The sequence below is a fragment of the Lytechinus variegatus genome, chromosome 4 (genome assembly GCF_018143015.1).
Source record: "Lytechinus variegatus isolate NC3 chromosome 4, Lvar_3.0, whole genome shotgun sequence".
Taxonomy (NCBI): domain Eukaryota; kingdom Metazoa; phylum Echinodermata; class Echinoidea; order Temnopleuroida; family Toxopneustidae; genus Lytechinus; species Lytechinus variegatus.
The window spans coordinates 40,305,144-40,366,091 of record NC_054743.1 but is presented as its reverse complement, the minus strand read 5'-3'; the positions used below and the strand labels follow the sequence as shown (position 1 = coordinate 40,366,091).

At 37.7% G+C, this 60,948-nt stretch overlaps 2 protein-coding genes across 2 annotated transcripts; one reads left to right on the top strand and one right to left on the bottom strand.

Moving 5' to 3' along the window:
* The first annotated feature begins 9,912 nt into the window (after window positions 1-9,912).
* LOC121412692 (subtilisin-like protease 1) lies at window positions 9,913-19,852 on the top strand. The gene is made up of 9 exons (XM_041605469.1): window positions 9,913-10,091; window positions 11,143-11,245; window positions 11,978-12,112; window positions 13,242-13,392; window positions 14,184-14,302; window positions 15,962-16,112; window positions 16,475-16,695; window positions 18,233-18,419; window positions 18,978-19,852. The coding sequence occupies exons 1-9, from the start codon at window positions 10,039-10,041 to the stop codon at window positions 19,136-19,138; spliced, it is 1,281 nt and encodes a 426-aa protein (XP_041461403.1). The 5' UTR covers window positions 9,913-10,038; the 3' UTR covers window positions 19,139-19,852.
* A 24,994-nt stretch (window positions 19,853-44,846) lies between these two features.
* Window positions 44,847-54,142, bottom strand: LOC121412989 (subtilisin-like protease 1). Its single transcript, XM_041605752.1, has 9 exons — window positions 54,000-54,142; window positions 53,109-53,262; window positions 51,507-51,644; window positions 50,515-50,644; window positions 49,792-49,910; window positions 49,283-49,433; window positions 48,252-48,469; window positions 46,476-46,686; window positions 44,847-45,105 (listed from the first exon to the last, which is right to left on the bottom strand). Exons 1-9 carry the CDS (start codon window positions 54,140-54,142, stop codon window positions 44,924-44,926), a joined length of 1,446 nt encoding a protein of 481 aa, XP_041461686.1. The 3' UTR covers window positions 44,847-44,923.
* Between the last annotated feature and the right edge of the window lie 6,806 nt (window positions 54,143-60,948).

Genomic DNA, 60,948 nt, shown 5'->3' with positions numbered 1-60,948 from the left:
ATCAATGTTGGGGTCTTTGGGAAGGGATTAAGATGGAATGTCAAAAAATTGAATGTAATCTCCAATAAAACCACTAAACCATCATGGGGTAAAAAATATAATAATATTTGTGGGGTATTTGCCGTATGGACATACAGTGGCGTAACTAATCGGCTGATTAAAAAAGGGGGAAAAGGGGAAAGGAGATAAGAGGGAGAAAGGAAGAGAAACGTAGTGGGAAAGAAGAAATCATCATTTATCATAATGTTATGTTATATTATAATTTATACATAATGTTATGTTAACATTACGTAAGAAACATTTTATCTTCATTGTTCCTGGTGCTCGCATTGTCTGTTTAACGGGATATATAATCCTGTTGTACTAAAACAATATAAACCACATATATTTCGTAGCACTTGAGTTATCATTGTTTTACGTAATGACATACTCAAAAAGTGATTGCCCCATGTTAAGGTTTTCGTATATAAGAAACATTTCCTGTCCGTGATTACGTTCGCATTACTGTATTGGTGAGATGTCTGCTCTTCATGAATTCCTCTAATCAGTATACGTAAAATGTCCCTTATTTTCATCTGAATATCAAAAATTTTCAGATCGCGCTTCGCGCTCGCATCATTTGGCTAATGAAATACATATGGTCCTAATTATTTCCTACGAAGAAACCTTAGAATGCACCACTTCAGGTCTGAATTATCTAAATTTTCAGCTCGCGTTTCGCGCTCGCAATATTTGATTAGTGAGATGCGTATGATAATCATGATTGCAATGACTACAAAAAGATTTTTTATGTGTTCAGATGTAATTCTTATAAAATCAGCAAGCGCTTGGCACTCGCATTAGATGACTAGGGTGAGATATGCATACTCTTAATGGATTCCTAAAATATATTCCTTATAATCTCGCTGTTTGGGGTCAAAATAAACGAACACTTCAGCTCGCGCTCGCATTGTTTACCGGGACAGGTACCTGTCATTATTACACAAATTCGATTATAATGTCCCTTTTAGGTGTGAATATTTAAAAAAAATCAGCTCGCGCTTCGCCGTTTAATGACATTGTCCTTAAAATGTCTCTATTAGGTCAGAATAACTGGCCGCGCTCACTCAGTGATTCAAAAGATTTGCTGGTGCCCCCCCCCACGGTAAGCCACTATGGACATATCAATGACAATTCCTTGCATATCTAAAACATGATTGCAAAAAAAAATGCCAAAATATTTCAGTCATGCCCCCACCCATCAACACGGATTTACGCCAGTGGTCAATATAAATCTTTTATCGAAAAAGATCTGCTCGCGCTTCGCGCTCGCATAATTATGAATAAAGTTAGAGGGGAGGTTTTTGAGAAGGAGGCCTTAAATGTCTTGCTTTCACAGGTAAGAATATATATCTTACAAAGTTACGCTCGCCCTTCCCGCTCGCATTTATAAATTTTGGTTGAGGGGAGGCTTGCAATGCCTTGCTTTCAGGGCAGATTATACTGAAGAAAAAAAATCTCTCGTTAGCTCGCGCTTTGGGCTCGCATTTAAAAATATATTATTCGAGGGGCTGCTTGAAATGCCTTGGTTCCAGGTTAATATAAATCTCATATCGAAGAAGCTCCGCTCACGCTTTCACACTCGCGAAATTATGAATTAAGTTTGAGGGGAGGATTTTGAGAAGAAGCCCTTACCGTAAATGTCTTGTTTTCAGGTAAAAATATGTATCTTTCAAAGTTACGCTCGCCCTTCGCGTTCGCATTTATAAATTTTGGTTGAGGGAAGGCGTGCAATGCCTTGCTTTCATATAGGCTGATCCAGGGGACCGAGGGGCCCGCCCCCCCCCCCTATTGGCGGAGCAAGAAAAAAGAAAAAAGGGGAAAGAAAGAAAAAATGGAAAAGAGGGAAGAAAAAAGGAAGGGAAACAAAAGAGGAGGAAAAGAGTGAATAAAGTAAGATGAGGGGAAGACTTGGAAAATAATATTCAAAATATTTCATGTCACTAAACAGTATAAATTTTTCGCTCGAGCTCGCAGTGCCTTTTAGGTGATTTGAATATCTTGCTCAATAAGGAGCTTAAATATCAAGTTAATCAAGTCAATATATAAAACATGTTTTAGTTCGGAAATCGAACTTTCATTATTTTATTAGATTTACATTTAATTGATTATTAAAAGTGTTCTGTAAAAATTTCGGCTCACGATTTGCGCTCGCATTGATTGTTGAAAGTATATTAATTCATTCATCTTATTCATAATTACAAAAGTGCTTTAAAGTCCAGTTTTCAAGCCATAATAAATTAACAGATTTCTCGCTCTCATTAGGCTTATTAGATTAATAATGATAATTAATGATATTAATTTAATAATCAAATTTACCCCTTTTCAGAATGGAATATCGACAAGTTTCATCTCCCGCTTCGGAAGAGAAACAAGAAGGTAGTCATCATTTTCATATGGTGACATGATGTTCTTAGAATATCCCTGTCCTCAGTGGCGTAACTACGGGGGGCATGGGGGACACGTGCCCCCCCCCCATCGGCTGACCAAAAAAAAACTGGGAAAAGGAGAAAAAGAGGGAGAAAGGAAGAAGAACGTAGTGGGAAAGAAGAAATTATTATTCATTATAATGGTATATTATATTATAATCATGTTATGTTATATTACACAGGAAACATTTTTATCATAACTTTATGAAACACAATTTGCTCAGGGCCTATGTTGTCATTGTTCCTGGTGCTCGCATTGTCTGTTTAAAGAAATATATAAAAATGTTATTCGAAACTCCCGTTTTAAGTCAATATACACCAAATATATTATTGTTTTATGTAATCACTTTAAGTAGTCATGAAAAAGAAGCGTAGGTCACTAAGTGACCTACGCTTCTTTTTCATGACTACTTAAAGTGATTGCCCCATGTTAAGGTCTTAATAGAAAACATTTCCTGTTCGTGATTACGTTCGCATCAGTTGAATAGTGAGATACGTCTGCTCTCCGTGCATTCCTAAAATCAGTTCTTAAATGTCACTTTTTGTGATCTAAATATCACAAATTTTCAGATCGCGCTTCGCGCTCGCATCATTTGATTAGTAAAATACGTATGGTCTTAGTGAATTCTTCAAACATGCCTTAGAAGCCTCACTTCATGTCTGAATTATCTAAATTTTCAGCTCGCGCTCCGCGCTCGCAATATTTGATTAGTGAGTTACGTATGGTAATAATGATTAAAATGACTACAAAAAGTGCTTCATGTGTTCAGATGTAATTCTAACAAAATCAGCAAGCGCTTGGCACTCGCATTATATGACTATGGTGAGATATATATATAATCTTATTGGATATCTTAAAAAAATCCTGTTTGGGGTCAATATATAATTTCAGTTCGTGCTTCGCGCTCGCATCATTTGGTTAGTAAAATATGTATGGTTTTGTGAATTCCTACAAAAAAAGCCTTAAAATGTTCCTATTCAGATCTGAGTTTCCTAAATTTTCAGCTCGCGCTTCGCGCTCGCAATATTTGATTAGTGAGATGCGTATGTTATTCATGATTACAATGACTACAAATGCTTATATGTAATTCTAACAAAATCAGTGCTTGGCACTGGCATTAGATGACTATGGTGAGATATGTATACTATCAAGTGATTCCTATACATAGTCCTTAAGATCTCACTCTTTGGGTCAATATACATATATATACCAAAATTTTGGCTCGCGCTTCGCGCTCGCACTGATTAGCGAGACAGGTATGTATCATGATTACAAAATCGATTATAATGTCCCTTTTTAAGTATAAATATAAAAAAATTTCAGCTCTCGCTTTGCGCTCGCAGTATTCGATTGCTGAGATGCGTATTTTTATTCATGATTACAATGACTACCAAGTGCTTTCTTAAAATGTCTCTATTAGGTCAGTATACCTGACAACTGAGCGCGATTCGCGCGCTCACCAAGTGAATCAAATTTTTTGCTGGTGCCCCTTCCCAAAGCCGTGACCCTCGGTACGCCACTGCCTGTCCTATGTTAAAACTCAAAGTAATAATGATGAAACATATCAGATCCTTTTTTCAACTGTGATTTATATCCGCCTCACAATTTTCCAACAAAGTGCTTCAAATACAGAGCTTACATTTACCCTTTATTCAGATCGGAATATCAAATATTTTAAGCTCGCACTTCGCGCTCGCTTCATTGATTTTCATGATGAAAAAGGTATTCAGAATGCCCAGATTCTAGGTCAAAATCTAAAACATGCACACGCATGCTTATTCAGATACGCAGCTTCGAATTGTTCTATATTTAAATTATTATGAGCCTATATATCCAGTTTCAGATCAGAATATCAAAAATATTCTGCTCACACTTTGCGCTCGCATTATTAATGTAGGAAGATACCATTTTTTTTTATACCCAATTTTTTTAATGATTTACAAAACTTGAATAGAGTGTCCCATTTTTAGGTTTGAATTTTTTTTTTTGCTCGCACTTCGCGCTCGCATCAATTGTTGCTTTCATGATTACATAAAGTGCATAGAACGTTAATTTTTTAGGCCAGAACGTCAAAAAAAATTCAGCTCGCATTATTTAATCATTGAAATATGCATCGTCTTGGGGGCTAACTACAAAATGTCGTTAACAGGTCCCTTTTCGACAAGGCCAGAACGCATTATAAAAATTTATGCTCGCGCTTCGCGCTCGCAGTAATTATCTAGTTATATACGCATCTTGTTTAGGTTCACAAACATTGCCCAGAATGTTCAATTTTCAGGACAAAATACATGAAATTTCGAAATTGTTTAGCTCGCACTTCGCTCTCACACTATCTAAATAGGGGTTATGAAATTATTACACATTTATGTTGTTGATAATAATAAAGCTCAGAAATTACTCAGAAAATGTTTTGCCCCCCCTCAAAAAAACAAACAGGATCAAAAAAGAAAAAAGAGAAAGGGAAAGGAGTAAGGGTGGAATTAAATATTATTTTCCAAATATTATGTCAAAATCTATTTTTGTGATAAAAGTTTTTAAAAATGGCTCGCTTGCTTGGCTCGATCATAACTTGTTAATAATTTTACGTGATATGCCATATCGAGCCCCCTCAATTTTTTTGGCTCATTACGCCGATGGGACAACCCCTTCAAAGAAACAAACAAAAATCAACTTTGAGCGACCGATCGGGAAAAATATGGGCCAGAAAAAATTTTGGGTCCCCTCTATTGGCAAAGGCTGGATCCGCCCCTGTTTCAGGTCAGATTATATTGAACAAAAAGTCTTCCGCTCGTGCTTCGCGCTTGCATCAATAGATTATGTTTTAAGGGGGGGGGGATCATTATATCAGGTGATTATAAGAAAATTATTTTAAACAAATAAAGGGAATCAAAAACTTTGTTTTCATGTTAGTAAATCGAATATAATTAGGCTCGCGCTTCGCGCTCTCATGTTTAAGTTATGAAGGAAGGAGAAGGGGTTAAACTCATTATTTCGCCGGAGATTATATAAGAATAGAAATATCACAAAAAGGGCTCCGAATGCCTTGGTTTCCGAATCACTATATTATTTTTTTTTATCCTCTCACGCTTCGCGCTCGCATGACCCCCCCCCCCTTCCCCATTTGATCACCGATACCGACCTCAGTCGATGTCGAAGGCATCGTGCTAACAGCTTTGTTGAATCTCCGTTGCAAACGGGCAACCATGCTCAGCAGGTTGCAGCTTCATACGTTCAATTATACAACAAGCTTTCTCATTGGTTGTACGACTGTTGTACTGAATTGTACTGAATTACGTACGCGTGGTCTTGTCATTACGCACGCATGGTTATGGCATAACGTACGTGTGGTTCTGTCATTACATACGCGTTGTTTTGGCATAACGTACGCGTGCTTCTGCCATTACGTACGCGTGGTTTGGTCTATGATTTAATAATTTTTCCGGGAACCACGCGTATGTAATGACATAACCACGCGTATGTAATGACAGAACCACGCGTACGTTATGCCAAAACCATACGTACGTTAAGAATGTCATAGAAGTATAATAGAAAATGTCCATACGTACGTTCTGTCAAGACCATACGTACGTTATGACAGATCCACGCGTACGTTATGAAAGAACCATGCGTACGTTCTGACTTGCACGCGTATGGTTTTGGCATGCGTTTTGTCGGGAACGGCCAACCATACGCGCCAGCTGACGAACACGTGTCGTAGCCTAAAAAATGCTGCCGCTCGACTAACGCGTGTCAACGTGTATCAACGATCGCGTAACTTGCCTACAACTTATGACCAGCGTATGCGGGACGTATGAGCCATACGCTGGCATACGTCGAAAAATTTTGTGCTTGCACAAAACTTTTCGACGACCTCGCCGTATGACGACGCATACCAGCGTGTTTTAGCGTACTCTCAACGTATGCAAAACTTACCCGTAACGTATTCGACGTACGCCAGCGTATTCGCCAAATTCCTCATACGTCGGGCATACGCTGTCTAAAACGCCAAGGTGTGACAGCGCCTTAAATCTAGAATTTTTCCGCTCGCACTTCGCGTTCGCATCAATTGTTTAGTTATACTGTATACATGGTATAGCTATCCTGTTCATGATTACAAAAACTGATTAAAGTTTTCCATTCTTTATGTAGAAATGTCAAAAATTTTCAGCTTGCGCTTCGCGCTCGCATTATTTGATTGTTGAAATATACAACGTCTTCATGGCTAACTGTATGCAGTCTTTAACAGGACTGGTAGGCCTACCTTTCCGATCAGTTCAAAACGTTTATCAAACATTTCTACTCGCGCTTCGTGTTCGCAGTAATTATTGCAGGCACATCTTTTTTCTGAATGTTCAAATTTTAGGAAAAAATACATACAATTTCAAAAAACAAATTGCTCGCGCTTCACGCAGGCATTATAAAATAAGGATTATGATATTACACATATATCTTGATTTACAGAATAAAGCTAAGAAGTGACTCATAGGACTACCCTCTTCAAAGAAACAAACGAAAAAAGACATCTTCGAGCAGCCGATCGGCGAAAATATGGCTGAAAAAAAATTCCGGGCCCCTTTATTGGCGAAGGCTGGATCCGCCCCTGATTCATGTGCCTATGAAATAAGATGATTTAACATGCATTTAAGGCATTTATGATTGCCTGGGGGGAGGGAGGGGCCGCCATTTTTCCGAAAAGTACACAGGGGCTCTAAAATCAGGTCGAATTTGGGCCCCCCCCTCCCTACGAAATCCTGGATCCGCGCCTGTATGTATATCACAACATGCTACCTCTAGGAATGCATTTAGCTTTGTTTGACCCATCACGGAGACCGATCAGACCTACCATTTCGGACATTTTCGGAACATGTTGAATATACTAGAATTTTTCCCCCTTTTTTTCTCTGGAGCTTCTCGCGGAGCACCTGAAAGAGCTTTGCGGCCGCGGCCAGCCGTTTGAGAAGCGCTGGTTTAAAGGACAAATGCTAGGGTATGTAGGGAGAGAGAGAACAATTTGGGGATTGTGCGGGAGCGTTTCATCAACATTTTTGTCCAAGTTGTCAGATCTGACACCTTTCCTTGATCCTGATTGGCTGAGAAGCACTGTTGCTATGGTAACTGTCGGATAAAATGGGCATTTGTCGGATAAAACATCCGACAAGTCCTTTCACGAAACGCTCCCTAGATTTATAAATATTTCTGATCACTTGTAAATATTGTAATTTGCTCTTGATTATATAATAAATATAAAGAAAAAAAAAGAAAGCACGTTTGTTGTAACCAAGCAGTCTTGGGAAGGATAAAAAAGGAAGGATGACTCAAAGAGGTCTTCTTTTCAGATATTTCACTTTGTTAATTTGTCACGTCACACCCCCCCCCCCCCCCCTCTCCTCCATACCTCATGCGATGAAAATTCCACAAGTGCCATCTCAGAATATACCAGGTCAATGTTACAATGTAAAAAAAAAAAGTGAAGACATCGTGCCGGATGAGTGATCTAAATACAGAATACGTCAGCACATTTAAGTGTGTATGAATACTTCAACCTTGGTACCGACTAGAATTTCAATATATATATATATCTTGTTTGTGTTCGACTGTTTAGTAATATAATGTCGTGTCACCGTTGTGTCAATATACTGGAATAGGAAATTCACTCCGATCATATCCTAATCTGTCAACATTGATATTTACAAGTTATTGCAGATCAGTTTATTCTTCGTGTGTCGATTCTCATTAACTTGTAGTACAGAAGGAACTATCAGATAAATTTCATGTAACGGAAGACAACGAGATTGTTAAGATATCGTTTACACGATGAATGCGATTTATTTCGGAATTCTTTTAATACCGAGCTGACAATATTTTTAATGACAATATTTTCCCTCTTTTTTCACAAATGGACACGTTTAGTGATATCACAAGATGAAATGTTTGCTTTGGAATGTATTTTCTTAAATTTTGAAATACAAGTTAGATCGAAGTTTATGTTTTCAACAAGCCGTGTAGGGGGCTATTTCAGGGGGAGCGGAAGACTTTGAAAATGTGTGTGTCTGTGGGGGTGACTGTTCGTAAGATTATAATTTTTGCTTTATTTAAAAAGTGTCGGAGATGTTCAGCTCCCGCTACCCATCGGCCCCTGTGCTTAAGTATGGCATATAAGATTCAATTCCATTTGTTCATTAGTTATGCAGAGAAAATAAAACAGATCAAAATAAACAAACAATCGCGGAAGTCTTTCTTTAAAAGAATGGGCACTATTATGCCAAAAGAGCCTCAAATGCTTTGTTCTCTTTTTTTCTCTCATTATTGACTGTTGTAAGATCTTAAATCGGGATAGCCCCTCGAAGCAGTCATCATTATACCCTTTTCATAAACCTATCCTCCAATTAGCCGCCTAAGAGTAATGCGGATAATTCAATAAAAATTGCGTTCATAAACTCCGAAAATAAGCCGCATTATTTTTACGAGTGCCCGTCCTGAAAAAGGGGATAATCGCCATGACAACTGGACACGCCCCCTCCGATGCGGTTGTGTTGGAAAAGGGTGACCTTGTGACCGCACCATGGCAATTATCCGCATAATTTGGAAATGCGTTCATAAACTCAAAATCTTGTCCCGATGCTGCTATTATGCGGATAATAGCAGCATCAGAGTAATGCGGATAACTCTTGTCCTCCAATTTTACGACCAAATTATGCTGCTATTAGCCGCCTAATTCATTTTAATGGGGTTTATGAAAGGGGTATTACTCTGGCAAGTCATGCTGATGATTAATTAAATTTTTACATCAAAGTGCCTGATTATTATGCATGTAAAACATCACGAAAGACTTACCCTTGTTGCCCCCCCCCCGTACCACCCCTTTGATTGTACAGATCCATAGAGGGAACAAACTTTTAAACATCTTCTGAAAGGATTTAAAAAGCAAAATATTGATTCGATTGGGACATATGGTATATAAAAAAACAATTTTCCTTTCCTTAACTACCGGTCGTTATGACTGACACTAAAACATCATTTTTCAATCAACACATTTTGGATTAATGATATTCAACGCTACTCCTCAAATAAACATTTTACTTTTTCAAATTTGAACATAAACGTATTGGTATCGAAATGTCATAACGTCATAATTTAAACAAAATAACTGCCAAAATCCAAACAAAACAAACAGATGATCTATAATTATCTGTATAGAAACTGTGCGTGACGGTCGTACAAGCTGATGGAGAAACAACGGTGAAAAAATATCGTTAATGACATACAATCTTCAATACGCAATACACGACCTGTTGCCTATTGTCCTTGTCACGTCCTGAAGTTGTCTTTTGAGTAGACGTAAGAACAAAAAAGATAAGAAAACGGGAAAAAAGGTTGTTCTTATCTCAGGAGAAAAGTATAAAAGATGGAGAATGGCCCGTGTCGAGATTATTGGGCATCTTACACCAGGAGTACTCAGAAATACCTAGCTGAAAAGAGAAGATACAGTTCAAGCGCCACAAATTCTGACTTCCAGGACAAACTGTTGAAGATTCTTGCCAGTGTCTTGAGCTACCTGAGCAGATCAAGATGAAGCTTCTGATACCACTACTTGTGTGCATGGCTGTAGCATTTTATGTCAGGTAAAAAAGAGCCATATTGTTATATTTACTTCGATGTAAGCACTGTCAGTTCAAGCTGAAATTGTATGATTTTTTTACTGGTTGATTTTTGTCACCTTGGCTACCGAGAACGGCGCCATGAAATTCTTATTAAAGGTCACATCACTTTTTCTTAGCTTTTTGATTGCACGACCCGGTCCCTCTTTTTCTTTATATTTTCAAGGTTTTTTTTAATAGTTACTGAAAAGGGATGGGGTCGGCCCCTGCATATGAAAATACAATGAGAGGTTTGAAACTGGCATCAGATTCCCAGAAAACGAAAATACGTTCCGCCTATGGGTCCCCATATTTTGTAATAAAAAATGTCAAGAATCATCCGCTGGAACTGCCCCTGAATAGATAATCAAAACAACCATCCAAAATGAATAATTGTATCGAAAGTCTATCGAAGAGTAGAAAATAATCATGACAGAGGAATTTCATAAATTAGTTATCCCCTTATTACCCGTAACACAAGGTTAGCGATTGATCGTACGCTTGATTTTCACGATTGATTGTACAGTGTAGTCAATGGAATCAATCGTAGAAAAGTGCTGTACGATCATTGCTTTTCTGTTACGGGCACCAGGTTGTTGTTTTTTTTAGACATAAGATTGTCCACTGACAAACAAGAGTTCCAAGAGCTCTTGCAAATGTCATCACTATTATCATTACATTTTAATTTGATAAAAATCCATTTTTTGATTGGTCGAAGTAGAAAATCAGAAATATAAATCCTCCGCTGAAATAATATATTTTGCCCAATAGATCGCGGGCCAGCAACAACTAATCAGCACCAGATCGACGATGCTCTAGCTATTTCTTAGATCGTTGAACACCAAACAGGGTAGCAGCAAGGCTCCCATTTGTTAACATCTTTCGGTCTGACGTGGCCGGGGCTTGAACCCTCGACATCCCAGTTGTAAGGCGGACGCTCTAACTGAGCCAACACATCGGTTGAATGTAATATCACAACAATATTCATGTTTTACCCCCCCCCCCCTTCCTCCAATCTCCACTTCCCACCACCCAGTCATGCAGATTCTGGCTCGGGCTCGTGTAGCTGTGAAGATGAAGATAGTATAGGGGAGAATATGGAGGAGGAAGTTACCAGTACCTACATCATCACAGCGGAGGTAATGATATTGGATTTTTAATGGTTGCAATTTAGGAATTCATCTTCTTTTTCTTTCACTGGCCACACTATTTTATTTGTCACCATACTGGTCTTTTCCCCGCATCCGTATGTGATTCTCTCTTACCTCAATTCCTACTGAATTTTTGCTTGCCGAAAAAGATGATGATGATGATGATGATGATGATTATGATGATGATAAAGATGATGATATAGATGATGACATAGATGATGATGATGATCAAGATGATGATGGGGGAGATATCGTATCTATTCATGTTGACATACAACTTTTCATACGTCAACTTGGCGAGACAAAGTTTCTCGTCATGTTGAAACAATGAATTTAATATATAAACTTGGCGAGATAATTTATTATCTAAACATCTCCGCAAGTCAATGGCACTTTAAAGCTTCCATAGAGATTGGCCAAAACTATTACGTTATTAACGTGGAGAAGGTTTACGGTTCACCGTGTGTATTATGAAGAAGGGAAGGAAATACAGGCAAAAAGATTGAAATGGAAAGACAAGTTAGAATGAACAGAGAAATTTAGAATTATTCTTTTCTTGAAAGTGAGGGAAGTCCTGAAAGGGACTGTAAACTAGATGAGGTGAGCTGAATATGGCTTGAGTAGCAATGGTTTGAGGAGTAGCAGGTTACCATCGTATAGCAGGGCGAGCATTAGGCAGACTTTAATGATATTTTCTTTCTTTATCGTTATTTAACGCAGAGTAAGAAGGACCTAAACAAACTTCTGAAGAAACTATCGAAAAAGAAGGACTGCAAAGATGCCATTGTCAAATCAGTCGTAAATGAATTGATGTTTGCCGCCACGGTGAAGATGAGTACAGACTGCGTCGAGGAGGTAAAGATGTTTATATCATTGATGAGCGAGGGTTGTTGTAGGCCTACTTTCTCCATAGGCATATACTATTTATTTTTTAATGATTAAAATATTTTTAATGATAACAATATTTTTTTATAATTTAAAACTAAACAAAATGCAAAACAAAATGAGAGTAGGGCAGTCAGCTATCTTGTTTCCAAGTGTTTTTTTTATGGCTTAATCCCATTATCATAATACAAATCAATATCAAGCATCACAAAATTATTAATTTTTGAATTCAATATTATATTTATAAGAAAAATGACTCACCAGTAAAACAAAATATAGAATGATATAATGTGGCAGAATCATTTGTACAATGATTTTTCCCCTTTATTTCTTGTCAGTCCCATGCGCACGCTAGCTCGAAAAGGTTCTCAACTGTTCCGATCATATACAGACGAGAGATTACCTTCTTTTCATGCTTTAATCGTCAACTATAATTAAATCATACATTTTACATCACTCGTCAATTCACCTATTAAAAAATAACGGGAATTCTAAAGAATCACGTAACACTTTTGGTGACTCTACGGCTTTAATTGACTAACGCCTTGCCACGTTCCTTAAACTTTGACACGGTGAAATAGAGATAGACTTCAGATAATTTTCTATCAAACTCGGAATAATCAAAAGATGAAAGAAAACATAAGCGGGTGACCTTATGACTCATGATTTCACTGATTTACAACACAAACATTGGGAAAACAAAAGAATCATTTTGTCAAAAATAGATTCGCATTCCGAAAAAATTAAAATCTCAAACGAAAGTGTCTTTCCCTAAGATTTGCTAGAGTCTTGATTCATTAGATGAATGAATAGGGGGAGATGGGTTTCCGTGATATGTGTATTAACCATTCCAAACTATCAAGTATGAGTTGACACTCACCACTCATCATGACTACACAAGTATGGAGCTATCTCTCTCAGATTATGCAGATATCATACTCACAGAAAAAACGTCCCAAAGGCGAAAGTCTCAGATTTCTTTACAATTAAATGTGTGGTAGAGAATCGAAAATTATTTCGATATCAAAATGATTTCAAGAAGACACAGTCATATTTGAATAACAATCAACCAGAATCGTAATTTCTGATCGTTTGCCAGGTGCACGATTGGGGCTATGAAATCGAACCTAATGCCCTCCAGTTCACAGACGATATATCGGACCCTTCATCAGTTGACGATATCCAGTCATGGGGTATTGATCGTATCGACCAAAAATTTCTTCCACTGGACAACGAGCCATTTAATATCGGTAAAGTATGGGCCGATCGTATCGGGGATGGGAAGGGAGAAGGGATGTCAAAAATTGTGGGTTTTTTAATGCCCCAAAGGAAAATTAACTCAATATGCATTAAGGTAAATTATAAATTAAACAGTTTCCCAATGAAAAAAAACCAAAACATAATCAGGCACGGCAAATTGATATGGCCTATAATCAAGATAACTAAATACCTTTAAATGACTGATTTGATGAATAAAAATGGTGCCAATTGATAGCTAATACCTATGGGTTTTTTTAAGAGGTAAGGAAAATTTGAAAAATAAAGTTTTTCAACCGCACGTTGCTGCCCAATAATTCAAGAGTTGGTCAAATGATTTGCTTTTTATATATTTGACCTCTTTATTTTCAGGATTGTATGCGGGTATGATGCATGCCCCCACTACCATATAATGTTACCCTATTGCCTTGTCAGTTAATTGGGATTATTTAAATTTTTCAAAAAATATAATGGCTCTTATGATGTGCAGTGTTGAGAAAGGCTATCATTCCAATTAATACTATAATCATCAGTTATTAACTATGTGAATTGTTTATCATTCTGCATTCCAACTCATTCCCTTCTCTCTTATGCACCCCCTCTACCCACCTCCCCTTACCTTATTCTCTCCCTGGCCCCCTTCTTTCCCCCTCTCTCTTCTTCTCTCTCCATCTCTTACTCCCCTTCTATATCCGTCTGTCTGTCTGCACTTTTTTCTCTCTTTTCTGTCTCTCTGTCACTGTATTTTCTTCCTGTCTCTCACCCTATACGTCTCGCGACAAAGATGGCGGAGACGGTGTCGACGTATTTATCCTGGACACAGGAGTCTACACCGACCACTCGGAATTCGGTGAACTTGGACATAAACGGGCTGAGTTTTATGCAGATACCTTCAATATGAATGTAAGTATATAGAATATGCATTTCCGATTTCATCGAAAAACATGTCTTGTTTCTGTATCTAGTTGTACAATCTTACGTCAACGGTGCAGAATTGGTTAAAAAAAACAAGTTGAAAACAACAAGCTCAAGTTAAAGATGATTTTCAGTAAAAAGGAAAAAGCTCAGACCAGGTTAATAATGCCAAGATATTTCATAAAAATCGGATATTAAAAAAAAAGAAAAAAGGTATGTCTGCTAACTTTACAAATTGTTTATGCATAGATAAATGTGGTTGATAACACAGTCGATGGCGTCATGAATTTGACTCGTTTGGTATTGCTCTTGTATTTCATCAAATAAACCCATTAAAAGGTATGTAGATTTCAGAATAGATTTTATATTGCTTCCTCACCAATGGGGATTATATCATTCGAGCGTTATTATCATTCTGAGAAATTTGGAGGGCGCCGTCATGGGCGGAAATCCAAGGGAAACGGGGACGTGTCCCCCTACTCAAAATAGTAGGGGGACACAATATCAAATGTCTCCCCTACTTTTTGTGGTTTTTTTATAATGGTAAAAAATGCATCATTCAAAGTCGATATAAAACGTGTATTTTAGGACAAGATAACTTTACTTTGGGATGAAAACCCCTTTTTGCTTGTCAAATTTATTTTCGTCGAAATGACCTTAAAGTTGGGGTGATAACCTTTTTTATTTTGTCCCCCCCCCCCTTTGGGAGAGATTTCTGACCCTGGGCGCCTTTAACAGTAATATTTTCCGATTTTAACTTATACAACCCATGAGTGGTTTTTAAGATATAGAGAGGCGATTCCTCAAAATCTATTGGCGATACGAATCTCTCAACTTCGTTATTAATAATGACCAATCAAATACAAGCGCCATACAAGACACCAGAGGAGCATTAAAAAGAAGACTTATTACAATAACAGTGCTTCTCAGCCAATCAGAATCGAAGAAACTTGTCACATCTGACAACATGTGGACATAGAATATTGATAATAATAATAATAATAGGCATTTATATAGCACCATCTATCTAGAAATATTCTATTCCGAAATATTCTATTCCGAGGCGCGTTGTCATTATTATTATTACCCCGGCTTTAGCTCGAGCTGCCTCTCAGCGCTCATGCATTCAAGGAATTAATCCTGCCGGGTACCCATTCACCTCACCTGGGTCGAGTGCAGCACAACGTGGATAAATTTCTTGCTGAAGGAAATTACGCCATGGCTGGGATTCGAACCCACGACCCACTGTTTCAAAGTCAGAAGACTTATCCACTGGGCCACAACGCTCCACATGCTGAAATGCTATCCTGAAATAAATTCCGCACCCCCCCCCCCCCTCTGTTCGTATAAAGCCCCCAAAATGACTACTCGTGGATATTAAAAGAAAATGGTAACTTTGACTCTAATCTTTGATCACTTTTGCATGCCTCAAGTTCTGATCAATATCGTGTTGTTTTTTTACATTAGTTGCGCATTGAATTAAAAAAAATTAAGTGAATAATAAGATACTATTAATACATTATTAAGTGCTAAAGAAACATTCTTGAATGGCATTCGATTTTACAGCACTACTTGTTTCCCGGCTATATATGTTCTGAATTTATTGGGGTTTTTTTTATTTTCTTGATGCTTTTGCTTCAAAATCAGAACCCTACAAAAGGCGACCCTAACGGTCACGGGACCCGGTGTGCTAGCTCTGCTATTGGTCAAACTCTTGGTGTTGCGAGAAAGGCAAAGGTCAAAAGCATCCGTGTGGCCAATCATCAGGGCACTGGTTCCATTGAAAAGTCTATCTTGGGTAAGAAAAATAACATATCATCTTAGAATGCATTTATTCAATCATTCTTCAAATCCGTGTGAACCTTCCTCGAAATTGGCTGCCTTCATGACTGGCAACCTGATCGTATTTTTATGCTGACCTGCTCCCCTTCGTTGAGAACCACTGTAATTTGGTACCCTCTTATTTTCGATTTGAGTTCAGTTGTATTTTATTCAGATGTATTGCATCTTTGTTATGTGACTGATAAAGTTTCGTTTAAAAACCTTTTTCAGTTATCATCCTGAAGATGGTCTCAAAATGAAAAATCAAAAGTTTGAACTTCACCCTAGGGTAAGTTTTCTTCCTCACGTTCTATCTTCGCTTTCGTTTTCATTCATTAGGTTTCGATTTGGTCCACCAGTATGCAGAGGCACAATCAAGTGATTACAAGTGCGTGGTCTCGTACTCATTGACGTTGCCCACTACCTCGAAACCGTTAGATGAAGCCGTCAAGAAAATATCACAGAAATGCTTCGTGGTCGTTAGCGCCGGCAACTACGGCAGTGGCAATGACCCCGATCTTGCCGATGCCTGCAACTACTCCCCAGGGCGGAGCGAACATGTGAGTACAGAGGGGAGTTTCTCGCTCCACGATCATGTAAGAAGGGTTCAGGAACATAGAAAATGAATTGTCGAATGTCCTTTATGACAAAGGACAACCAAGAAGTCTTAGTCGATTTTTTTTTCAATAAAAGACAGCACTGTTTTCCTTCACTCTGGACAAACGACATATTTTGTAATTTTTCGTCAGCTCCGAAACTTAGGACGAAACGGCTGCTCCGTTCGCCAAAGACATCCATGCTGTCTTTTGTCATTTGACGGGCAATCTAAATATATTTACTGTGTACTTGAACCCTCTGTGCGTCGCGGAGAGGAAATTCTAACATTTGCGGCCAAATTCAAACCGTACTCTAAAAAGAGGGAGAGATAGAGAAAAGATCATCATCAAGGTTCACAACAGATTCATGTGCTTCATGTCATGTCTGTCCTGTAACTGTACATTGTGCTCTGTTTCCAAGACGTGCTCATAAGCATAGATCTACCATTATCACTATATTTTCAGTAATCTTGTATTTTTCTTTATATGTAATGTGTGTGGGCGTGTAATGACTTTAGAAAGCCGTGAATTGCGCATAAGAGCCAAAAAAATGTAACATAGCCGTATATTTGACGTAAGAGTTCTTTAAGAAATTCTCAAGGAAAGCTTAGAACATATTCCCCACTGGAAGGACAACAGCGTAAAACAGTGTGTTCACATAGCAGACTATCTGGAAATATTATTCACACTGTTAAATGCCCAAATTCAATACTTTTAAAATATTTTCACACTGTGGACACCTCGATAGTGTGACTCTACACACAGCAAAAACTGTGGTGTTAACCGGTGTACATAGAGGACCACACCAGTTATTTTACACCGGTGTTAAATTGGTGGTGTCAGTTTTACACATGTAGGTGTTATTACAACACCTATGGTTGTTACATTTACACTCTTTGGTGTTATGTTCAATCTATAGGGTGATATTTTAACACCTAAGGGTGTGGTCCTCTATTAATACCAATTGGTGTCAGTTTTTACAGTGCACAGTGTGTTCACATGGTCGATTATGTGAATATGTGATTCAAATTGTTGAAATGCCAAATTAAACAATGGGTGATTTCAAGTTCGGTGTTGGCATTGGTGTTGGTGTTAGTGTTGAAATTTTGATTAATTCCCCTAGCTCCAAAACTTATTCAGAGTTTTTAAAATGATTCAAATCACATTATTGACATCTCAACAATGAGTGAGTGACTTTTTGGGACCATCCTCATTTTATGTTTGGTGTTTTTATATAATCGTGTAAAAATTGACCCAACACCAACACCAAAAGGTCAACACTGAACTTGAAATCACCCAATGTGAAGGCGATTTCACATTGTGTTCCACACTGCTGTGAACACGTGCACTCTGGCACACGCCGTGTTCTTTCCAGTAAGTATATAAAATCACTTCTTTTCCTGAAAATTAGTTGTAGTTAGTAGATTACTTTAACATAAATGTTGTTGTCTGTAATACATCATCAGTGTGAAAATTATCTTACAAATCTTCCAACTGACAGGTATTCACCATCGGAGCGTCCCGTCTTCGGGTATCGAAGACCGAGGACCACAAGGCTGGCTTTTCCAATCGCGGCAAGTGTGTCACGCTCTTCGCCCCTGGTCATAAACTCACTGTCGCTTCCAGTAAGGGTAACACAACAGTCGAAATCAGCAGTGGAACATCATTTTCTGCTCCAATTGTTGCAGGTAGGCTCAGAGAGAAAGAGAGATTGGTAGAGAGAGGGAGAGAGAGAGAAGGAGAGAGAGGATGTGAGGGAGATAAAGAGGAGAAAGAGAAACTTTGTGGGAAAAGGTTGAAGGCGCGGTTCTATGGGGGCACGTTCAGAACCTCAAGTACCCCCACCCCCTAAAATACGGCATTCGATATACTAGTTAAAAGAGTGCAATGTTCCCATTTGTCTCGAATCAACACGTTTAAACTACAAATGTTACCAATCCTGGGTAATTTGATACTCCTCTGCAAAAACGCAGAATAATTTAACACCAACCTGGTATCTATATCGGTCCACAGCAACACTGTTTAAGCGTTAGGCTAACACCAATTTGGCAATTCAGCAGCACCAATTAGTGTAAAAAGAAATACATCGGTTTTATTCTCAACAGGTGTTGTTTCAACTCATCTCGTGTGTGGTCCGATATTATGGTCCAGACTGGTGTTAGATTAACACCGGCGTTTTCGCAGTGTCTGATACTGAATGTCAAAGTATTAAATGATTATTCATTTCCATGATAACCCTTCTGCAGGTGCCGCAGCTTTGTTGCTATCCAATGGATGCAGTATGGCTGCAGTGAAAAGTATTCTGGTTACCACCGCCACCAAGAACCTCCTGCAGGATCTAACAGAGGAGCATCTTTTCTTGAATGTCCAACATGAAGCGTTCAAACATCCCGGATGTGTATTTTAAATCGAGATAACTTTCCCGGTTTATCGAGTATCGATCGGTCTATCGAGTTAATATCTCATTTATTATGCTTCCGATTAAACAATCTTGCAGAAATTAGTGGCTCATTTCCGGATACGTAAACGATGCCATTTAGAGCACGTAGAATTCGCTTTATGAGAATGTTCTATAATTTTTTGACTTAATTTTACACTGATTACATTGTTTGTTGTTAATAGGGTTTAAATGTAATGCTGACAGATATAAGTTTCGAAATTCGAATTATTTTTTTTGCAATTCCGTCAGGAGTATGTATACTGGAAGTTCGACATTCCCCTCAGCACATTGCATTGTAGTTATCAATTGTCCTCATCCTCTCTCAGCAATTCTTCATTATTAATGCAAATTAAAAACATCATTTTTATGAACCAAAATCTAAGACTTGAATATAAGAACCACCCTATCCCATCATAAACATGGAAATCGGTTCTTATAGAAGATTGAGCGATCAGCTACAGTTCTCATTATCGATCTGCAGTCACTAATCCTTGTTGTTGACGGTCCATATCATTTTTTCTAAAATTCAACCAAAATCAAGCTAAGGTTTTGCCCATGTATATCCATGTGTTCTCTACACTAAAAATAACTAAATGATCAAGTGAGTGATATCGTATTTGCTTCATAAAATCGTTGTGAAATCTATGCGTCAATGTTATTAAAGTTAAATGGTAATAAAGTTAAAGACTGCATCAAAATGTTTCCAATGTCTTTGTGTTATTTGTCTCAATACTGTGACATCATGCGGACAGAGTACCTATAGAGATGGAGCAACGACAGAAAATCCAATGTGTAACTTTACTATTAGTTTGTTTCAAATATGACTATCGAACGACAATCGCGAAGAGCGAGTTTACTAGTCTGTGTTATATATCGCCAAGAAACTATATTCATTAAAAGACCTCGCAAAACAAAATATTCGTCGAAGATTATCCGAAAAATGTCTTGGAGATGATTGGGATTCCCCGAGATTCGGGAAATTTCCTTCATAGTGGAAACACTGCAGTTAGAGTATCTCCACTCAACTCGTAACGTTGGAGAGGTTTTCACAATCCACCACATGCAAGATGTGGTTAGTCCTGGAAAGGACTGTTGGGAGGAGTTATACAATGTAAGGTGAGAAAGATGAGAGAATAATCTTTCGTCGCGATATATATAAGGTGAAGTCCTTTAAAGAACTGTAAAGCAGGTGATATTGATGAGTTGGACGAGATTAGAAGAGATGCCTTGGTGAGTGTTTCATAAGTAAGTTAAGAGCGACTTAATGAGCGACTGGTGATCCCTTCTACAGCTAAGCCAAAACCAATGGAAATTCGGTACGCATAATTTACCCCAAGAAAGCAGAACCAGTCGTTCGTACGGAATATAGTTCTTAAAAAAAGCTGTATGAAACACTTACCTGAGTCGATCATCGGGGGCCTGTTTCGTTAAGAGTTACAACTTTGTAGGGACTTGCTCCTTGATCTGTGGTAACCCTGCTGATGTGGCAAAAACCATCGAAACCTTGATTGTGATTGGCTGTTGAGCCAAGTTACCATGATTGGTGCCATAATTGCAAAGTTACAAAACAGTTGTAAGTCATTTATGAAACGGAACTCCGGAGTGACTCCTGATGACAGACAGTCGAGCGAAATGATGGTAAATACAAAACGCATGAAAGATAATGTGGGTGGCTGAATGGAATCTGCTACCAGACATGGTTTTAAGACAAGGCTAAACAAAATTCAAATATTTATTTTTCATTCAGAGGCACGTCATTAATTCAAATCCATCACAAGCCAGTAGCCACACACGCCTGCAGCAATTATATCTCGATTGAGGAGTTTGCCTGCAGTAGCAGGAAGAAGAAGAGATAATTAGAAAAGGAATGGGGGTATTAACAGTGCACGAAAGAGAGACGGGTCGGAGGAAAATGGACCGGTCAAAGTGGAATAAATGAGAAATTGAAAGGTGAGTGCACTCGAAGACAAAAAAGATATTTCAACTGTGCACGACTAGCAACGCCACGTACGGTATCCTAGGAGACCTATTGCAGCTGCACCTTTCAGAAGGTGCAAAGTTGAATGGTTAGATACCTTACAATATATTAGCGTACCGGGGTAGGGGGTGCATGGGCAGTGCCCCCCCCCCCGCATTAATTTGTGTGACCCCTGCCATAATTTTTGTGCCCCAGTCGTAATATATTGGGGTTTTTTCAGACGGGAAAGTGCATTTGAAGTACTTATGCCCTTTGTAATTTGCTTGTCATATCAACTTTTCCTATACACAGACATGATAGATTATTAGACCAGAACATAAAAGAAGGGAGATGGGATTTTCACCAAGCCTGTACTTTCAGATATTTGATTGGTTCTTTTTGTTCATATCAGATGGACCTTGATAAAAATACATACCCTCTTTTCATTAACATAATGAATAACACAATGCATTCGTTATGTACATCATCATGCAAAGCGACACCCAAAACTGATTAACAAAATGGGAAAACTGTTCCATAGCAATGGGCATTCGGCAGCCCTAAACTCCCACTTCCCTGATTATACACATTTCCTTACAAATTGCAATTAGACGGGCTAACTAGATCTAGGCAACCAGCTAGAAAAAAATAATATGTGAAAAATAATAGTCTATTAGGAGCGACCCCTTTCCGACGATTAAGTTGCTGAAAAACATCATGTATGCTAAAAACAAATGTTATGAATATGAATCTAAAGCAATATTTTGGATGTCCTCTCGATTACGTAAACATGGTAAAGTTATGGTTTCGTTCTTCTTTATAGCGTGCTTGCCTTTTTTATATACCGATTGATAAAGGGAAATAAAATTTATATTTTAAGAAAAATAAAAAAAAATATTTAAAGAAAACTCATGTCCCACCTATATTTCACCAATTATTTGCTTCAGATAAAAGAAAAAAAATATAAAACGATTTTTGGGACAAACTAATATCTTGCATAAAAATATTCACATGCAGAAAACATTATTATGAGAAGAAAGATTACTAAATATACGATCATTCTAATAAATAAAGTACAGAAAACTGGTTGTCAATTCTGCAGCAAACGGAAGAGGTGATAAACTGAACCAGCTCTATTGTCATTCCAAGATTTGTTTTTAGACAAACCTTGAAAGAGTACCAGCGAAGTGTATAGGATTATCATTTTAAAAGCGCATTAACAACATCAACAAGGGTTTGTCGAAAATGTGATTCTGGACGATCCTTAGGTCATGCTCGAAAAGTGGAGTTATCTGTCTGACGAAAGCTATGTATCTTTCTGGTTAAGAAAACAATTCTTGCAGAAAATTGGCCAATTAGAGGGAGAGGTTTCCGAGGACCTTATTATTGTCGTGTGGAATAGTACAAAGATATCATTATTCCTTACTGGAGTTGGAGTAATGATATCGCTGGCGCCTAGTGCTTGGAAATGGAACATGGTCTAATTAACATTCGTATACAATTTACCTTTGGGTCTTATTGTTATTTTGCCTATTTACGATTCCGTCTAAATTCCATTTGGTCATATTTCTATTTGGTCTAATTTCTAATTGGTCTAACACCACTTGGTCAATTCCTGTAATAGACTGGAAATATTTATTTGGGATTTAGACGAAAAGGCGATTAGACCATTTAGCTATTTGGATACTGACCAATCATATTCGACCAAGTCCTATCCATTAGACTAAGTGAAGATTAGACCAAACTGTTACTATAGCAAATGGGTTTAGCTCGTATCAGAGAGTTTGACCACTGCTACTGCTAGACCAAGTGGATATACCCACCCCCCAAAAAAAAATGAATAAATAAATAATAATAATAACAAATGATAATACACACTTATACACACCCTCACACACCCACACATCAACAAAACACTCACCTCTAACACAACGCACACAACCTTACCACAAACAACGACACACACACCAGGACGCACATACACTACACAGACTGTTGGTTGAAGTCAATTTGTGTGATGGGCGACAATTTGTGGTTCTAGGTTTCTTTATGCCGACACAAAATGGCACAATATGCTAAAAAAAAATGAGACCGGCACGTGCAGCACAAATAGCCGCGAGGCGACAATTTGTGCAGGAGTGCAGTTTTCGAGTCTCTTAATATTTGATTATCGCTAAGCAAAATATACTGTTGGTAAACAGTAAAAATAACCATGTTAACTAACATTTACTGATGTGTCCTGATATAAGGAATAAAAAGGTATGATAATGAAAGGTACCATCTTTGGGATTATTGTACCGAACGCCCTATATCAACGTTGATTACAGATATCGGATTTTTCTTTTTTTTTAACAATCTCCAGTGTTTCTTTAAAATTGAATGCTCCAATTCAAAATGACCGTCGGTAATCGAGTTGTGTTTAGATCGATGCCTATACTTTCCGCAAAATGCTAATATGAGGCCTGTTTGTGCCATGAACGAGAAAACAGCGGTGAAATTGAACCATGTGTTAAGCATCCGATGCCACATGTAAGGAGTGGTGCTACAGCAAAGCTAGGGGCGACTACTCCCTATATAGTCTTGAACAAGAGGTTAGTGAAGAAAAAAAAAAGAGGACATAGGAATGAAAAGGAAGAGTAGAGACGGAAATTAAGGTATAAGAAGAGAGTTTGGTGTTTTGTACATTACCCTGGACATGCTATAATTCCATTAATAACAAATAAGGATTTTCTTGTCGCCATGCACCCCCCCCCCCCCCTCTCTTTCTCACAATTCGCGAAATGAACTGACGACACCCCTGTCATGAGTGCAATTACACATGGAGATTTCGAGTCGATGAACATTGCATGGCACGTCCAGACTTTTGTTCCGGCTAATTTACTCATGTACATAGCATACAGGTCGTCAGTATCAGTTGAAGCATGGTACGATTGTAGAATACAGTGCAAGGTGGATACCACGCGCGACCAAAAAACACGTAAAAATTATGTCTTTTTTCAAGATAGGGCACGTTACGTACGTAACGTGATAAGGGTGTCAAAAACACCAAAATATTGAAAAAAGGGTATCTATTTCGCTCGGAAAAATATACGTGTTTAAGGTCAAATATGCGGGGATGATAAAACAAAATCAAAATGTTTTATAAAAGATGTCCTTTTTGTCTCGACACTACGTGTTTAGAGTCCAATTTGCGCGAGGTGTGGAAGGTGGGGCCGTACTAAACCAGAATAATGGTGTCTAATTAAAGGTGAAATCGACGACCGACGGACGCACGCGTGACATAACAATAAAATATCTGTGTACTTGTTCAGGGGTTCATTTCAGGAATACTTGCTACGAGTATCGTTTTGTTTCCAATACTTCTTAAGGGGTGCCTTTTCGGAACATGGAAAATACATCGCTGTATTTGTTTAGGGCTCATTTCTGGGAATACTTGCCAATTGTTTCCATTTCTTGTTAAGGGTAAGGTTTCACACGCCAATACTTGTTAAGGGGTGCATTTTCAGAATATGGAAAATACGTGTTTAGGGAGCTTTTCAAGACCCCGTGGTCGCGCATGGTATCCAATCGTCAATGGAAGTGCCCCCCCCCCCCCCGACCAACGGGCGCATCGACACTTCCGTTCAAGAGTGGCGTAAGATGCAGATAGTTTAAAGACAAAACCATGGGAAAGGTCGAAACCGTTTGCAAAGTAGACTAGAACTTAAAACGATTCATTTCGTGTTAGTGTAAGTGTGATATCCCTCGAGTGTGGTATTTGAGCATCATTCTGTTACCGTTTACAGGTTTAGAGAACAGGGGCCCGTTGCAGAACGCAACTTGATTTTAACCAATCTATAGCGCGCATTTGGGACTTGCGATTGATTTTTTGGACTTGCGTTTAAACGCAACTCTTTCTGCAACGGATCCCAGGAGATCAGGAATAAATCTCCTCGAATGTCGGATGATAGAAATTATATAAACACACAACATAATGACAAGACAATCACGCACACTTTGGGAGTACTTACCGTTCACATACACATATATACCCTTAGAAAACACAAACCGTTTTTCTTCTCTTCTCACACACAACCCATTACACACGCACACCCACCCTCACCCCCCTACACACACACACCTTTACCCACTGTTGCAAGCAGTTCCATTTCCAAGCAATTCTCACACACAAACACGCAACCTTCATTACAAACAACGCATCCTCCATTACATAATCTACTGAAATTAAGAAGGGACAATACATTTTGTTATTGTGCTTCCGATGACTTTATTTTTTAGCAGTGTAAAGTGTAAACAATCCATATTGAGTAGGACCTCACAAACCGTCAGTACATGTATATTTACATGCTAAAATTGTTTTTAATTGTTTTATATCGAGAAGACTCTCACGCCAACATTAAGTAGGGGAAGGCGGGGTAAGTTGAGCATAGGGTCAAGTTGAGCCACCAGCTCCAGGCCAATAATGAATGAGTCAGACATTGTGGTGGTGTCATGTATTGATGACCCATAGCATAACCCTTAACCCCACATTGTTTTCCACTTTGAAACAAAAAGTATATTTTTAGAGGGAAAAGTATGGATTTCAGCCAAAAAAAGTAAAAAAAAGAGTGTGAAATAGATAAGTGCTTTATACACACACACGTCTTTAAATATAGTAAAGACATGATAACAACATTGTTAGTCCAGGTATGGATCTTCATTCTTGTCATAGTCTTTTATATGATGGATGCATAATAAATGTGTGGATACAAAATTATTGCACCAAGTTCGGACTGAGGTAAGTTGAGCCAAACAGCTGGGGCAAGTTGAGCCATGGTAATTCTTATGGTAATGTATCTTTTTAAAAAAAAACCCATAAAAATCGATTGAAATGCAGGCTGAAAGAAGGAAATTTACATGACTGCTCTTTTCCTTTTAAAGGATGTTAGTATTTATAGAGAATTAGCAAGTGAAAAGACTTTAAACAAGAAATTGACGTGCTGGTTCTCCCCCATACATTTTGGACGTAGTTTTTGTGGCTCAACTTACCCCAGACGGTGGCACAACTTACCCCATATATGGGGCAAGTTGAGCCATTTGACATCGGTTTTTTCAAAGGTCACGATGACATTCAGTGTGGGGGTAGAAAGTTATATGTAGGTGAAAAAACATTTCCCAAGAATCAAATTTAAAGGCAAGGTACTTATTTCTACAATAGTACTAGTCATATCAATTCTTACATGTAAAATGCAAAAAGTGTCACAACTTACCCCGCCTTCCCCTATATATTTTAATCATACTAAACTAGCAATGTGTAGTACGATGTGGATATCATTACTCACCAATTGGACTGAGCTTAAATGATAGGGTTTCGCCTTTAGCTTTTCATCTGAAGCAATGATAATAAGCATAAATTATTGTTAGTTGTAAGGCAGGGTAAAAACTAGGTGGGGTTGAGAGAAAGGACTTCACTCTTCCGAGCAGGACTTATTTGTGTACCGCTCTTGACTAAAAGGGGACGGGCGCGTGTCTGTTATGCCAAAGTCTGAATTGGCGTCTGGTTGCCACTCTCTATAACTGTTGTTTGTAATGTGATTTTGGTATACTTTACAAAACAAAAGTGGGATTGTCGTGGCGTAGCAGTTCTGATTCTTGCCTTGTAATCAGAAGGTCGTATGTTCGAATCCCAGCCTGGCCTTTCGCCCTTTGGCAAGGTATTCATCCATACTTCGCTACTCTCGACCCAGGCCCCTTTTTCTTAAAAATTGCTTTGATTTCAGGGGAGCGTTTCATCAATATTTTCATCCGACAAGTTGTCAGATCTGACATCTTTCCGTGATTTTGATTGGCTGAGGGGCACTTTTCCTATGGTAACTGTCGGATAAAAGGGGAATTGTCGGATAAAACGTCCGACAAGTCCTTTCATGAAACGCCCCCAGATCTTGCTGGAATGTCAGCTATCATGAGAATAATGGAAATTCTGCTTCCACATTGGCTCTTTCAATGAAAGGTGACACTCGAACGAGTGTTGCTATCACAGCAACTTTTTTGTGAAATTCGTCCCCCCAGTGTGAAATCATACATAAAGGCACGGTCACACCGCCCGAGCGTTGTTGGAGCGGTCGTGGAGCGGAGAGAAAAAAAATCATCACCGCTCGCTACCGTTTACCATTTTCGATTTCGATTGTTTTTTGTTTTAGATTTTTCCCCCCAATTTTGAGAGCGAAATTCGTCCCTCTTTCCCTACCGCTCCACGACCGCTCCAACAACGCTCGGGCGGTGTGACCAGGCCTTTATGTAGTTGTCCTAGCAATTGAGGCTTGGAAAGTTTGAAACTCTTATTGAATTGCTCCCACGGGAATAAAGCAAGAGCGTACATTGTTTGCGGTCATGCCAGGATCCCAAGACCGGGGTGCGAAAGCGCTTAGAATCATAATGTTTTATGTGCTATATAATGTAACTATTATTCATCATTATTTATTATCTAAATCCCAAAACCTCTTCTCTTAATCTATTTTCAATATTTCACATAACTATTGGCCGTAATGCAATTGCAAATCAACGAGCAATTATTATGCTAATATCAATACAAAAATCATGAGAAACAAACTAACATTACCGTATACATTTTTGTTTCTTTATGTTCAGAACGATAAATATTTTTAAATGATTCAACTGATCTTGATCAAGAAAGAGGATTTTTTTTCTTAATAGAGACAATAAACAACATCAAAGCTTTCTGAAATAATTGATGTATTTTATTGTCATTCCTAAAGATAAAAAGCTATGTATATGCCATATCACAATATAATGCACTGTCTGCTTAATATTTTGTAAATTGTACTGTAATAAGAAAATTACATGTAATACTTTTCGCTGCTTTAAGATCCCACCTTGAAAACCTTAAAGATCATCATAAATAATCCTCTTATGCAGTGTGTTATCTACCGTATGCTTATTCATACATTAATATTCTGATATTGAATTCATTCAATCACCTGTTAAAACAGCTCTTATAACAAATCTTCTTCCGCCGGGTCGTACTGTGACATACCTTCGGATCACAATAGAACCAGGGATGTATGAAATATCAGATATCACGACAAAAAAAATAAAAACCCAGGAAAAAACAGGAAAAAAAATGTCAAAGACTTTAAATAATAACTCCCCTGAAAAGCGAAAATGTAGGTACATGAAAAAAAATTATATTAAAAATATTTCATTCTTTTATTGGTTCAAACTGCCACATTAATTTCGTACAATTATAGATCCAGAGATGTGTGCTATTGAAATTAATTGAATTTATTATAGAATATTCTGTAAAAGATTTTAAAAAAATGGAGAGAAAACATCGAAACACTTGCATGACCTACAATAACTCTTGTAAAAGCAAATACGAATACATGACATAATTTCTTGCCACAATAGACAAAGATATCTATTTTTTATGAACGACTAATAAGTACTCTTTTTTTCGGGAGGGGGGGGGTCTTGTAAAAAGAACGGAATATACTGCGATGAATTCATACACCATCTTGTCACGTCTTGAAGTTCGCTATATTTGTTTGATTTTAACTTCAAATCAACTTGTAAATGTTTACTGAGAAATACTCCTAACTCGGAGAACAGCTTACGAGTTTTTAAAGGCACTATCTATCCAAACCGTGCTTTTCCGTTCATTCAGAAGTGTAATATAAAGTTTTGCTTGAGTAAGTAAGGAAAAAAGGTATGTTCACACACACACACTTTAAAATAATATCCGTTTTCTTAAAGAAAATGTAGATTTGTGGATTTATGCGTCTTTATATAATCATAACTTGACACGCCTAAAACCTTGTTTAAATATGGAATTGCGTGCGCACAAACGTTGCTAAAAATACATTATTCCGTTAGTACCCCTTCAATCAAGTTTTGATTTCTGTCATAAACTATGTAGAAATTTGCTTTCAAAACAAATAAAAAATGTTCTATATCTTGAGTAAAAGATTCCATTGACAGATCATGTAAACCTGTATCTTTTGTTAGCACATGCAGATATTAGTTTAGTTTATATACTCCAATGATGTTGTAGGAGTAAGCATGATCATCGATCAAAGTAGAATGTCTATTGCTGCTCTCCTTCAGACAAAATTAGATGTGCTACTCGTATTGGCAGGGGTATCGTAGACACTACTAATACCATATCGTTTGCAATCATTCATCTATCCATCGTATGATAGAAGAACAATTCAAGTCATCTTCCTCCATCTATATAGTTGCCGTGCCAGGCATCGTGATCTTTACTATTTACTCCACTAGGCCATGCCTCTTCCATGCTCTCTCTCTCTCTCTATGATTAGACTTCAACTATTGTATTGCACGTACATGATCATTACATTTTATCACTTTTTAATACATTCAAACGATCATTTAATACTTGAAATATTTTCATCACAATTTTTTTCCTACATGTCAGCTTTGAAAACAAGCTAATTAAGATTCATCACATAATCTGAAAACATTTAATATGTGCCCAAACTGCTGAAGGTGAACATGATTTGTATTTAAAAAGTGCGTGTGCATGTTCGATCACATTTACAATCAACAATGAAATATATTTGTATAGCGAAAATGTTGAAATAATATTGCCACCAAACTGATTGCGATTACATCAAGTTGCACCGGTGTGTTGGTACAGTTGGCTCAGTTGGTAGAGCGTCCATCTCACAACTGGGAGTCAGGAGTTCGATCCCCAGTTGCGTCAAACCAAAAAATGTTAAAGGGATGGTTGGTCCGGGCTGAAAAATATTTATATCTTAAAACATAGAGTAGAATTCACTGAGCAAAATGCCGAAAATTTCATCAAAGTCGGATAACAAATAATAAAGTTATTAAAGTTTAAAGTTTTTCAATATTTTGTGCAAACAGTCGTCATGAATATTCATTAGGTGGCGGATGATGCCACATCTCCACTTTCCATTTCCTTATGTTATTATATAAAATCGTATTTTTTTCATTATTTCATACTTCTGTGAATAATATGTCTCCCTTATAATGAAATAAGTTGCAGCAATAAATATCTAATGTACTAAACTAGTTGTCAATGTAATTTTTCTAGTTCTTGGAGGAAAAAATTGAATAAACCTAATTTCATTTAATAAAATACAAAAGAACAAGTGGAGATGTGACATCATCAGCCCACCTAATGAATATTCATGACGACTGTTTTCACAAAATATTGCTAAACTTTAAAATTCAATAACTTTGTTATTTGTTATCCGATTTTGATGAAATTTTCGGCATTTTGCTCAGTGAATTCTATTCTATTTATTAAGCTAAAATACTTTCAGCCCGTATAATCCCTTTAAAGATGGAACTTCCTACTACACTGTTTTGTATGGAAGCTTAAAAGTGCCACCAAGATGTTCAGATAATTATCTTGGGAAGTCGACATCTTGATAGCAAAAGATCAGATGACGAGATCCTCGATCTCATCATGTCAACATCTTTTAGAAGAGATGATGAGATGACAAGATCCCGGATCTCATCATGTCAACATCTTTTAGAAGAGATGATGAGATGACAAGATCCCGGATCTCATCATGTCAACATCTTTTAGAAGAGATGATGAGATGACAAGATCCCGGATCTCATCATGTCAACATCTTTTAGAAGAGATGATGAGATGACAAGATCCCGGATCTCATCATGTCAACATCTTGTAGAAGAGATGATGAGATGACAAGATCCCGGATCTCGTCATGTCGTCATCTTTTAGAAGAGATGATCAGATGACAAGATCCCGGATCTCATCATGTCAACATCTTGTAGAATAGATGATCAGATGACAAGATCCAGGATCTCATCATGTCAACATCTCTTAGAAGAGATGATGAGATGACAAGATCCCGGATCTCGTCATGTCGACATCTTTTAGAAGAAATGGTCAGATGACAAGATCTTCGATCCATGATCATGTCATCTAATCATCTCTTCTTAAAGATGTAGACATGACGAGTTACGAGATCATGACATCTGATCATCTCTTCCACTGGATGTAGACATGACGAGATCCAAGATCTTGTCATCTGATCATCTCTTCTACAAGATGTCAACATGATGAGATCCGGGATCTTGTCATCTCATCTTCTCTTCTACAAGATGTCAACATGATGAGATCCGGGATCTTGTCATCTCATCATCTCTTCTACAAGATGTCAACATGATGAGATCCGGGATCTTGTCATCTCATCATCTCTTCTACAAGATGTCAACATGATGAGATCCGGGATCTTGTCATCTCATCATCTCTTCTAAAAGATGTTGACATGATGAGATCCGGGATCTTGTCATCTCATCATCTCTTCTAAAAGATGTTGACAAGATGAGATTCGGGATCTTGTCATCTCATCATCTCTTCTTAAAGATGTCGACATGATGAGATCCGGGATCTCGTCATCTTATCTTTTGCTATCAAGATGTCGACTTCCCGAGATAATTATCTGAACATCTCGGTGGCACTTTTAAGCTTCCATAGTTTTGCGTTCGAAGATTTATGGAATGGAGCACCGTCGATCCGGCGCTGCTCAGTGGCTGTCAGGCTCAAGAACTATTCGGCCAAATAGCTTTTCCTATTTCTGATTTGTGTTTTGCACAGTAAAGTATGGACTTTGATTTTGGCCAGTAAACTTTATAAAGATACTGGTTGATGTAATACTGGATCTTAATATACCATCCGCCTGGCCATCCTCGACCACCTTGAAGCTCCGTAGATCAGGTTTTCACATGTTTAGACCGATTTATATTTCTACATATTCACACTGTGCCCTTGACGTTGCCCTTTACATGTTAATCGTGGAATTATTTTCATTAATGCCGATCGCATTTCAGTCTGCAGTGTCGCATACACAATAGGATTTATACAGCTGCCCATCCAATAGATAACTGTGCACGTGGTGTAAGCGTCCGGTGGAAATGCCGTAGATGTAAAGGCGATTGTCAGCAAGAAAATCGGACCGTAGCATGCTGAAAAAAGCACAAACATGACTGCGCAGATCTTCGTCAAGACAATTTCCTGATGCGAGATCACCCCGCGTTTCTTCACACCGCGGCGTCTACGACCGTTGCGAGCAACTTGCGACGTCGTCGCAGCTGTTTTCGAACACGACGGTTCGGTAACCTGAGATTCGCTCTTGCCGTCGGTGTATAATATGGTTGGGTCAGGACAAGTAGACGCCCCTTCGGCGTACGTGACTTCTTCATTCTGATCAGTATTTGATTCCCGTTGGGAAGCTTTTGGCTTGGCTCGTACTTTGCGCGCACTAGATTTCACCGCTATGATTATGCTTCCATAGCTGAACAGCGCTATCAGCAATGGTGTTATAATCCCAGTAAGCACAAGGACGTCGTAGGCTCTTCCAGATGTGACGGAGTTCTTCGCGAGAATGCATCTGCCATAGGATGGGATAAACAAGGACTTTGTCCAGCCTGTGAAGGTGACAACGAATTGTAATAGCATCGGCACTACCCAGCACAAGGAGATTAAGATAATTATGCACCATTTACCGCGCAAAGCCGGTTTTGACCGCTGAACTACACAGAAGTAGCGATAGAGTCCCAAGACTGCGATGTTATCTACCGTAACACCAACGAGTATGAACGAAAGCCTGGCCGTTAGATGGCAATACCACATTGAGTATCTCCAGGTATTCGTCAGGAACGAATCTATGATGAAGGGCACGACGAAGAATAGGAAACAAAAACTAGAGAAGGCAAGGCTAATGATAATGGCGTTGGTGCGGGTTCGTAGACATGGGGTGCACAAAATGCAAAATATGACCACAGCATTGCAAACGATGCCAGTCAAAACGCATGGTATGGCAATGCTGGCCAAAACCGTAACAAGAAGTGAAGCCATCTTGGTTTGCGATGTTTATCTCAAATAGTCTACATGACCTTCGTAATGTGGAGAAACTAATGATATTGCAGCGAATGATAACAGTGTAGCGGGAACTTTTAAACTGATTCAATTAATTTCAGTTCCACGCCGTGCGTACTTGTTTATTGAATAATGTGTGATCAAATTATTTAAAAATGAGAAATAGGGGAGATGTTCAACCCATTTCTTAGCTCTTACATATCAAAGAAATTACAGCCATACCTATGATTCAAGTAGATCTTGAAGGTCTTAAACTGGGCTGCTGTGGTGTTCACCTGTAATCCAAGCTACATAGCGAAGTTACGAACTGATGCAAATGTTCGAGTTTCGAGCCCTGGTCACGCCTGTCGGATGCCGAAGTTTAAGGTCGGTCCCAGACGTAAATTATCATATCTGATTGATATATGTATGTTAACACTCAAACCCACACACATACTCTTTGATGTCAAATGGCCACTTCGGAATGTGAAAAGTTAACTTTGTCTCCATTGCCTTTCGTCTTAAGTAGATATGAAACACGTGTAGGATGTGTGTGATGTATCATTGATCCAACCTGGGATGTCAATCGATCCTTAAGAAGAGCCCCTTAGATGGTAACTGTTTATGCACGGCATATTAGCTTTGCAGTAGTGTCTAAGTGCAGGTGAATGGATGGTTTAAAGATATGGTGTGGTATCTATCAGAGATATCAAAGAAAAATGTGCATCCAAAAATGTCCTCACATTAAAAATACGATTCGCAGAAAATCATCCGATGAAGAAATGCCGGGTAGGGGGCAGGTCTGGATAATTAAACCGACAGTGTTTGTAGTCCCGGGTTTATTATAGATAGCATTTCTCGGTCAATTTGGGATAGATTTCTCACAAGACTGAATTCTGTGACCAAAACTTAATTCCATCCATAACATGCGCAATGTACCCCATGACATGACAATCTATCTCAATAATTCCTATCGTCTGCTGACGGGTGGGCAGGAATTAAAGAAAACCCAAACTATTATAGCAGCTGCCTCTTTAATCTAGAAATAGCAGTTCTGCTGTATCAATGGAACTCCATGTTTAAACTTGATTTGTAAGTCATCACCAGTTGCTTATCTTTGGCGTGGGCATGCCTACCTGCAAAAGAAGAAAATCAACGTTTTGGGCATGTTAAGAATCTGCAGTTGCCATCGCAGCATAACAATTAAAGAAAGTTCTGGAATAAATTGAATTATTTTGGGCAACATAATGGCAATGTGTGAATTTTACGTCACGTTTGATTTTGTCATATTACACTCCTCTCTCTTTCAATTTAGCACAGAGATGAACATCGCTAGGTCTGGCGTACGACCATTGACAATCACATTCGCCATAAGTAAATTATGTAAAAAAAAACTGCTTGGTCAAAAACAAGGATTATTTTATGACACTACACTTTTAATTCTTGGACTATTACGCGTACTCCTTTGAAATAGACATTCCCTGGGAAGAGCACGTTTTTAACTCCTCAAAAAGGCAGAGGGTTATTTTCTTCCATTCGAAATTTACAAGAATAGATTAACAGCACTCAATAACATTGACAAGGACTTTAATGTAGCCAGATGTAGATGCAAAATTTCCTATAGGGCAACATGCTCAATGATAGCAAGGCATGCTTAGAGAAGCTTGTTAAATTTCTTTTGAAAAAAAAATTGTAGTGAAAAAATCACATTTCTTTGCGAATAAATACATCCCACCTTTTTTTCTTGCTTGTCACAAATTTTTGCTGACGAAAATCACCTTTCTCCGGGAATGAACACCTGGGAGTTGGGGGGGGGGCTTGTCATGTTTTTAATTTAAAAAACAGTTCCCCTCAAAGAAAATCATTCCCAGAACCCTGCTCCACATCTGCAACTACAATACATGCGAGAATATAAGCAAAGTATAAGCAAAAACCCACAAAGGTCACAAGGCTCTTGATCTATACTGCCTTGCAGTTGTCATTAAGTCTTGACGTCTATTGTTTGCTTCATGAAAGCTCGACGTCGTCAACAAAGACACCGGGATGCTCTTGACTGGGATAATTAGCGATTCGCTATAATGTCAGATTGTGCGTTCAGTGCAGTTCTAAGTAGGATTGATCTATTTGGATTTATATGATAAGGTAATAATTCCTTTGAATCTACTCTCGATTGACGACCTCGAAGCTCATATACTGTGAGCAGTGTCGCTTAATTTGAATCTTTGTTGACATGTACGTGATCAAATGTCTAAATTCATCCAAATTAAGCATTATGATAGTGCTAAAAATACAGGTGAGGTTGTCGTACACCTTTCCGAATAGGTTAAAGTTTTGGATATTGATTGAAAATTAAATAACATTTAGAGCTAATATCACGATATTGATAACTTGAATTTCAAGATACATGAAATGAACCATGATGCAAGGACTTAAAAAGCAAGCCATATTCAATTTACATTTAGAGGTTCCAAACTAAGCATTTTCCCCCAGCAATCGTGATAGCTGGGTAATGTATAAAAAGTTTTGCTGGTTATAATGTAATTCCAACAGTGAGAGAACCTGTTGTATCACTAGGGATTGCGAGATGATACTGTACTTTATCCCTTCTCCGCGATGAAAAATAAATAACTTGCCGTAAGCCCCATGAATATCATGAATATGTCATCTTTGACGCATACATAGGATACTTCTGTTACAGAAAAAAGCACTTAGGATAATATTTCATACACATTTCAGATGTCACAAATAAATTATTTTTTGAAAACAGAATCCTTATTGTTAATGATATATATCTCCTTCCAACTTGGCCAATTTATGTACAAACTAAATAAAGATGATCTCCCCGCAATTTTTTCAATTATGTTCTGCAAAAACTCATCTGTACACGATTATCCTACAAGACAACGAAACTCTTATCACCTACCTCCAACCCGAACTTTACTTGCAAAAATTCTTTTGTCTTTTCTGGTCCCGTATATTGGAATTCCTTGCCCAACGCCTTCAAGGAATCCCCAAGCATCACAATTTTTAAACATAACCTTAAAAAGATGCTTATTTGCCAATACTTTACACAAACAAGTCAATCTACCATATAACCAAAACCATATACAAAAAAATCCCTTTTTTTTTGTTTTTTGTTTTTTATCTCCCAGCTTACAACTTGCCTGCCGACCTGTTTCCGCACCTGCCATGCTCCTCTTTGCACCTCCAATTGTACCTGCACACCCTTTCTCTCCCTACATTTGTCTCTCTGTTCCTCCCTCATAATCACAATTATTGTAACCATGTTGTTATTTTTTTTATTATTTTTATTGTTATTACTAGTATCATTTATTCTAATTTGGTTCACTCTTTCGTTGTTACCTTCGATATTTTGTATAGCCTCCTTTTAAACTGTCTTCCGTCTCTCCTTTATACTATAGTTTTGTAATATACGTATAGAAACTAAGTTACGGGGGCTTGCCTCCCATACAAGCTTCGCTTTTCTTGGCAAGCCCCTCCGTTCTGTTTTATATAGTTATTATAGTCAAAGTTACTTTAATTTGCATTAGTTCTCATTGTTTATACCTTATTTCGATTGATGTTGTACTTTAAATTTGACTATGTATTGTTTGATTTTGTTGTGCTTGCTTTGTGAACGGAAAATGAATAAATCTAAATCTAAATCTACATCTGTCTCGTGAGACAGTTCCACTGAATGGGAAATTAGGCTCGAAAACAGAATTGACCACTAGCGGCATACTATTGGGAGTTTGCTGGGGGTGGGGAGGGGGGCTGGTGCTACCTCAAAATTATATTAAGAATGATATTTTGTTTATAACAGATCGTTTTTTTGTTTGTTCTTAAATATGCCATAATTTCCATCGATTTTCCCTTAACATCTGTTTGATTTGACTATTTACCTTTCGACTGTATATCTTATTTGACTAGCATCGATTCTCCTTCTCATTCGAACACTGTAAAACTGTTGTGTTAAAACTGACACCAATCGGTGTTAATAGAGGACCACACCCTGAGGTGTTAAGATTACACCCTAAAGATTGAACATAACACCAAAGAGTGTAAATGTAACAACCAAAGGTGTTGTAATAACACCTAAAGGTGTAAAACTAACACCATCAATTTAACACCAGTGTAAAATAACTGGTGTGGTCCTCCATGTACACCGGTTAACACCACAGTTTTTCTGTGAACCATTAGCCCGGGAGGTACGTTTCTGAAATGTTTGAACTACGCCCAAATCCCATCCCCCATTCCCGCTCTAAGTACAATAAGGCACTGTAGACTTTTCCCCTTTTAGTCAGAGGATCAACTCACGAGTGAAAATGGATCCCGTGTGATATAAATGTCTGGTTAACGACAAAATCAACATAGAAATTAAAAAGAGGAATTGATAATCTTTCAAACAATATGAATACAGATAAGTAAGGTTGAAATATATTACCATTAGATATTTATGGCAACCATGTCTCTCAGACGGCTTTTCCAGGTAGCAGAAATAAAAGACGACTTCTTAGGTTCCAATTTCCATCAACACGTGGAAATCTACTAATGATAAAAGTTATGGGACGTTAAAAAAAACAGCATTCCTCTCTTGCCTGATTTTCCAATAGCAATCATTCAACAGGATAATGTACATGTACCACAACCAAAGAGATGGTGTGGAGTTGAACAAAAGTAACATAGGCGAAGGTCGAATTTGATTGATATATTTTGTCACAGCAGCTGAGAAACACCTATGAGAAATTAATTGAAACACAATTCAATTTTACGTAGCGATGTGCTCGTATTGGTACGCCTGTACTCTTTTTATCTGAAACGTGATCCCTAATGTTATAAACACTGTTGGGGTATTCAACAAGCACGCACGGTTTGCAAGGCTCAATTTCTCCTGGCTGTGACTGCGGGTGGTATGGGCGTACGCATACCTGATGGTCCGTGCGATTTCTATTTGAATCGAGTAGCCTGTATGACACTAAAAGGACAGAAAAGGAGTGAGTGAGTGAGTGAGTGAGTGAGTGGGTGAGCGAGTGAGAGAGAGAGGGAGGGGAGAGAGAGCGGGCGAAATAAAATAGGATAGGCAAGGAAAAGACGAGGTGTGGGAAGGATGTATAGTGAGCGATATGTTATTACCATCACTTTAGTATTATCATCAAAAGGGTCGTCATCATTATCTCATAATTATTATTATTATCATTATTACTATTATTAGTATCATTATTATTATCATTAGTGTTATTATTATCATTATCATCATTGTATGACAACTATCATTTAGACACAACAACAACAACATCGTCAACACCTTTTCTAACGGTCTCTTCTTCATTATAATTAAAGTAAACACTGAAAGTGGCATGCACATGATTTTCCAGATAACATGGATAGCAAGTATGAATCCTAGTGATAATAAATAAAAATATTGAAAGTTCGGCAAATTTTCTTACATGAAGAAAAAAAAAGTGCGCTGTAAGTCCTATCCATGGAATGCAAAGTTAGATTGATTATTACCAGTTAAAATAAGTCAAAGCACCCTATGACGTAAGAGTAATTTGGGAACAATACACATCTAATTTACACTTGTTATATAAGTGTCCTCAATCAACTAACATGACATAGGGAGTAACTGGGTACCATGTGTGCTGATAATTAGTTCTGATAATATATTGCATTGTTGGGAATCAACATAATTTTGATAGTGTGTCGGTCTCAATATTGAATTACAGGCTTTATTTTACGTTATTATAGACGAGAGAGGAAATTAATGTTTGATTTTGGTGCACTGTTTTGGATACAAAGGTGGGTCAAGCGTCATGACTGTTTGTTAAAGCTAATTAATTGAAACAAGTAATAATTTGGAAGCTTAGTGGTGTAGCAGTTCGGTCTCTCGCCTTGCAGTCAGAGGGTCGTGTGTTCAAACCCCACCACGGCCTAGTGTCTTTTGGCAATTTGGAGTCAATCCACACTTTGCCACTCTCCTACCAGCTCAAGTGAGAATCCGGTAGGATGCGATAGCCGAGTATTGGAACTCTTGTTAGCACTTGTTGGAAGTCTCCCCAGGAAGTAGAGAAAGTGTATACATTGTTTGCGCGCATACCAGGATCCGTTGGCAGGGGTAATATTGATTGCATTGTAAAGCGCTTAGAAACAATGTATGATACGTGCCATATAGCTGTAACTTATTATCATTTCCCTTGTCCACAACTTGATGTTTTGTTGGTATATTAAACAGCAACCGGACTTCTTCCATAAATCTAGGGTTATTGTTCTATATTCTAACAAAGGGGCCCTCTTCTCATTGTTCACTTCTCTTTCTAGTGCAAGACCTTCCGTATGATATGAGCTGTTCCAAGCAAGCTTGCCTTCTGTATCGTTTCAAAGGACACCTCGACTCAAAGAACAGCCAGAAAGCTTCTGTGTGTTGTTGTCACAGTTCCTAAGGCTCCGATGACTATTGGTACCACTCTCGTCTTCACCTTCCATATCTTTCTCAGCTCCCATGCCAGATCGTTATACCTATGTATCTTTTCCTCTTTTACGCCAAGCTCTGCAGTCTCCAGGAATCGCAATATCTACGACGAGATATTCATTCTCCTTATTATTATTATTGTTGTTGTTGTTATCATTATTATAATAAAATGGTTCTTTTAAAGCGCATATTAAATTAAAACTGCTTTATGCGATTTACAATTGTCCAATTTTACACTTCAACAAATACATATGTTTTTCAATGTCTTTTATAATGAAACTTCTTATGCACCCCGTAGATGGCTTGTCAAACTGTTCCACAACTTGGGACCATAAAAATCATATCCATCCCCCCTTGAAAAAATTACCATGAGACCTTCTAATAACATTGTGATTATGAATGGTAAATTGTGTAAGGAGTATATTTTATCTTCATCAGTGTGAAGGAAAAGGGAGAGTGTTTTAGTGTGTGGGGTTGTGTGTGTGCGTGTGGGTGTGACCCAGTTTCTAAATCAAAGTGCTTATGTATAGGTACGTGCACGTAAGTAAAAGAGAGGGTGTGTGGGTGGGTGTGTATGGGTGTGTCTGCAGTAGTTGTATGTGTGACAGAGAGATGGGAGAAAGGTGTTTGTGTTGGTGAGTACATGCGTATGGGAGAGAGAGGAGAGAAAATGATGGGTGTTTGGCGGTTTGTATAGGTTTGCGCGTGCAAGATGGATATAGGGAGAGAGGGGGAATAGTGAGAGAACATCCCAGGAGAAGATCGAATGACTTTGAAGATTTGTCTTTAGGACAGGAAGAGCAGCATGTTCTTTCAATAGTGAAAGAGGCTGAAAATGAAATGTGTAACGAGACATGCATGCCGTTGCATCGCGAACAAATTTGCGTAAATCATAAGTCCAAGTCATTTGAGAGCTTGGCAAACCGATGCTGTCTGCAGAATCCACATTCACAAGTCATTTAATGTTCACTCAAGGTGAGTTAAAGCACCTCTTAACTGCTCAAGATTTGGTAAATCCTCCCTGAAGGTTCTCACTACAAATGACCTAAATCTGTTTTGGAACAAGAGATATGAAATAGTAACATGCTTTGAATGTTCATTTTCCGATTTCTCCTGCAAATTCACTTTGGAAGAATCCGCACATAATGTTTATAATTATAACAAGGACATTTTATTTTGTTATTGTTAAAAAGCAACTTTAAAGCATTAAATGTGCTCTGGTTTTCAGAGCATTATCATTTTGGGGTAGTTTTCCGATAATTAATCACTAGATTTTGGTGAAATAATTGTGATAAGAACACTAGCAAAGAGGGTGCTGAACATCCTTACGTACTAAATTCAATATTTCTCAAAGAATGAACAAATGAAAAATAACGATAACTCCACTTTTGTAAAATTGGAATGTGAAATGATACTCCAAAATAATACATAACTTTTGATCTTTTCTCATACCCCTTTTCAAGCTTTAAATGTCAAATCATCAAGAGTAATTCTGGAGAGAAAAAAAATCAGGTCAAACAAATCTATAGGGAGATTTCGCTTTCACGATGCACGACGTATTCATTAACATAGAAAAGGTATTGTACTAGCAATGCCATTCAAGACAATGAACAGCCTGTCAAAATTGGTTAATCATAAAAGCAGTTTCGTCCTGGAATCTGGAAAAACACATATTTTCAGTCTTCAGTCAGCACTGAAACTGAGCGGGCGAAACTGCTGTTCACCAATTTTTGACAAAGACCTCCCAGCTATTCATTGTCATTTGATGGGCGTTTTCAATACATTTAGTGTGTTCTTACATTTGTCGTGCGACGTGGTTCCAAGCGAAAATGCTGCGATATTCAGTGGGAACGAAGTGAAGTAGGTTTTGAAGAGAGCGGTCAACATGGTCAAGATATTATTGTGTACGTTTCATTCCGCAATTTAATGTAACTTTTGCTCTGCTTCTTTAATGTCCATATCTTTCATTTGCACCATTTACTTCTTTGAAACGTGAATGGATGCGGTGATATCGCGGCTTTGCTACAAGTATTCCGCGAAGACCCCCCCCCCCCCGCCCCTTCCCATCACATCCCTTCATTCTCTCAAATCATTAGTTCAGCCCCACTCTTAGGGGTGATTTGTCAATATGATCGTACGTCCTTGGTTTAATTATGTTACGTTGTGCTAAAATAATGAATACCATTTCATTAACAACATATCCAAACAAATTTAATATTCACAAGAGCACGGAGTAATACATGCTGTCTGAGGACTTCGGGGTAAAACTACGACAAGGCTATAAAGTACATGACCCCAATACATGTGAGAGTAAAGAGAACATTTTGGTTCGTGTAAACTATACCCATCTAGGCAATTAATATGCTGAAAATGATAAAATAATAACAATGATTATAGTTTACAAATGCAGGGTTGTCACATCAGCTCTAAGCAGCTTGTTCTTCCAGCGGGCTCTGCATAACATAACATATTATTATTACTTTTCTCTCCTTTCTCATACGTCGAGCGCCAGACAAGAAGGGTGAAGGTCAAATTTTTAAACTCTTTGGTAAGACTCGGCCGGAAATCGTACCGTTCATGTTGCGGGCGCTCTACCACTGAGCCTTAAATGAGTACCAAGAAAGTGTAGTGAAACGTACATTTAAGTAAGGTTAAAATTAATAATAACATATAATAACTAATAATAATAGTATTTAAAAGAAAATGTTCCCGGTGTTTAGGTTTAAATTTGATATCATTTTTGGTGCTGTATATAATTTGAATCTTTCTATAACATTGTACTCTTTCAGGTAATGAATAAAGGGAGTCTAATTATTATCATCAAAAGCCTTTTAATTGTTATCATTATCATTAATATTAGTATCATCATCATTGTCATCATCTTGGCCGTCATGTTCATAACATGATCATGATCATATCACCATATACGATAAAAAAATATTGAAATATTGTACATGGATATTATTTGCATGTATCATTAACGTGTTGATTCCAATTAATTTTTGTTGGCACCGATGTAAGTATTACTTTTCACTTCTCTCTTTTGTGTCCCCCCATTAGAGGAAGGTCATGTTAGATTGACACCAATAACATGAATAAATCGACTCCCAAGGGTTATCTGCGACCCACGTATCGACAGATACATTACAATCATTTTCAACGTAGTTTGGTTTTCCCTCTAGAATTGCGAGCACTTTCATAAGATAATTGATGTAGTTATCACATCGTCCGCTATCAGACATAGCAATAAAAGCATTGGAAGTGAGAGATCAAACTGGACGAAAGACGGTCGTATGATGGCACGGAATCAAGGATAAATGAGTGTCCGCGGCAATAAGGATAGAAACCAGATGACGTAAACATTAAAGAAAAGATGATTCAATCAAAGAAAAAATACGAATAAGAAAGAAAATGAAAGAGAAACAAATGTGAGAGGAGGGAGACAAAAAGAACAAGGGGAAAGGAAGAGAGGGGGAAATATTAAGAGGAAAGACAGAAAAGGAGAAATAGAGAAAGAAGGATAGAAAGAAAGGAAGACAAAACAAAAGAATAAAGGAAGAAAATGTGAGAAATTTGAAGATTATAGCAAAATATTCTACCAGAACCATTCTTAATGTTGAGATTCTAAATGGCTGTTCCAGTGTTGTGACTTTTCAAATGTTGACAAAAAAAGTCTTCAACATTTATTTAGGGGGGTTCTGAATTCTTATGGGGGTGGTGGGGTATAAAAAATGTAAGGGGATGATCACCTGTAACCCAACCCCCTGGCGCGAATTCTGGCGCGAAGCGCAAGCAAAAATTTTATATGGTAACATGAAAGATTTTTTTTGCAAGTCTCCCCCTCACATTATTTCATTTACTCGTCTTCCTACTCTTATTTTCCTCTTCTTTTTTTCTTCTGTCTCTCTTTTTCTTTTCTTTTCTTCTTTCTCCCTTTTTTCTTTTTTTTGCTCTGCCAATTTGTTTTCAGGAGGGGGGCACCTGGGGGCACACCAAATCTCAGGGGGAGGGGGCACGTGTCCCCCAGGCCCCCCGTAGCTACGCCACTGTTTCAAGAAATCATCATCATTATCAAGTTCATTAACACTCACCGCCATGCACATCCCTACACCCGCACACACACCCTCCCATACACCCACTCAAAAGAAATTACCCACACACCCTTATTTCTTTTCCGAGTGTGAGCACATACCATACACACCCTTATACTCGTATTTCTTTCGAGCCCCCCTCCCCCCCCCCCCCCCGCTCTCTATATTTTTTACAACCCTAATTTTTCTTTCCCTCCCATCTCTCAATAACACACTTTCGCACACCGCCCCGGCAGAAACACCCCCACCTTCCTTCTCTCTGTCTCTTTCTCTCTCTCTCACCTTCTCTTTATTTTATTTCACTCTCTTGATGATTTTTCCCTTCACTGGCTAATATTACAAGAAACTCGAAATTAAAAACATTTAGAGCGTATAACGCATATCTGCTAATATGTTTCATTAGTTTATTATTCGTAATTAGTGTTTGTTTTTCTCAATGCAATGAAGAAACTAGATACGACAATAAAGCTCCCGAGGCAGTGTGTTCCTGGCTAGATTTCCGACTGGTATATTTCAGGACGCGCACAGCACGTATACAAGAAATACACCAAATCTAAAGAACAAAAGCTAGCCCGGTATTCTTGTTATTCGGTGTATATAGGCCTACATGTACAATCGCATTAATTTATCGAAAAATGACAAGACAAAATGCGCTTCTCTTTCTACACCCTATCCTAAAGAATTACGAGAGTTACAATAAGTGTGTTACGTGTGATAATAAGCATTCCCTCAACTTTATTAGAATAAAACATTGTGTCATACTTTAAGCAATGCAGTTTCAAGCTATAGCGTAAAAACCCTGGTAATCTGAATCAGAATGAATATAATTCACGGCGGCTCAGGCCGATGGTTTGAATCGATTCTAGCAATAGGCAGAGCAAAGAAAATGAACCAAAAATCTTCTCTAAATACACATCGCAAGAAATACCTAGCCTAATATTACTAAACATTACCTTACAGATTCGTAATTACATTGAAATCAATTCAGATCTTCCTTTTTTTGGGGGGGGGGTTTCTTCAGTAATGATTGACGCTATAGACCCCTCATCAAAATAAACCATCACGGTATTTTGAAATACTAATGGTACTATCATTGATGATCACAATTGTCACTTGTAGAGTGTTGAAGGAAACTTACAATCGCTTAAAAGTCAATTTCAGGTCCCGAAATCAATAGTAATTCTTGCAATTAATGCAAAATTTGCAATTTGTCGATGGTCTGCTTTCGTTTTTGTATCAACCGGTTTACATAGATTTTCTTTAATCGTTAGTTGATCGTTCGTTTGTAGATTTACAATTGTAATTTGCAATTGATTGCAAATATGTTCTTGCAACATCCCCTAAGGATCATTGGCCGGGTCTACTGGTAGTAGGTATTGTCATCAATTTTTAGCAGGACGTTATTAGATTGAAGCGTGCCACTGGTGGGCAGACCGTCGAGGAGTCCCTTTGTGTTTTCAAGGATGTCCCGAACCAGACTGGTCATCGTCTCAGTACCAGTAGGATTGAGGGTTGTGGTGGAGAGGATCATGGCCGCAGCACCTAGGTGAAAGGGAATGGAATGACATTGAATTATGGCCGTCGACCCTTTCTTGTGCTGAAAAATATACACCAGGTTTTCATTGGTGTTTGTTTAGTTCCTAAGGAATGGGCACAAGTCCTTCATAATGTCGTAACGTACGAACAGCGTTTTCAAACACCAACCCCGAAGCTTCACTTTTCTGCTTTAACATGTCTATGTCTCGGTGTGTATGACATCCTCGAACAACACTCTATATAGGCCGGTCTTACCATGGATCATACTGGACAGTGGTGTTAGGAGAGGGTTGCTATCTAGACGGAGTGGGGATGCGCAGTGGGGGTGGAGGGGGGTAACTATGATATCCGTCCACACTCAAAGGTTCGCAAATTTTATCGGAAAAAAGTAAGAGAGTAAAGAGAAAGAAGATTTAAAAGAATTGAAAGAAAATAAAATAGAAAAACCCGAAAAGAAGACAAACGAAACTTTCTTACTTTCATTTATCTTCTCTCCCTCTTCCTAACGACTTATTTTCTTTCATATTTATTTTGTTCTCAGTTCAATCGCACTTCTTTCTTTTCTTCCCCTTTATTTTTATTAAACGGCTCTAACAGATTTGCCGGGTCGGACGAGCATTTAGATTGCAAAGGCATTTCAACCAGATTCCAGAGATATTGATTATACATTTCTTTTCTATGAAGATCGACGGTATGCATTATATCTGTCAAACCAAACATAGTTAATTCGTAGAATAAAATGTAAAATATCAGTTTCTTTGTCGCCGCCTTTACTCGTTTTATTCAGGCTTGATAGGTTCGCGTAATCGGCTTCATAAAGCGAAATAATCAGATAACATTGCATTATTATTATCAATTATAAAGGCCAAAGGTTTTAGATAACTGGGGTATAAAAGGGAATATAAAATGTATAACTTGGATATCATTGGACCGTAATAATTTGCTTTGATGACTCAATTCAGTCATCTATTAATATTGCCTGTTATTTTCTTGCTCGCATGCATTGAGATACAGACGCCCTATTGTGAAGTCGGGTTTAAATATAAAATACAGTCCTGAATATTGGTAATCTTTTTTTTCCTCTCATCTTTCGGGCCTGAAATTACCATGATTCCATCATCATATAACGAAAGGAATCCATGATCATCAAATCAAAAGCCATCGATACAAGATAGCAAAATGTTTTATAACAAACTAATTGAATATGAATCAACACGAGTCTGAAATCTGCTCATCTTGCGAGCTAATGAAATGGAATTTAATACTAACTTTATTTCAATCATTCTCGTTTTTAATTTATATCATAATAGAAAAATTAAGAAATCGCTGGAATGATGACTATTCAGAATATGAATCATGATTGGCATGTATCTTACCTGCCACTGCAGGAGTAGAAAATGAAGTGCCGCTTGACCTCCCGTAGTAGGAGGTGGAGCCAAGCATATTCAGTGGTGGTGGGGAAGCAACGTCGATTGATTTCCCAGGGGCGTATATGTCGACACATGGACCGTAGTTCGATATATCGAAACGACGCTCGACTCTAACACCGTTTATCTTAATTTGTTTGGACCCTCCGACTGTTATCACCTAAGGTCAATAGTAACAAAATTTTAGATAAGATGTATTGTTTGTTTGGTTTTATTTATATCCGTATAAAAAGATAAAATATATACATGATCTATTTAACATAACACACAGATGGAGGATGGTCCATTTCAGCGGTATCAATAAGATACCACTGTTCTTCCATGGGGTCCTTTAAAACATAAATACATGCATATAAAAGAAATATACAAAATATACACAAAACTTAATCGAATGCATGAAAAGAACGAAAAATCACTACCCACCCCCCCCCCCAAAAAAATACACCAGGCAAAATATCATGTCCCAAATCTTCCTAGGATTCTAACCGACGTCAGCCAGTGGTCTCATCCAGGAGAACGAACACCCCACGTCATCAACGGGATTTCGGTTCGATCCCCAGTCAAGGCATACTAAACACTTAAGTCCCAGATGGGAGCAACAAATACATATTAGAAAATCTATGAGTTACAAAGCAAAACAATTATTGGTCTACTTCACAGTCTAATAGGAAATACCGATTTTTATCTATGTTATTATTTCGTCTAAAACCCAGATGGTCTAATTTTCCACTTCGGATATTGATTATTTTGCACTTTGTCAGTGAAATCCCGATTTATACCATTTTATCAAGTTATAATAGACTAAGACTAGTGGTCATTTAGCCAAGACATGCCAGAGGAAAAGGTATTGCCTAGCTAACCGGAAATTAATTAAACAAAACGGTACAAAGGGGGATAAATTGACAAGTAGACCAAATGAAACGGCTAACAGACTGATTAGAATTACCCTGCTGGGAAGGACACAGTGCGTTGACATAGTGGACTGTCAAAATATTGTTCACCCTAGTAACATGCTCAGGTTTAACAGCGTGAAGATATTTTCACACTGTAGAAACCTCGACAGTGTGACTGTACACAGCGTGTTCACATGGTCGACTATGTGAATATGAGATTCACACTGCTGTTAAAATGATCGAATCAAACAGTGTGAAGGTGAGTTCACATTGTGTTCTGCACTGTGAATACACTGTGGGACACTGTGTTCTTTTTAGCAGAGTAGATGATCTGGGATGAAACTGAAGCCAGTGCTACACCAAGGCCGAATTCTCTCGACTAAATTCGGACCGATTCTGTTCGATTCGTCAATGAAACGGGGAGCTCCCCGAATCAATGGCGAATATGTCCAGAATGGGTCCCGAATACGAGTAGAATCACCAAGAATTGACTGCCCAGAATACCCCGACTGCCTCCCAGAATCCAACCGAATTCCATCCGAACAAATTCCGAATGTGGTCCGAATGAAATTTATCTTGGCCTCATGCCGGAATTATGTTGGAGGGTATGCGGCTGGTTTTGAACATTTCAAAACGAGCCGAATCCCTGTGTGCCGAATCCCTCGCGAATTTTCTTGCACTCGGGGAGGGAGTACAGCATACTCCAGAATATTCGCAAATACGTGTATTCGGATGGATTCGCTGCTGATTCGGTTATACAGTGTCACCTAGACTTAAACGGAAAGTAGACAAAGTGGGTCTGGGCCAGGTGGCAATTAACCAGCACACTTACCTCAGGTACCGTAGAAGGAGAGTAATCGCATGCGTCAGCAGTGAGGATGTTTGCTCCCTGGTTTCCCGCAGCCACGACTATCACACAGTCTGTATTCAGGGTGAGGTTCCCGAACGCATAGTTGATAGTCGCAGTATTCGAATTGGACGACATGGAGTAGGACACGACACATTTCTTATCAGTGTTGCTGTTCCACCATTCCTGTACGTTGTTGACACCTGGACAGGATGTCAAAAATGGTGAAAGTGAGCTGCATCCGTAATCTTATGGGGGGGGAGCAAGTCATAGGCGGCGGAAGCGGGGGGGGGGGCAAGACATGAAGTGTTGTTTTGATAGTTTGAAAATAAGTTGATTTTTATTTGGCACTATCATATATGACGAGCAATTTTATGAAAATAAGAGGGGTGCTCAAGGATGAAATATGTGATTTGAACAGATGCTGTGTAGTGGGCAAACAAAACTTTGAACATTTCATCAGAATCGGACATTGCGATTTGAGAATGGGATGTCTCAATTTTGCCTGTTTCTAAAATTAGATATCCACAAAAGCTGTAGAGGTTTTAGCCTACCATACATTTTCATCAATGATCATGGAAGACATCATACAGAAAAAAGGTTAACTTCATTCGCCTCCTGAATAAATAAGAGCGTCCCGCAAGGCTACATCCTTGCTCCCGCATTATTTGGCATCTTCCAATCACTGTTCCCTGGCCAGATTTCCGATATAAAACGAGATGTGTGTGTTTTTGCACGCTACAGAAATGAAGCAAATAAGGTAGGCCTGTATTCCAATTGCATTTGGAAATGGTCTTCTTGTACATTTCATCACCTTGTTAATTTTAGTGATTCTTGATGTTACTTTCTAATTTTTATATACATGTAATATCTTTTAAAATATATTCGAATCATTCACACAAAATAGGCCTATTAGGGACGTTTTGCCTGCTGTATATTCGGATTTTGGTTCAAAGTAGATTAATCAACCCACACAGTTTGGATCCCTTTCATGAATGGTTGTAAGAGTGACAAACCTGCAATGACGTCATCAGCATTGGCAGAGCCCGTCGCATCGGCTACCCGAATGCTCCTTATGGTGGCGTTTCGAGCTATTCCGATATGACTGCCAACGGCCACGCTGGCGCAGCGGGTTCCATGGCCGTTCATATCGAACGTGATTGGTGTCTACAAATGAGAAATCAAGGTTATGATAGGACTGTACAACATTTTTCATTATAAAATCCCAGAAACATCGTGTCGTGGATCAAACATTCAATAAACATGATAAATATCTATTGGTGAAAATAATGTTACAATTAGACATCGCTTGCGCGACCTCCCGTTCATGAGGCAGACGCTCTACCACTGAGTCACCATGCCCGGTCTTATGTAACAAAAATGTATCCAAGACAGTACCAAGTGCAGCTCATTTAAACCATATTCTGCGCACGAAACACTCTTTCTGTTCAGACAATGATCCCCATCCAAATGACATTAACCATTTTGCCTTTCACATGTAAATCAAGCAATAATATACACTCACCTCTGGTGTTATGGTATCGTTATGAAATATAATCCTGCTATTGCCCATGTACTGGAACTCATCATGCGTAGGCATCACTCCAGTGTCAAGGATGAATATAGTCACATCAGAGGCATTGTCTATCAAAGAAAGAAGATTGAAAATAAAAATTGGATAAAAGAAAAAAGAGTGCTAAGACCTGTGGAAATACAAAATACAAAATTGGTTTGGCACTAGTTTCAAGATGAACGGGGTGAAGAAAGGCCACCGAGAAAGATATTGCAGTTTTAGCGGTGCATTCCGCCATTGTAGCCAAGTACCCTCCTTTCCGTTCACACACAAACACGCACACCCACTCACTTCAAAACACACAAACCTCCAACATGATGGTACTAATACTGTCCTCAATCCTTATAACAAAGACCATGATGGTGATGACTTTTAGTAATCATTACAGTCGCGACAATGGTGAGAACAAAAAGGATGAAAATAACAATCTTGATACCTAGAACTATTCAATTGTCAACTTTATAGCTACAATCATCATTTAGTATCATCAACATTGTTAAACCTTCTATTTTTCAGAGCTTACGATTGTGGTAATAATGATAATATGACATATGATAACTATAATGATAAAAATTACAAATTTGTTGAACTATTAAGTTGTCATCTTTTGACAATTATCAATCAACATCGTCATTGATATCAAAATATACATTCGGAGTTGACATCTATACGTACTTCTGGAGTAACTGTTGGTGGACGGATTACCGGGGTAGATTCGTTTCTGCATCTTGACGGGTTGGCTTGGCTGAGTTGCGCCGATTTCTTGTATCGAGTTCTCTTCCACCAGGTACCCCTTCTTAGCCAGCTGTATGTAAGTGGATGCAAATAAATATCAGACCATTCAGTCGGTGAAAAGTAAAAGCTAATGGGGAATTCTTCACCCCAAGAAGTACGGAGGGGAAGAGCAAAAACGTTCTGTCAAATACCCTTCATGATAAAGAACCACCGAGAAGTGCTCGTCGAAAATTATTGCTGAATCAAGACCGAAGCTTTGTCCGTGATTCTGGACAAACGACAAATTTGCAACTTTCCTTCGGCTTAGAAACGTGGGTCGAAACTCTTGTTAGGGGTAACCCATTTTCCCCCAAACCCCCTCCGAGTTGGTCTGTGTCATTGGTGTGCATTTTTATTGCATTTGCTGGTTTCTTGAACCCTCTGCACGCCACGGAGCAAAAGCCTCCTATTGTAGTTATTTCATGTATATAGAACAACTTTCTGAAAGAACATCATTTACCGTTGTTTGCTGTTTGATATTATTACTACTGCGTTGTTCCCTGTTGTCTTTGGAAACGGGATGACATCCCTGAACAAATCCAATGGGAATCTCAGAAATTAGTATTCAACAGGTTGATTTGCATTATGATTTATATAGGAAAATTCCGCTGTAGTTGTAATAGGCCATAGCCTATTACAAAACGTTCAAACATAATAAATTTTGATTTTTTTTTTTTACTCTGTGATCTACGTCTGTGTAATATCATGTTCTCCTTTTCTGACGCTTACCGTGATCACTTCATCATTATAATCATAAAGTTGAAAGAGGGCATGAAAATGCCATTTCCTTTGACGAGCACTCTAAATAAATCTGACAGCTGCTGCTTTATGATTTAAAAAAATAGATTCGGATTATTTTCATGGTTATAACAAAATGCATTAGAAACTATTACCTTTAAAGCGCACTCCTCTGAGGTATCGAGTGAAGCGAATTTGAGAACTCCGTTGAACGTTCGCCTAATTTTGGTACACTCTCGGCATGCAGGTATTTTTTCAAGTTTCCTGAACAGCCTGTTGTAACCGGGTGTGTCCTGTGATGAAATCAATAACACAAATCCAAATACACACAAAATGAAATATCATAATTTCGGAGAATCGGCGATGTTTTTAGGTATCGAAAACATAGAAGGAAAATAAAATTAATGGAGATGTTAGTAAATGCTTGAGCGTTGCAATTTCGCTGATAATTCACATTGGGATCTTCAAAACGAAATTATGTTCAACAGAACTGTACCCTATGTGTGACACCCCCAAATAACTTCACTGAAAATATAGCATTTATCACCCTTATGGCAAAAGGAATGATATATCTCTTTATTAATCATGTTGCTACATAAATACACTTTACTCTTACATCACAACTATAGGTATTTCCGAGTCATGCAAAGCCACATATTGTCAAAATTATTTTTCGACACTCAAATTGTTCATAATAGAGTTAGGGACGTATGGCAGCCATTATATATAAAAGCACAGCATTTATCACATACATAACATAAGTAATGATATCATGTTTTCAGACAGTACTTCACTCACAGATAACAATAACGTGAGTTTTTGTACTCACTGTTGTGAAAATAATTTTTTACCCATTCATAACGGAGTATACAGGGGTCCATGGTAGATGCAGAGGTTCGAGGTTCGAGCCCTGATCACGTCTTTCGGATGGTGACGTTAAAGGTCGGTCCCAGACGTAAATAATCATATCTGTTTGGAACACGTCTGACAAAACTCAAATACACACACACCACGGCAGCCACTTTATTTTGAATATCAAGGAGGGGCACTGCATTGTCTGTGAACAATGCTGTGCCCCCCCCCAATGCTTTGTCTGGTCCGGCTCACGGTCCGCTACTGGTCATGCGGGTACAGTTTTGTGATTCCATTGGTAATTTGCATATTTTGGCGGCCATATTGGATTTTGACCACTTTGCGGAAAATGTTCAAGGTTACCATGGTTACGCGAGTGGCATCATTCAGATTTGGAATCAGCACCCTTAAATTGAAAAAAAAATCATTAATTGTGTATAAATCATATAAGGTCGTAAGGTCTAGCCTGGACTAATAAACCAAAAATATTATTAAATGAATAAATATGCCCATTCTACGTCAGAATTTAATTCGGTCGGGAGCCCTATCAAAATCCGAGTAAATAAAAACTCCTTTGTAAGCCGAGCATGAGTAGGCTGAAAGTGTCAGGATATTATCCTTACCAGCAGCTTTCTAATATCCAAGTACTGAGTCTCTAAAGTAAGGGCTAATTTAATCAAGAATAAAAACACGGAGAGGGGAAGCGCTAGATGCCAAACTCAAACAGATGAAACAATGTCAAATCTAAATTCTGACGACTGAAAAAAAAAACACCCAGTGTCTGCCACAATAAAGGGGGATATTAGATGATGATACGCGATTCTTATTAATAGCATTGACTATTTACCAAAGCTTTATATAGACAGGCTTTAAATTTGGCATGAGATTTTTAAGAATAAACTTACGTCAGCCGTGACGAGGTAGATTTGGGTGCAAGAACATCTCAAAGATGAGTGTCTGAGGATATCAGTGGGAGGTCCCTCATCACAAAGATCATCATCGTCGATCTCGTTGTAGTCGTCCTCATCAGAGATAGCAGCACCAACTACGATGTCAGCCCTATAGAAGAAAATTGTAAAAGTTTATTGTAGACAGTTGGTTTAGTTCTGTTTATGCTGTTGTCAGGGCTTATACACACGCGCGCACGATCATGACGATTTGGTAGCGAGTCCTATAAGAAAACATTATTAATTAGTGGCCTCTCTTCAAGATATATTTAATGTTATTACTAACAACAATGTGCAACATTTATATAGCATGTAAAACAATGATTCCGAGTGCTGCATAATATTACACTGAATATATCACGACTAACGTTATCGAGCGCTTTAACATTCATTGAAAGCTTTCCAACCAGCTAGGTACCAATTTACTACACCTGAGTGTAGGGTGGCAAGTTATAGATTAATTCCTTGCCAAAGGATGTGAGTGCCGCAATGGGATTAGGACCCCGGACCTTGGGGTTCAAATTCTAGAGACTTGTCCACTGAGCCTGGCACCTCTAATCAGATGCAAACGTAATGAGATATGATAACAAGGAATTTACGATAGATATCAAGACGTTTATTTTTCTTTCCGCTTCAAAAAGAAGCAAATTATGTACTTTTCGAGTGTACACTGGAAAATTGTATTTTGTGAATTATTTAAACAGAAAAGGAAAACAAAAAAGGTAATTTAACAATGTTGGGCCCCAGAGTCCCTGACCTCAAGTAAATTTCCAAGTATGGGCAAGAATGTTGCCTCATTGCACGAGGTCCGCCTTGTCTACCAGCGAGATCAAAACACTGAAACTATACGTTACCACGCCAGGGCGAGGAGTGCCGTCAGGATCCAAATACTGGTCTTCATGGTGGTGGTTTCTTGGTTCTTCTAGGAGTGTATCCTCAGCAAGATGAACTGTGCTTGAAACCCATCCGAATTTATAGGAATTCTTGGACATCTCAGTTATAAATCGAGGTATGAAAACCGTATCTTTATTATTGTTTTCCATCTTGAAATTGCTTTATTTATTTAATCTAGTGTGTTTTATTTGTAAATCTTTACAAAAATCTAGTGTTAAAAGAAGGTATCGTCGTTTGTGAGTGATGCAATATCACTTACTTGTAGGATATATGAAATAGATACTTCCTTTGAAAAGATGTAAATATTGTTGTGGTATATAGTCCGCAATATCTTTAACACACCTGTTTTGATTAAATAATACTCGTGTTAGTAGGCCATCGGTAAACAGTCAACAATAAAATCTAAGGTGTTAAGAACGGCACGTGCAAAAGACAAATAGTTATCGCTGGTGAAACAGAGAACAAATAAAGAAAATAGACCACAAATATCATACTAGCATATCGATGGAGGTGAATAGATATAGGTGACATATAATGTGATACATCGATTTGGGATAAAGACGATAATAGATCCTGAATATATCGTGAGAAAAGATTCGACTTCATGATGAGAACAGATCTGTTTTTGTTTGTTCGATCCAGATTTCTTTTTCATTCTCACTTGATCAGGTAAGGCTGTCAAGCTATTCTTTTTATTATGTAAGTTACATTTTATCTTAACTGTACAATGATTGTACACTGAAACTGCAGACTCAAGAAGTAGGCCTATATTTTGGGGTCCCAACATCGAACGGCATGCAGACTGATTTCCACAATAATCCACTTAACAATTTCTTCTTGTCATGTATATAAACCTCTCCCACTCTGAATCCCACCCCCTCTCTCACTCTTTCTCCAACCCCCTATTTTCTCACCTTTTTCCCATTACCCCCCCCCCCCTCTCTCTCTCTCTCTCTGCCTTTCTTAAGTTTATTCCAAGTTTATTATTCTTTTATATAAATTTTGTTGTACATGACAGACTGTATTCATGCATTCCATATCATGTCTGTAATGAATTTATTCAACTGAGCACATACTTCAAAGCGATCTTGGAAGAAGGTATCTTTTTGTTCCCCAGATGGTTGTTGTGGGTTAACGGTCAGAAAAGGGACCCATGATAACTGTTTTATGCTTGTTCCAGTAAGTAGATTGGTGCAAATCCGGAGAGGGGGGAGGTCAAAGAATGCAGAAAATAATCTGTATAAGTGATAATAACCGATGACAACTTTTTAAAAAGTTTTTCATTTTTTCGACAAAGTCCCTCCCCCTTCTCTCTCTCTCTCTCTCTCTGGCTTGGTTTGTCGCTGGGAAAAGGCGACTTTACAGTTAATAGTTTATCAGAGGATTATGGGTTCGAATCCCATTCCGCTACAATTTCGTCAGCAGGAAAATAAGTGGAAATTTACAACGTGCTTTGAAAAGTGCATAAATACTTGATATATTTTTATGAAGTTTTTATGTCACATAATGTTTATGATTATTATTATTTTATTATTATTTACAGACACGTGGGGAAATTGACGTTCCATGTGTATTTTGTAAAATCAATATGGTGTACGTTGGGATTGAAAAAAATGATCTTACCCTTAAACTTGATTCTTTTGTCCTTTCATTATTTTTTTTAAATGAAGCATTCACCTGCAGCTCAATTATCCACAACGATATTTAAGAGAACATTAGTTGTAGGCTGATAATAAAATCCTAAATATTCTAAACCATTTCCTTCTGTTCCCATTCGCTAAAGACTCTATCAGAAATTTATTTCTTAAACTGTCGAAAGCTGAAAGAAGAAAAGGGGGCTGCTTTGAGAGTATTGATATCATTTGGGTGATTTTTTAAGGTATACGGGATTCCCCATAAACCTTATTTTGTATAGACTTTGAACCTGTAGGCCTATATGTTTATTCATCTATACTGCGTGATAAAGAATATTCATGACACACACTGTAAACCTTTCACAGACTTGAAAGTGTCATGATTATGATTTTTCGAAAAAATACTTTAAAAAAAACAGAATTAGGCCTATAATCGAAACCCTATTTTATCACATTAGATATCATTAATTACATTCAAAATTCACACTCGGACTAAATGCATCAAATGCATGAATGCATGAAATAAATTGTTCCTGTTCTGAAAAAGTTGCTATACTAACCGTAAAATTGTCGTTTTAATGTTCAAGTATTTATATATGAAACAATGCTCGCTTTTAATCGGCAGATGAGCATGTAGTGCCTCAGAGGAAAGCATATCATCTCAGTATAACATGAGCATGATATGCTATACCTCTGAGACTAAACCATGAAATTTCCAGTTTTGCCAAATTTCTTTGGAAGTAACAGCAACCTATTTCTGACCTCAACATCATTTTTTTTTAGACAAATCAGTTGCAATATAGAGTGAATGAGTTCCCCTACGATACAACAAATTGAAATTCTGAAGAATCCGGGAGTGTTTTTTTTTCACTCAAACACATTTTTTAATTATAGCAAGGGTGGCATTGCACACACATGTGTATGTCTTTCGTTGTTCGTTCGTTGTTGTCCTGGTGATCTGTGAGATTCATTGTTGAGTGCAGGGACAACTAATTTCTGGAGACGTTTAATCTCTCTCAGTCATTTCCTCTTCTTTTCTCTTTAAATATCCATTTTGATTGGTTATATGCTCAAGTTGTCATCTTGTTGTACTTGTGTGTTTGTTGCCGGGTTGATACTATTTATAAGAGTATGTTTCATAAGAGCCTGCACTCTACAAGCTCCACTTTCTTGCAGCCTCCTCTATTCCCAGCTGTTATGATAATGTAGCATAATGAGTTGTACCTTCAAATGCATTACTCATTTTGACCGTAGAGAGTGATATATTTTTGTGTTTCTGAAACTTAGAGAAGTCGGAGAGAAGTACGTGAGTTCGCGGAGGGCTGCGGTGGCGTGCGGTTGTAAGATGTGAGCTATGAATAAATATACAGTTAATTGTATAACGAATATCTCCAAGTTGCTTTATTTGCATGATTTGAGGTGAGTGAGTAGGTGATTTGGTATGATTTCAGAGGAATGAGATATTGCATCACGTTGTACAACAGACTTTTGTGAGAGAATCTGCCGAAAAAAAGAGATAGGGCCTACATAAAGTGATGACTGTTAGACGACAAAACGATACCCGACCTTGAGGGCTAGGTTACACCAACATAATCTTGATGATTTATTGTACGTAGAAATTGTCTTTATATTGCATTTTATTATATTAATATGGGCGAAACAAAATATTATATTGTAATCTTTGGAATTGATATAATCGAAATTAAACGAAATATTATGCATACCTCCTATGTTTTGTATTTTTATTTTATTAATGGTTTGTGAAATTATAAGCGAGATCGCCTTTCATAACTTTTCAATTTTACATCGGACTTGAAAACATTTTTAAAGTATTTCACCACTTTTCTTATGCATTTTAATTAGCTTGTTTGGTTGGACTTGACATTTTGATCACGTTCTTCTCCATGGTAAAAAATATTTTTCAACAAGTTAAGACAAAGAAAAGAAAAGAACAGAGAAGGGAGAAGGAGAAGAATGAGAAGAAGAAGAAGAAGAGCAAGGAGAGGAAGAAGAAGAAGAAGAAAAAGAGGAAGAAGAGGAAGGAGAGGAAGGAGGGAAGGAAGTAGAAGAAGAAGGAGAGGAAGAAGAAGAAGAAGAGGAAAAAGAAGAAGAAAGAGAGGAAGAAGAAGAAGAAGAGAAAGATTGAAGCAGAAGAAGAGGAAAAATAAGAAGAGGAAGGAGAGGAAGAAGAAGAATGATGATGATAGTAATAATAGCAATAAAAAACGTCACTGGCATAATCTTGGTTTACGTACATAATAACTGAGATTTGATTACAATTACATGTCAATTAACAAAAGATAAAAGATCCCTAGGGTTTGTTATGCAGGCCTGCAGGCCATCATGAAAAGCGAGCTAAAGCTGAATAAATTTGAGCTAGAGCATTTCTTATTAATGGCTTACAAAGATAATCACGTTGATATAGATCAGTGATATATCTACAAGCTTATCCTGTGCACCATCACACTGATTTTTAAAACAATTTTTCGTTCATTGGAATTTGAAATTGAATTTTTGGTTGATTTCATATTCAATCCATTTCCGACATACAAATAAAAAGAACATAAAGGCAAATAAATTATTTTAAAATATCAGCAATATAATGAAGTTACTGTAGCAGACAGGTGTATCAAAACAAACATAATTTATAAAATAAGCTCTCTCACTTCCTAGAATAAAGATATTAACGCTTATAAACAGTATGAATAACTGAATGTATGTTATGTTGAACTGTTTAAGATGTTAAAGTGGCATCACGTTGAAGATCACGGTGCACACACAGAACGTCCTCTTATCGTTGGCTTCAGGTATCGGGGAATCCCCATGAACGCATCTGTGTTACGACATTGGATAAAGTCCTTGATGAATATTCATGTTGTACACATCAGCCTCTCAAAAACTTTGTAGTGAATATTAGGTTTTTCTCTAAGAATTCGAAATTTTTACGTAATCACATTATAATTGAAGCCTCGTTTTATTCATTTAAGCATTAGCCCCAATCACATTCAATGCCCAAACCTAAGACATATGCAGAAATAAATAAATGAATCATAATGGCTCAAATAGCTTTTAACACCTCTAACCGTAATATTGTCCGGTTTTATTTGCGATGGTTTATATATGAAAAAAAGACGCTTGAGCAGACGGCTGTTGAGCATGATCGATCTTATGTGGTATTGCGCATGCTTTGTCTTATTCGCATATCGTGTAAGAAGGTTATGGTTGACTGCTGTTTGCCTTACGGTTTTGCTAGAAACATGTAGGAACAAATACATAGAATCTTTGGAAATACAAATAATGGATCATGACACTGTCCAAAGTTTTATTCATTCTTTTGAAACGAAATTAGATACACATTATGATTTCGTTTTTTAATAAGTTGCATTTGTATACGACATTGTCCTCAGATGAACATTCTAAGATAACACATATTTATTGTAATATGACTATTAGCTTACCGAACTGTCCCTATTTTGCTAGAGGGTTTCTTTAGAATAAAAAGATGGCGAAGTAAATTCCTACAGTATATTTTGTGATTCTTATTTCTTACAGATTGTTACAATCTACACTTTCAAGCGGTCTTGCTTAAATTCCTAATAATATTTAGATTTTCAGATTTGATAAACTTATCCTAATTAACCCGAAGTTGTATTAAGTTCTTATTAGGTATACTAGTAAAAAAAAAACGCTATGCAGCACAAATATCGGATGATTTTGATAAATGATTTTGCAATTATCAATAAGATTTCATTTTTACTCGTTTTTATTCATTCAAAACAATATTGTGTAATTAAATCGAAACCTGATAAACATGCATTGACACAATGGCACCTGCCACCTCAAGCTTTCTATACTCCCACCTTATTGTTCTTACTAATTGTAATTATTTGTTTCATTTTATTTCATCTTGAGAGATATTAATGACATACGCTGAATATCAAAATTTCTTTCTAAAAGAAGATCCTTCAGTTTCGATTTAACATTCTCCTCAAAACCTCTTACTGATGATTGATTAGAATCTCTTATTCACTTGAAAGTTTATAAGAATATTTGATAGGAGGTTAGGCCTACTGTAATACTTAGGGATCATTAACTGCTGTGTCCCTTTCGGAAAACAATTTAAAAATGCAAGTATACTTTGGCTCTTGTCTGATTTCAAAATGAAGCGACTTTCACTTTCTCGTTTTCTTGAACCCATCCTAATCTTTCCTCTTTTTCAAACTTTTCAAACCACTTTGTTTTCAAAGATTACAAATTTAATTTTTCAATTTTTTTTTACTCAATCATATACTCTCTCCGAATTCTCTTCTTTGGAATATTCGGGAAAATGTGACTCTTGGGGAAATATTTAATCCCCATATCCACATGGGATACCGGTGAAGGCTCTTATGAGACAATGCAAGAAATCGATGTTTAAATCAATTTCAAGCACGAGTCCTTTGATTAAATGAAAAATATGCATCTCAACTCTCTTCCAATTAACTCTCATTGGGATTGATACGGGACTTAGCTTAATTTCATTTGAACTTAAACACAACAATTAATGAGTAAAAATGATTAACAAGTTTAACTGTTTTAACGTTTGCACAAACAACAGAAAATTTAATATAACGGCATGCTAAAGAGGAGAAAGAGAAGACTATATAAATATGTTGAAAGGTTACTTTTATTTCTTTAATTTCAGTACATCATAGTTTGCATAATATGGGATAAACCTGACGAGATGAAGTATTATGAAATAGTGTGATTACGTTAAAAAAATATTATTATGACTAGATAACATTTCCAAACTTTTTCCCCGATATACTTGAATTTATTATCAGAGACTTATACATTTAAAGTTACGCAAGTGATTGTATATTCTGCTGTACATGGTTAAGACAAATAAAGATTATCATGCCGAGATATGACAGGATAATATGAAAAGATATTTTACAATATACATATGACAATAAAATATGACAGGATGATATGACAAGATAAGATAATAGGACAAGGTAGGGTAAGATCACATATAAGATGACAGGATAAGATTAAATCAAAAGGCAAGATAAGATACTAGTAAGGCATAATAAGATAGACTAACATAACAAGATAATAAGATAAGATAAAATGACAAGACTAGCCGCCCTTTCACACGGTAAACAATTTCGTGATTTAAATGATTCCAGTGAAAAATAAGGCTAATGACGAATATTTAGCACGTGTGAAACCAGACTAAACATGATGGGAATCACGAACACTAATCACAGTCACAATTACAATAGCAA

Bases quoted from the DNA above. Each gene is read 5' to 3' on its own strand.
- LOC121412692 (XM_041605469.1), top strand. From the start codon at position 10,039: ATGAAGCTTCTGATACCACTACTTGTGTGCATGGCTGTAGCATTTTAT. The intron at 12,113-13,241 runs GTAAAGATGTTT...ATCGTTTGCCAG, and splicing joins GTACAGACTGCGTCGAGGAG to GTGCACGATTGGGGCTATGA. The intron at 13,393-14,183 runs GTAAAGTATGGG...CTCGCGACAAAG, and splicing joins CAACGAGCCATTTAATATCG to ATGGCGGAGACGGTGTCGAC.
- LOC121412989 (XM_041605752.1), bottom strand. From the start codon at position 54,142: ATGTCCAAGAATTCCTATAAATTCGGATGGGTTTCAAGCACAGTTCAT. The intron at 51,645-53,108 runs GTAAGTTTATTC...ATTTCATCACAG, and splicing joins TCTACCTCGTCACGGCTGAC to GACACACCCGGTTACAACAG. The intron at 49,434-49,791 runs GTGAGTGTATAT...TCTCATTTGTAG, and splicing joins ACGATACCATAACACCAGAG to ACACCAATCACGTTCGATAT.